Source organism: Delphinapterus leucas, chromosome 21, assembly GCF_059928025.1.
Source record: "Delphinapterus leucas isolate spDelLeu-1000000601 "Yukka" chromosome 21, BTC_Dleu_Yukka2, whole genome shotgun sequence".
Classification (NCBI taxonomy): domain Eukaryota; kingdom Metazoa; phylum Chordata; class Mammalia; order Artiodactyla; family Monodontidae; genus Delphinapterus; species Delphinapterus leucas.
In genome coordinates, this window is record NC_143149.1 from 11,761,043 (window position 1) to 11,833,131 (window position 72,089).

The 72,089-nt window shown below is 42.2% G+C and overlaps 1 protein-coding gene across 24 annotated transcripts; it reads right to left on the reverse strand.

Annotated features, from left to right (window-relative positions):
• Window positions 1-7,582: 7,582 nt before the first annotated feature.
• LOC111173381 (zinc finger protein 596) lies at window positions 7,583-37,423 on the reverse strand. Of its 24 annotated transcripts, none has more exons than XR_016391090.1 (9): window positions 37,335-37,423; window positions 30,724-30,956; window positions 29,114-29,196; window positions 27,426-27,552; window positions 26,615-26,710; window positions 25,652-25,743; window positions 20,802-25,172; window positions 19,577-19,663; window positions 7,583-15,279 (listed from the first exon to the last, which is right to left on the reverse strand). XR_016391090.1 is itself a non-coding variant. In XM_089903625.1 (9 exons), exons 2-9 carry the CDS (start codon window positions 29,123-29,125, stop codon window positions 8,561-8,563), a joined length of 534 nt encoding a protein of 177 aa, XP_089759751.1. In that variant the 5' UTR covers window positions 29,126-29,196; window positions 30,724-37,327; the 3' UTR covers window positions 7,583-8,560. The 24 variants fall into 24 exon arrangements, 3 of the variants coding, with proteins under 3 accessions (XP_089759751.1, XP_089759752.1, XP_089759753.1); XR_016391088.1 differs by having other exon boundaries at window positions 30,724-35,653; window positions 37,335-37,363; XR_016391087.1 differs by having other exon boundaries at window positions 30,724-35,703; window positions 37,335-37,349.
• Between the last annotated feature and the right edge of the window lie 34,666 nt (window positions 37,424-72,089).

Below are 72,089 nucleotides of genomic sequence, written 5' to 3' on the forward strand. Positions count from 1 at the left end.
TATCTCTGCTTCTGTGAGTTTGTCGTTTTCCGTTTAGAACACTATATGAAGGTTAAATTGTGCAACTAGTAGCAGGCCACGAAGAGGAAAAGGCCATAAAATGCAGACTTAGTTGAGCCACAAACACTTTCCAGTAGGAAGTCTGTGTCTGGAGGGGGCTGTGCATGCCTGTCTCACAGGCCTTCATAACAACGGACGGTCTGCAGGTGACTTGGAGGAGTGCTGACAACTGCCCAGGACAACAGGATTTCCACCCTTCCATCCCTCACGATGCCCTGCAGTGCCCAAGGACAACCTACCTTGCACAGGACTCACTCCTCAGGCACCTGGAACAGGTGTTGAGGAGCTGATTCTTCCCTCAGCCTCCTCCCATCTTCCTCTCCTGTTTCTCCCTGGTCTCCTGGTTCTGCCCAGCAGTATTTCAGGCCCAGAAAGGCTGCCCTGGTGTGGGTGTCCACGTGGACATGGGCCCAAGTGGACCCAATGACACCCAGTCCTTTTCAGCTCATGGTAAATTTAGAGCCATGTGTTTACACACTAACTCGTCAGCAACATATATTATTTTATGTTTCCAATTTATTTTAGGGGACACTATGGGTCAAAATACAAAGAGAGTTAAGTCCTACTTATTATGATTGTTTCATTAAGGGAAAAAGTCAAACATTTTTGGAGCCAATTCAAATAAGCAACACGGTAAAAATGTTCTGCGTTTCCTGACCAACTGCTTCCTTGCTTTAATTCAGCCATAAGAAAGAAGGAAGCCTCACCATTTGTGACCACATGGATGGTTCTTTAGTGCATTATTCTAAGTGAAATAAGTCAGACAGAGGAAGATCTCACTTACATGAGGAATCTTTTAAAAATTTAGCTCATAGGGACTTCCCTGGTGGTGCAGTGGTTGGGAATCTGCCTGCCAGTGCAGGGGACGTGGGTTCAAGCCCTGGTCCGGGAGGATCCCACATGCCACGGAGCAACTAAGCCCGTGTGCCACAACTAATGAGCCTGTGCTCTACAGCCCTCGAGCCACAACTACTGAGCCCGAGTGCCACAACTACTGAAGCCCGTGCACCTAGAGCCTGTACTCTGCAACGAGAAGCCACCGCAATAAGCCCGTGCACCGCAAGGAAGAGTAGCCCCCGCTCGCCGCAACTAGAGAAAGCCTGCGTGCAGCAACGAAGACCCAACGCAGCCAAAAATAAATAAATAAATTTAGCTCACAGATAACCAAGAACAGCTGCAGTTGCCAGAGGTGGGGGGTGTGGGGTGCACAAAATGGGTGAAGGGGTTCAAAAGCTACAAACTGTCTGTTATAAAGTAAATAAGTCATGGGGATGTCATGCACAGCATGGTGACTATAGTTATTAAAACTGTGCTGCATCTTTGAAAGTTGCTAAGAGAGTAAGTCTTACAAGTTCTCATCACAAGAAACAAATCTGTGTAACTGTGTGTGGTGATGGATGTTAACTAGATTTATAGTGATCAGTTCACAAAATATACAAACACTGAACCATTATGTTGTACACCTGAAACTAATATCGTGTTCTATGTTAGTTATACCTCAACGAAAAACAAAAAGTAAAGTTGTGGCAGCATCCTCTGAAGTCTGCTCCTTAGTTTTAACTCTAGGCAGATGTGAGGCCTGCATATGCTAAGGGCCCCGCAGGGGGCCTGACACCCCCCGGTCACCTAAGGTAGATAGCTAGCGGGAAGCAGCCGCATAGCACAGGGAGATCTGCTCGGTGCTTTGTGATCGCCTGGAGGGGTGGGATAGGGAGGGTGGGAGGGAGGGAGACGCAAGAGGGAAGAGATATGGGGACATATGTATATGTATAACTGATTCATTTTGTTGTAAAGCAGAAACTAACACACCATTGTAAAGCAATTATACTCCAATAAAGATGTTAAAAAAAAAAGATCTAGTAAGGAAGAAAAAAAAAAGTGCCATTATTGCCCTCAAAACTTAAAATCAAATTAAAGTTCACTGTATCTTAATATTAAAATGATGTGGTCAGTCCTGAAGGTTTTGGTTACCTGGAGAGTAAACAACCCCAGAATCGTGGGTCAGGCAAAGGGTCATATTAAAAATCTTCTCCCACTGGTCTTTGCCACAAAATGCAGAGCTCCCTCAGAGAATGAGGTGGAAGATCACCGCAGATGTGAAGAGGGCCCAACTTTCAGAAAGCCTTGAATCATACGAGAGGGGTATGCGTATTCTAATTCTCGCTGTCACAAAGCACTACCCCTTTCTGATCCATTTTAAAAGATTTCTCCCGAAATTTCCACTCTTTGTATCAAATTACGTCTTCTCATAAACACCTAGGAGAAAGACAGCTGACAGTAGTCTCATTTCAAAGTGTGATAAGTTATGGTTTTGGTATAAATAATGTATGGACTTAAAATAACGTGAGCGTTAGAAGACATACACTCTGCAACCGTCTGATATTGTTCAAGTACGTTACAGTTGTGGGGGAACTAACCACTGAAAATTAACAGAAGCCCGGGGGTGGACGCCCCACTTCCCTTTCTCTCACGGCCAGACCCGCACTGCCCGCACTCTCGTCCTCCCAGAAGGGCCCGACAGTTCGCGTATTCCCGTCACGAGTGTCCACGTGTTTCCCTCTCTCCGAATCTGCGTAGGGGTTCCTCCCTCAAAACAAGCCTGAATCCATAGCAAACACCACAGCATTCTATGATTATCCATCCAAACTCTCAACGACGGTTGTTCTTGGGTTTTGTTTTTGAAGAGTCAGTCCTGCTTAAATACTACCTGGGAAAGTAGAGAATAAACCACGCGGGACCGTCCAGGAAATCAAGGGGCTCTGCTGCAGTTTAAGGAAGTCGTCAGGGAGACGCGCCCACAGCCCCTTTAGCCCTTGGCGTGGACAGGGAGCGTTCTCCTCAGGGCGACGCGGTCCCACGTCGTCCGGAAGTTGGCGGCGCGCTCTGGTGAGTCATCGGAGAAGGAAAAGCTTTCCTCACCGAGGACGCCGTGACGTCAGCAGGCGGAATGCGCACGCGCGCCCGGAGGGTCCCCGCAGGAGGATTCGCGCCGCCTGCAGGCTGAGGGGCCGTGGGGCAGTAGAAGACGCGCGCAGCTCGCCGTTCGGTGCTTCCTGGCGCCCTCTCCTAGTCTCTGTCTGAGTAACTGAAATCCAGTGTTGGATTTTTCAAGGCCACGATTTTGAAAGTTAACACCAAATGGAGCCTACCACACCGTCCTTTGATTGGAATGGACGGAGATAACAAGAAGCAAAGCATGTCAACTGCATTCCCATACACTAACACTTAATGATTGGAATTGGAAAGAAAAACAATGCAATTTTCAATGCATCCCACCAAATAATCCTCAAGTATAACTCCAACAAAATATGTACGAGTCTGTGTGTAGAAAAAAAAACATTGTTGAAAAAAAACATAAAGAAAATGTAAATCAGGGGAGAGGTATCCCTTGATCATGATTGAAGACACAATATTGTTATGATGTTAATTATTCCCAACTTGATCTATAAATTCGGTGCAATCCCAGTACAAATCAAGCTATTTTGAAGCTATCAGCTAACTCTATTAAAACTTGGAGTAGACTAGGTAATATTGAAGAACAAAGTTGATGAACCATACTTCCTAATCCAAACTTTATTATAAATCTTCAGTAAACAAGAGTGCCTGACATTGGAGAAATAATAGACAGATAGATAAAAAGAACAGAACAGAGAATATACAAACAGACCCAGGAAAATACAGTCAAATGATCGTAGTAAAAGAAGAAAAGGCAACTCAATGGGAAATACAGTCTCTCAACAAAAGATGATGGCACAAATGGATGACCATATGCAATGAAATGAACAAAGACACAAAACTTATATGTATGTTCACTCAAAATAGTTCATATACTTAAACGTAAAATTTAAAACAAAAAGTGACATAAGAAAACAGAAAATATACATGAATTTTAATATACATTAATTAGCTTAATGTACAAAATCAAAAGTCTATGAGAAAAAAATTGATAATATGGACCTTATTAAGTTAAAATTTTTCATTCTACAAAAGAAACAATTCAAGCAATTAAAACACAAGTCCCAGACTGGGAGAAAATATTTGCAAAACATAAATGTTTAGGACTTGTACCCAAAATATAGAAGGAACTTGTAAAATTCAACATAGAGAAAACAAACTACCCAATTAAAAAATGGTTGAGTATCTGAACAGAAAGGTCATCATGCAAGATATACAGATAGGAAACAAACATACAAAATCATGCTCAATATTACTTGTCGTTAGGAAACAGCCAATTAAAAGAGCAACAAGATACCCTGCACACTTACTACAATAGCTAACACTGAAAAAACTGATAATGTGAGTCACAAAGGAGGACAGGGAGCACCAGGAAATTTGATTCATTGCTGGTGGGAATGCATAATGTACAGCCACTTTGGAATACATTTTGGTAGGTTCCTAGAAACGTAAGCATGGTCTCAGCATACGATGCATCATTTGTGTCCCTGTATATTTGCCCAACTGGTTTGAAAATTTGTGTCCACAGAATAAACAGCATGCAATATATTCAGCAGCTTCATGCACAATGACCAAAATCTATGAGGAGCCAAGATGCCCTTCAGTAGGCAAACTTATAACCAAACTACGGCACAGTGGGTAGAGATACTTGAGGACAGACATGGAAAGCAAGCAGAGGGGGTTGGAGACATGGGAAGCCTGGATAGATGGGCTATGGCAAGACATATTTCCCTCCACACCACACTGGTCACGCAGTTGGCTTAAGCTCCGCCTAGTGCCCAACTTCCCCTTACCACTTACCCCCTTTACCATGTGAAAGAAAATCTTTTTTTGGTTTGACTTTGAGATGCTTGCTGATCTCTGCAATTAGATAGTTCTCCCTGTTGCAATAGCTTTTCTTTCTTTCTTCCCTTTTTTGGGCCGTGCAGCACAGCTTGCGAGATCTTAGTTCCCCGACCAGGGATTGAACCTGAGGAGCCATGGCAGTGAAAGTGAGGGGTCCTAACCACTGGACCACCAGGGAATTCCTGCAATAACCTTTCTTTCTATTTAAAGTCTCTCCCTATAGAACTCTGGATTTGATTTTACTTGACAATAATCAGAATGGTATAAATATAAATAATTATAATACTGATAATAAATAATAGGTATATGATATCAGTCTATATATATTCGTATTGTTTTAAGTTGCTGATCTCTTAATTCCAAATGCATTTTTAAAATCCTTATATATACTCTCCTCCCCTCACAATTACAGTTTTTGATATCATATCATACCTCCTAAAACAAAGGAAACAAAAGCAAAAGTAAACAAATGGGATCTAAGTAAACTTAAAAGCTTTTGCAAGCAAAGGAAACCATCGACAAAATGAAAGACAACCTACTGAGTGAGAAAAATCATTTGCAAATAATATGTCTGATAAGGGGTTAATATTCAACATATATGAACAGCTCATGGAACTCAACATCAAAAAAAATACCCAACTTGATTAAAAAGTGGGCAGAAGACCTGAATAGACATTTTTCCAAAGAAGACATACAGATAGCCATCAGGCACAAGAAAAGCTGCTCAACATCGCTAATCATCAGGGAAATGCAAATCAAACCCACAATGAGATGTCACCTCACACCTATCAAAATGGTTTTCATCTAAAGGAACACAAATAACAAATGTTGGCGAGGATGTGGAGAAAAGGGAACCCTAGTACACTGTTGGTAGGAATGTGAATTTGTGCAGCCACTGTGGAAAACAGTATGGCAGTTTCTCAAAAAACTAAAAATATCACTACCATATGACCCGGCAATTCCACTCTAGTGTATATGTCCAAAAAGCCCCAAACCACTAATTTGAAAAGATACATGCACACTAATGTTCATAGCAGCGCTATTTACAATAGCCAAGATATGGAAGCAACCTCAGTGTCCATCAACAGATGAATGGATAAATAAGATGTGGTACATATATGCAATGGAATAAAACTCAGCCATAAAAAAGAATGAAATAGTGAAGTTTGCAGCTACATGGATGGACCTAGAGATTATCACACTAAGTGAAGTAAGTCAGGTAGAAAAAGACAAATATTATATGATATCACTTATATGTGGAATCTAAAAAATAATACAGATCAATTTATTTACAAAACAGAAACACCCTCAGACATAGAAAACAAACTTATGGTTACCAAAGGGGAAAGGGGAGGGGGAGTGATAAGTTAGGAGTATGGGATAAAATTAGGAGTAGGGGACCCACACCACTACAGTATATGTAAAATAGATAAACAACAAGGATTTACTGTATAGCACAGGGAACTATATTCAATATCTTGTAATGACCTATAATGGAAAAGAATGTGAAGCTGTACACCTGAAACTAACACAATATTGTAAATCAAGTATAGTTAAATTAAGAAAAAAGAAAGTTTAAAGAAGAGAAAAGAGAAGACACTCCGTACACAGTCATCAGAGATTTATCCCCAAAGATTGGGTAGGGAGTTGTAAAGTTTGTGCGGATCCTGGGAGGATTGCTATGGGAAATCAAACCTAAAGTGCCTTTGTCTGGGTGTATTTGGAACAGGAGATCACAAATGGCTTATAGTCCTAGGAGGTCTGAGAAAGTCGTGCAATTATCCCCTGGAGCCGGATTCCTCTTGTTCACTGTCAGCACTGGTTGGACAGCCTCAGTGGAGAGAATGTCCCACATATACGGCTCAGGGTGGACTAGAGGGTTCTGTGTGCCCAGTGGGTGTCCAGTCACCTAACCTCCCTCTGCTTCCACAGGGTCGGGGTCCAAGAGTGAGGAGCAAGAGAATCGAGGGGACCAGTTTGCACAAGATGGAGCACTGAGAGCTGTGGCAGGCATTTACCCAGGGTCTGGGTGGTTTGGGTGGGACTCACAAGTTCTTCTGAACTAGGAGAGAGGGTGAAAGGGGAGGGGTCGCCAGTACAAGCATCAAGAAGGCAAAGCTGAGGAAGGACAAAGAAGCCATGGGACCCCAGTTTTCCAATTTCCAGACCCACATCTCATAAACATCAGTCCTTCATGAGGGTGTGGCCCTAATCACTGGGAACATGCAGTATGCTCTAAGAGAAAGAAGGCGAGGGCTTTCCTTGCCTATGGTCACAAGGAAGACGACTATGACTATTATTGCTAATTAATAATATATGAACACCTCCATTTGAGAGATAAAAATGTGGAAAACACGGAGGTGTGTATGCTTATTAGCCCACAGTGATCAGAAGCTCAGTTCCCTCCATGATTCCAAATCATGATTGCAAATCCAAGTCAAACCTCTGCATACACTCATCCTGAATCATTCTAACGCCCTCCTCCACGTGGGGTCTTCAGCAATATCACTCCCTCAACTCTGACTTTTAGATGGAAAACTATTTTATTATCCGTTTACACAAACACAGCTAAATTACATGAACGCACCGTAATTACACAGCTAATAAACCTACTCAGGACTGTTCTTCCCTGGGACACTGTTCCCCTTGATTGGACTTACAAGACAAAAAGTTAAATGTCTCAAAATGATGGAGAAAAAAAAGATAAGACCATTTAGGAGGGTTATTTGAAAGTAAGATTCTTCATTTATTCACTCATATATAATTGGATTTCATTTTAGTTCAGTTGTATAAATTGTAGTTTTTCATAAAACCTTGGTCCAAATGCCAGTTTGGATTGGGGAGAAGAAAGTTATATCACTTAGGAAAAGTAACCATTTTCTTTTCCCTAATCTTCAACAGACACAATACAACATGTATAGCTGCTGCAACATGGCACACATCCCATGTACTGGAAAAATGCTAAGATATAATTACACTTCTGAACACTTGGTCAAGGCTCTACGTGCTATTATCTCCCTAAGTTTCTAAAACATTATAAATTGTTTGCCGTCATCTGCAACATGACAGGAATGTTTAGGAAATCTTTGTGCATGATTTTAATTCCTAATCCCTGGCTACTTAGACACGATGACAAAATATCAAAATCACTAAAAATGATGGGACACTTGAAATCAAACAAGGGATCCTGGCTCAATTAATGTCCTGGGATGAAGGCTGTGTGACATCCACGGGCCTGCGACAGTAGGGGCAGCTGAAGGACCTGGTCAACCACTCATTGATGCAGTTCAGGTGATAGAAGTGAGCACAGGGCAGAGATCTGATGGCGTCCCCACGCACAAACTCCAACCAACAAATCACACACTCCTCCTGGATCTTTTCTTCAAATCCATCTGTTCCGTACACTCCTTGAGGCAGGTGCTCTTTATGGCTGATTCTTTGAGCTAACCTCACTTGTTCCTCTTCCATCAGCTGTGCTGCTTGGTGAAGCGAGCTGGGTGTTGGAAGATGGATGGGATTTGGAACTTGTTCCGGATGTGGTTCCTGATCCCAGCGTCTCCTCCCGCCTGGGCCCACCCAGCGGGATGGAGACTCAGGAACAGAGCTGTCATCCAAGATGCTGGATTTGAGGCAGTTCCCCATCTTTCAGGCCTGGGTGTGAGATCTGTGCACCCTTCTCATGGTCCTCTCTGCAGGAGCTTCAACACACCTCCTTGTTCCTAGGTCTAGAGAAAAAGAAAAAGAAAAGTTTTATTAAATGAGATCCCTGCTTGCAGAGTTCCATAGAGAGGCTTCATTGAGCCTCACGATAACCCTGCTGATTTTGAATCCTTTACTGAGGGAACCAGTGTTGTGAACAGGGGTTTACAGAGCTTTAGTAACGTGACAAAATTGCACGGCTTGGAAATGGGTCATCTGGCCTTACAATTTTGGTCTGTTTCCAAACTCAAATTTCTCAGCAGGATTGTCGTGAGGGGTACATGCCATACCTAGGTTTCACCAGGAATCATCACCTCTCAGGGAAGGACTCAGAGGCCCCACCCTGGAATCCCAGCCTCTCCCCTTACAGCTCATCTCACAGAATCACTCCCCACCTAGGTTCTCCTACCACCTGGGAACCTGCCGTCCACCTATCCACTTTGTATTCAGCCCCACCTTCCTCGCTATACCTGCCTGTTTAATCCACATTTACTCACTTCAGTAGAGAGACCAGGGATTCTCATGTCTGTCTAAACTTTTACTACCTCTGCTGATCAAGACACTGATCCAGGGATTATGGAATCCTGACCTACCAACTCTAATTGCATAGTCATGGGCTACTAAAATTAAATATGTCTTAGGACATTGCCTCCCCTACCAAAACGAAGATGTAAATCAGACTCCTCTATTTGGCATTGTTAATTAATGGTTCTACCAGACATTTAGGGGGTTATCTTTTTTCTTTACATGGGCCTCTCACTGTTGGGGCCTCTCCCGTTGCGGAGCACAGGCTCCGGATGCGCAGGCTCAGCGGCCATGGCTCACGGTCCTAGCCGCTCTGCGGCATGTGGGATTTTCCCGGACCAGGGCACGAACCCGTGTCCCCTGCATCGGCAGGTGGACTCTCAACCACTGCACCACCAGGGAAGCCCAAGGGGTTGATCTTTTACATGCCCTCAGAGAACCACACAAATACAATTAGGTATTGCTCTCATCCCTACACGGAGACCCATTAGCATTCTTCATCCACACATACACCCTCACACCATACACAGTTTCTTTCGGTCTTGGTTTAAATGTTAACTCCCCAAAGATCCCTTTTCTAAATCTCAACCGCAGTTAGCCTTCCTCTTTCCCTCCCCTTTGTGTTAAATATAATTCTACTATTCATTTAGGCAACTTGTTTGTTTATTTACTGTGCTCTCCACTGGTATAACTACAAAAAAATATTACCTGAATTCTAAGGTTAGGTACAATTCCCTGTGACCACGACGTAGAAATGATTAATCTAGAAAATTTCCATGTCCATAACAACCGAACCAACCCTCAAGGGGCCTACCCCAAATTCTTGTAGACAGATTATGTGATCATTTTTCAATTAAAATTCATTTTTAAAGTAAATGACATTTGCAACTTCTTGTGAAAATTATCTTCATTATTTACCAGAAATCAAATGGATGGAAAATCCAATGAAGCCAGGTCTTTCCTGAGGTTGCTGTCACCACACTCCAGAGCTCAGAACTTCTTTCTCTACACAAAACACTGCTCTGATGTGAGTTCTCTTTTTATGCAGTTGATAACCTCATCAATCATATAACCTCATAAACTATAATCCCATCAACCATCTAACCTCTCTCACCATGTAACCCAAAGGACACACCCTAAATAACTTGAGTGTCTGTCAAGATAAATCCAATCAAGCATTCCCAGTAACAAAATATATCCCCCTGTTTAGGTAAATCATGTAGATACAACTTTTAAAAACTGACCAAGTCCTTTACTTCTGCACGTCTTCTAAAGGTCTCAGAAGCAAACTTCCTGCTCTTTCCCAGAGGTTTCACTGTTTTTGAGGTTTTTCATTGTTATTATTACTACAGCACAGAATCTGCAGCAAGAGGATCCATACTGTTCTCTATTTCCTTTTTTCCTTTTTTCAAACTATTTGTTCCAGCTTATTGAGGTGTGATTGACAAACACTGTATATACTAAAAGTGTACAATGTGATGTTCTGATATACATACACATTGTGAAATGATTCCCTCAATCAAGCTAATTAACCTATCCATCACCTCACAGATTTACTGTTTTGTGTGTGTTGAGATCTACTCATTTAGCAAATTTCACGTATACAGTATTTTAAACTATAATCACTATGCTCTACATTAGACCTCCAAAAGTTATTCATCTTACAACTAAAAAAGCCCCACATTTCCTCCACCTCAAGCCCATGAAAACCATCATTTTACTCTGTGTCTTTGTAAGTTCCACTTTCTTAAATTCCACATGTAAGTGATATTATGCAGTATTTGTCTTTCTGTGTCTGGCTTATTTCACTCAGCATAACATCAGCTATATTCATCCACATTGTTGAAATGGCAATATTTCCTTCTTTTGAAAGGCTGAATACTATTGTGAATGTATGTATACATGTACACAACATCTTAATGTATACATCTCTAAATGAATGTTAACTCATTAGAAGACGAAACCACACTGAAACTCAACAAATTCATTTTACTGGATCTATTAAATCCAGTGGTAACTGGTCAAATGAAATACCTAGCTGACCTTAAATTGTGTTAAAAAATCATCCCTTCCAAATAGAAATCTCCTTAAAATGTATTTATGTTTGACACAAATTACATTTTGGTAAATCAGTGAGGTTGGTGAGTGGGAAATTTGCTATATTTGGTAAATTGAGTTTTGACAAATTCATTTTCTGTGAACTTGTACACAATATAACATACAGCAATTCTGATGGAAGATGTCTGCACCAATACACTTTTTAAAATAGAACCAAGTTATTAAAGGACTGCTTTATTTATTCTTATCAAAATCATAATCTGTAACAATCAGAAACAAATAAACATAAAGATAGCAATGTATGTGATTTGATTTGTTTATGCTCTTCCCAATTCTGCTTGTAGCTCCCTAACCCGTTTTAAAGCAAGGCACCTTGCTCATGGTCATACTGTATTCCATCTAAATGTTGATTGTATTGATATTCTTCCATGGATAATGTCCTACTGTTACTCTAAAATGACCACAGACTCGGTGACTTAAAGTAACACAAAATTAGTCTCTTACAACTCTGTACCCGGAAGTCCTAAATCACTTATGCTACATCAAAACCAAGGTGTAAGTAGGCCCATGCTACATCTGGAGGTTCTATGACAGAAAGAGATCACTGGGGAGCAGCAGAACCCACTTTCATTGAGCTAATAGTTTCTGTCAAACAGGAGAAATAATGTAAGGAAACTATCACATTTAATGTAGATATTCGTTAATTGAGGTTTAAATTAAATTAAATTAATGGTTTGCCAATGGTGTATTTTTTGTTTATTGTAAATATTGCTTACTTCAAGAATGATGTTTTAGACTAGCTAGTCATGTTGATTTCTTGTGTAATCCAACTAAGTCATAGTAACAATATTAATTTTTCTTATTTAAAAAATGAAATGCACTGTTATTTATATGTAGTCATTATTCTGAAATGCTGGTTTTGAAATAAGTAAAAGCAAGATAGGGCATAAATATTCATCTGGAAAACAATCTGTCATTTGAGACAACTCTTATTTTTGTTCATTTAAATGTCTGTAATGTATATTGTGACAGTTGGTTTTTCTTTTTTGTAATAAAAGTGCCTGAGTTAAGCTTTGATTGTTGAGGCATCCACTTCAAATAGGCAACCACTTCAAAGCTGGACCTATGGTGACTTAGAATATTTTCCAGGGGCTCAGACAGGCAAGATGCCCTCCCTGAGTTTCTCCTGAGGAAAAAAAAAAAAAAAAGGCCAGTCCAGGCATCTGGCAGTGTATTTGGAAAGTTTCTGGAAGTTCCCTGGGGGAAGTGACTGTGGAGCTAACCTGGGAGCCAGAGAGCAGCGGTGTGTGCTTTGGGAACCCTCTGTCATCTTCAGGAAATGAGACAGTTCTTCACGGATCAAGAAACTTTATTCAATGTTTTATAACAACAACAACAATAATGATAAGGAATTATTGTAATAATATTCAGGACATGGGCAATCTTGGGAACTCCCATGCCAACCCCAGGAAGAGATCCCTATAGGGCAGACATAGAGAGACCCTGTTTTAGAACCAACCAGCTACAGGAACCTCATGGAATTTCAGGGGTTGAGCCAATTTTCTGATGGCCTGGGTCCCTGCAAAGAAGGCAGGGCTCAGATCCACCTGCTGCTCAAAGGCCCCCTCTACTAGGCACTTTAAGTCATGATGGCCTGGTTGCCTTTCTTGTTCTTTACCTAGCTTCTTCAGGTCCAGAAATTTCAGTTCACATATCTCAGCCAGTGCTCCTCAACCAGCAGGGGCGACAGTAGCAGCCTGAGCTGTTACTGAGTTCATTGAGTAATTTAGAAAATTTGATGGTAGGTCGCATGACAGGTTGTCCCCTCCTTGCCATCCAGTCCAGCACCAGCCTTTCTTGGACACCGAAGGGGATGTAGAACATTCCCAGAGGTTCAGGGGGGCCTAGGATGCCTCCCTTGAGCCTCAATTGTTTTTAAAGCCAGATTTCCAGCCTCTGTGCTGACTTTTAGAATTCTGAGGAGGCTCATGTGGGCAAGGATGCCCTCTGCAGCTTTTCCAGGAAGGTAACAGCACCTCCTGTGCCTTTGAATTGTCTTAGAAAATTATGTGAAGGCTCTGGCTAGTCTAAGACAGCCTTCTGGGTCCTTAAGGCCAGCAAAGCAGTTTGGGGGCCCTCAATAAGACTTGTAAAATTTTCCAGATGTCCAGGCGGGGTTTGCCTCTGGAAGGAGACTTCTAATATTTCAAAAGGCTCATCTGACAAACAGCCTCAAGGGCTACTGCAGGGGGACTTCTCTGCCTGCACAGTGGTTGGGAGTCCGCCTGCCAATGCAGGGGACATGTGTTCAATCCCTGGTCCAGGAAGATCCCACATGCCGTGGAACAACTAAGCCCTTGCGCTGAGCCTGCGTTTTGGAGCCCGTGATCCACAACTACTGAGCCCGTGTGCCACAACTACTGAAGCTCATGCACCTGGAGCCCCTGCTCTGCAACAAGAGAAGCCACCGCAGTGAGAGGCCCGTGTACCGTGACGAAGAGTAGCCCCCACTCAGTGCAACTAGAGAGAGCCCATGCACAGCAATGAAGACCCAATGCAACCAAAAATAATTAATTTAAAAATACTATTAAAAAAAAACTGATGAAGGTGTTTCACTTAAAAAAAAAAAAGGCTACTGCAGGAACCTGGGAGAACTGTGACTGTGTAGGTATGTAGGTATGTTGAGGGACCTTCCCTTATCTTCAGTCAACCTGACACCTAGGTGAAAAGAGAAACTCTGCTCAGTGCTGTATAACTACCACCACAAAAATAATGCATAATAAAAAACATAATAGTAAAAATCATAATGAGTAACAACATTGATAATGATGATTATCCTAATTATAATAAAAGTAGTAACTATAAAAATGATAATAATTAGAAACCTAGGGAGATTGTAGACTAGAATACAGACTCTCCTACCTAAGTGACCAGATACTGTTATTGGACATCACGGAATATTTTGGAGTTTGAACCCTAGGTCTGCACAATAAAATGTGTTTTGAAAGTCATGGATGAGAACAGGAGGGAAGTAAAAACCAAAGAAGGGGAATATGGGCCAATGAGGGATCTCCTGTACCAACCCTGGGAAGAGGGATCTCCCCAGCAGAGGTGGAGGACACAGGTCTGGAGCCTACCAGTCATAGGATTCCCACCAGAGGGACTTCCCTGGTGGTCCATGGGCTAAAACTCCACACTCCCAATGCAGGGGGCCCGGGTTCGATCCCTGGGCAGGGAACTAGATCCCACATGCCGCAACTAAGTGTCTGCATGCCGCAACTAAAGATCCTGCATGCTGCAACTAAAAGATCCCGCATGTCGCAACAAGGATCCTGTGTGCTGCAACTAAGACCCAGCACAGCCAAATATATAAATAAATAAATACTTTAAAGAAAAGTATTCCCACCAGATATCAGGATTCAGGTCAATGGGCTGACAAAACTTGACCCCAGATTTACATCCAGGATACAGTAACCCCACCAGTAACATACATTAAGCTCCCAGTGCTATCTCAGTTCTCAGTGCCTAGCTTTCTTTCTGCCATCTGATCAACCCAGGCCCCTTGAGGTCCAGACATCTGTGTTCATATATATCATTCTGGGGCTCTTGGAGGATGTTACTATTGGAGCTCCCAGCTGGCAAGGTGTGACACGAGCAGGCACTAGAGGTTCCTTGTAGCCACATAGAACTTATAAAGTTCTTCAATTGATTGTTCTGGTGTGTTTCACTCTCCCTGCCTTCCATTTCAGCCCCTGGCTTTTCTGGGCACCCAAGGGGACTTAGAATATTTACAGAGGCTCTGGCAGGTGTGGCTCATCCTCTGTGCTCTTCAGTTTTCAGCAATGGTACTTTGGACCTCCTGAAGTGACACAGAAAATTCTGACAATGCTCTGTCAGGTTGAGATACCTTCTACAACATTTTCAGGAAGATAAGAATGGTTTCTGCATCCCTGAGTTGGCTTACAAATCTTTGTGGTTTCTCTAGCAGGTCAAGGAATACTTCCCTGGGTCTCTTCAGATGGAAAAAGAGATTCCTGGTCCCTGAAGAGCTGTTGTAAAGTGAGCAGGGCCTCACTAAGATCAATGGAATCCTCATCTGGAACTCACCTACTCACAGGTTTGTCCCTGCTTCTGGAGCTGGAATTGAAAAATAAGGGTTTTGCTTATTGAAAAGATACTAAGTGGTATGGCAAGGAGCATGGGAGACTGTGAATGTGTGTCTGTTTGAGAACCCTTGGCAATCATCTTCTGAAAATCAGACATCTTTCTTAAGTAGAGAATCACTAGTCAATGCTGTGTAGCTATAACCACACACGAAAATCCATAATAAGAAACTTAATAATAATAAATAACTATAGTGATTATTATCCTTATGACATTAATATGAGGAAGTATAATAATAATACACCTAAGGAGATAAAAGAATACAGACATCTCTAACTGAATAACAAGATAATGACGTTGGGCCCATTGGGTAGTTTGAAGTCTTAGTTCTAGGTTTGTGCTAGGAAACTTGCTCTGCAAGGCAAAGATGAACATCAGGAGGGAAAAGAAAACCAACCTGAGGAGAGCATGGGAGAACTTGGGAACTTGTGAGACACTTAGGAGAAGAGAACTACCAGAGAGAGGAAAAGAGGCCTTGGTCCAGGGTTTGCCCATCCCTGGACACTGGAGTTACGCCAACCCCTACAAAGACAGGAACCAGATCCGTGCCCAGCAAGGAGAAGCCTCACCTACAACATACCTTATATGTCCAGCACAGTCTCAGCCCTTGCCATCTAGGTGCCCTTCTACCTTCTGTTCTGATCAGCTCCTTTGAAGTCTGACATCTTGGTTTTCATATCTCAGAGGGGCTGTTGGTAGATCCCATTTTCAATGTGCCCAGGCCAGCAGAGGGTAACACATGCCTACACGAACCTTGCAGGGCTTCCTGGAGGACTTAGAAAATTTTACGTTTGTTCCTGCTGGTGTGTTGAGAAAATTTTACGTTTGTTCCTGCTGGTGTGTTGCTGTCTTCCTGCTTTCCATTCTAGCACCACCTTTTCCGGGACATCCTTGGGGATTTAGCTTAGAGTCAGGGGCTCAGAGCAGCCTAAGACAACCTTTTTGCATCTTCATTTCCAGCAGTGGCGATAGCGGTACTCCTGCCTCATCACTGTGTCATGAATTTTGAAACAACAACAACAGAAACAGAGTGTCGTGGGTCTTAATTTCTGGCAGTTGAAAGTCTAGAGAAGCACAGAAAAACTTCTCCTTTCTGGAATCCTCTGATGACCACAAGAGTCAAAGAATTTTAAGATCTAATATAGATAGCAACCTGATATTTGAATCACCTGAGGGTTAATAAATGTTCTTTGATCTGCAAATAAAGTGGTCGTGAAGGTTTTGTTAAAGTAGTATTGATGCTAGGCTCATCCTCAGAACAACTGAAATAATTTCTGGAGTGATGGTATTTCTTACAATTACCTAAGGTTTCCCAATGGGAAAGCAGTGTTGAGAATTATTTAAGTAAATATTGCTTTTTAAGCTGTAATATACATGCAAATCTCTTGGAGATCAGGGGTTCAACATTAGGAAATTATGATTCAGGAAGTTTGGGAGGGACCGATGAAATTTTATTTTATTTTATAAATTTATTTATTTATTTTTGGCTGCGTTGGGTCTTCGTTGCTGCATGAGGGCTTTCTCTAGTTGTGGCGAGCGGGGGCTACTCTTCGTTGCGGTGCCGGCTTCTCATTGCAGTGGCTTCTCTTGTTGCGGAGCATGGGCTCTAGGTGCGCGGGCTTAAGTAGTTGTGGCACGCAGGCTCAGCAGTTGTGGCTGGTGGGCTCTAGAGCACAGGCTCAGTAGTTCTGGCACATGGGCTTGGTTGCTCTGCGGCATTTGGGATCTTCCCGGACCTGGGCTCGAACCCGTGTCCCCTGCATTGGCAGGCGGATTCTTAACCACTGCGCCACCAGGGAAGCCCCCAAAATTTTATTTTTAACTTAAAAATGGAAATGCTGGGACACAACATCATTTCTAAGCACAAATAGATTTGGTTCCAGCAATATCACCCATTACCTCCCCCTCCCCCAAATTATATTATTTGTTGACCTTATCAAATTGAGAGAAGAATAGAGAAATCAGCAGTGTCTGAGCAAGACAGTGTTTGAGAAACAACATGCATCAATTCACTAAAACAAGCTTTACTGAGCATCTCCTGTGTGCTCTCAGGTTTGTTAGGCTCCAATGTGTACAAGGCGCTGTGCTGGGGACCTCAATACATTATGTAATTTAATCCTCAACATCCTGGCAGTTAGTAATATTCATTGCATGCAAGGAAGGAAGAAGTGGAAATGGGGGGTGGAAGGCAAGCAAGGACATCTAGGGGAAATTTCAGAGTTGGTGGAAGAATGATACTGTGCTACAAATTCTGCTGTGTTCTGAGACCTTGTCACTGGTCCAGGGGTCTAGAGTCTAGAGTCAGTGAAAGAACCAGGTTGCTGCTGCAGGTACTGAACCTGTGAGGGGAGAGTGCTAATTGGAGATCCTCCCCACGTGTGCAGCCTGTTGAGCAGGAACCGCAGTCAGACAGGTGCTGTGGGCAGCCTGTCTCTGGGGTAGTGTCTGGTTCTGTGGAGGCAAGTTGGTACCCTGTGCACAGGAGTGGGCGCTGCAGGGACCTTGAGTAAAGGTGAGGTTACTAAAGACTCGGCTCTCAGGGCCTGTTGATCCCCACACCCCCAGCTGCCCTTAGTCCTCAGTACTCATTCTGACAGGAAGGCATCTTATGAGAAACAGTGGCCTAACATCCACAACAGGAAAGACTCAGAACCCAGTACATGCTTTTTGGAATTATGACACTTAAGATGACTCAAAAGCCATCTACCATTCTTTCCTTCATCTGGAAAACTCATTCTTCCTCTATGAATAGTAGAAGGAAAGGGCTCCTGATTGAGTATGAAGGAGCCAACTTCAAATATTGACTGTGAACTTCCCTCACAAAGAACTAGACATTCTGATCCTTTCTCAGAGACCCCTGGAGAGATGTGGTGGTGGAGAACCACAGCAATATGGGGTATGTGGGTATTTCTGTGTTGCCCTGTTCATGAAGGTCTGTCTTTGGAAATGACTTGGGATTCCCTATGATGGGAGCTCTGAAACCTCTAAAGTGTGTATCTGAGGCTGGATGTGAAGGTTATCAGCCAACACTCATTGTGTTTATGTTCTTCATTCCCCACTTTCCACTCCTGGATGGCTGTGTTTTCTTCACTTCCAACATGGCATTGTTAGAATATTAAAATAAACATACAATTCATCATGAAAAAAATGAGACAAGAGTTGCTGCATAAGCATCCTGATGATCTCAGCAGAATCTCAGTAGGACAAAAGTCTTGCAAACATTTTCAACACTGGGAAACACCCTATTCACTAACTCCCCTAATGTGCTCATGTCCCCATGAAGGGGAACTGGAATCTCCCTTATTGTATCTGTCTAAACCAAACATATGAACTGCTTCATTTCACCAGGGTTCTGTACTTTAACTCACAGCAAACATCTCAAGCTGAGGGTCCCTAACATGTGAGTACCCTCAGGTCACTTGATGGTCACATGTACTAGGACCAGGGGTACCTTGAGGAGGAAAGTTCCCCCGCCACCCCAGGAATGTGGAAATAGGTTCCCTTATGTGCACTGAATTATGTTTTAGAGAGGCCATATCTTTTTCAGGCTACCCGACTGACTCTCACCAAGATGTGTTAGGTATGGCTGAATCTCTCCCTACAAAGGAGTAGTTCTTTAATGAGGGGGCTTTGCAAAGGAATACCTGGAAAAAAAATTTAATTCTAGTAACAGTAAAGAAAACCAATCAAATTATACTTCAAAGCACTGTCACTTCCTTTTACCCTTCAGCTTTCATTGGACTTAATTCCCACATAAGGAAATAGAGTCTCAGAGATGTGGTGGGGAGACACTGTCGTCACTCAGACACCCACTGCATGTAAACATGAACACAGGAGCTTTGACATGGCAGGCGGGTTGGGGGAATGGACAATTTGTAGAGGCAGAAGTATACTGCTTGACTCCTATGACAAGAGGCGTGTCTGAAGTGTCTAACCCCTGGGTCTGTGGGTCCCTGCAGTTGTCACAGGCACTGCACCCCCTTGTCCCGCCCTCAGGGAGAATGCCTCATCCTGAAACGCCCGGAGGCCAGGCAGCAGAGTTTGGGTCATTTCCTTTCCTGCTTAAAAGCACTCAAAGGTCCCTGCCAACCTTTCCGCATTTGGTCTCTTTACCGTCTCCTGCCTCGTGCTGTGCCAGGTCCCCACTCAGGACGTGGACTCTCACCCTTCACCTCCCATCACCCATCCTGGCCCTCAACGCAGCCCCAGGATGCCATGCCCTCCCTGGCCCTGGGATTCTGCAGACCTCAGTCCTTGGGAGAGGACTAACCTCATCCTCCTTGTCTTCATGGAGCTCGGCCCTGTACCTCCACAGGTCTCCCCTTCGCGGTCACTGCCTCTGGGTAGCCCCTGTCGACTGAAAAAAAATGCACAAGGTGAGAGTTGTGAGCTGTGTTATTTGGGGCAAAATTAGGACAATAGCCCGGGAGACAGCACTTCAGATAGCTCTGAGAAACCGCTCCAGAGAAGTAGGGGAAGGTCAGTGTTATAAAGGACTGCAGTGAAGGCGGTATGTGCAGTCAAGCACACCTTCTGGCAGCGGCTTGCTGCTCATCACGAGGAGCGGAACAGCTATCTGAAGACCTGTTCTGCCAGTTTTCCCCAGAACACAGAGTGCCTCCTTCCTCATCTCCATCCTGATCTCCTTTCAGGGGGTGTTGAAGGTCAGCAGCTGTAGAGGTCTGTGACTTAGTCCTTATAGAAGCAGGTGACATGTGCCGATTTTTAGTTGGCACTCCTGAGCCCTGGCTAGGAAAGGTGACTGACCCTGTCCTGTGACACCCGTGTCCTCTGTCCCAGATCCCATCTCACTGGCGGTGCCTGCCAGGGTATGTTTACATTCCTGATGTGAACTCTTCCTGCACAGGTGGCATCTTTATTCCATCCTTGTGAATGTGGAGGTGAAGGGCAGGGGAGGGGGAAGGGGGAAGAGAGACAAAGGGAGAACCAGGGAGACAGTGAGTCAGGGAGGGAGAAAATGAGAGGGTAACATAGAAGATGGAGGAACAGGTTGGTCCGATGGACTTTCTAGATACGAGAAGAGTCAGACGGTGACCTGGGCAAGGAGCAGTGTGTTAAATGAAAACAGACAAAAAGGGTATCAGCAGAGAGATGGAGTAAGACAGAATAGGAAGAGAGTAAAAGAATGACAGATCTCAAATTCATTACAGTGTTTTAAAAATTATTTCTCTTAAATTTGTGTCACTTTCAGATTATGGCAATCATTTTCCACTCTTTATTGTATGCTGAAAATATTCTTTTGAGCTTACTAAATATTATTCTATTTCAATATGCACTTGGTAAGCATATCGACAAAACTTTTTTTGTATTAACAGTCAAAATCTTGTTTAACCAATTTGTCTAATAATAATTTTCATCAATTCCCTTATGTGATCTTTTAACTTAGTGGTCTGTAAACTAAAGTTTCCCACTAAAAGTCTGTAAGCGCCCTTTATCCTTTCTTTGTAAATGTTCAAAGACTGACTGAATTGTACCTGAATTTTGTTCCAACAACGCCCATCTGTTCAGGATGAATACACTGCATAGAGGTGTTTACATAGCTGGCTTTCCTTCTTGATTTCCAGTGATGGTAGTTTGTTCTTAATTGTATATTTTCTGATAGTTTAATGTAATGTTCTAGAAAAGAGATGTTAAATACTTGAGATAATTATGATTAAAACCATAGAAGAGAAGTTACTCTTGTTTGAGAGTATGAAATATCGTCTATAATCTTTAGATGTAGGAGTGATAAAGTAAACCTTGCCCTATTCCGTTCAGGCTACATTATTCCTCTGAGGCTAGTGGTTTCTACATTCTACTGGCTTCTCCCACTGACTTGCTTGCCTGTCCAACACATGCACAGAGTTCCTGGTCAGTTGGGTAGGGGAGGACCAAGACTTTTAAAACTAAGCATAGAACATAAATACCTCTCCCATTTGGAAGGGACACGTGGCTATGTGAACTGAGCTTGGAGAATGAAAAGAATGCTATAGGGGATGAAGGAGCTAGGAATGGGTGGGACACTGGGAAGCTTAGAATTAGGATAAATGAAAATCTTTGCCCATCCTTTCCTGGAAATCTTATGGTCATCAGGTACTAGAAGTGTCTTCGATGTCTCCAGCTTCAAGGGTAGGTCAGTCCCTCCCACACACCCACTGCTGCCAAGAAATACGTGGGTCTCATCAGGATAGGACTTTCTGAAGGACGGGAAAACCAAACTGCAGGCTCCACATAGTTTACTGACCCTGAATTCCCAGTGTTTTAGTGGACAGCAGACGACTGTCATATCCACAAGTGAATTCCTCCTTATCTGTATGGTTGTGTCACAGGAAGGGGGTATGCTGAAAGGGATATTTTCAAACACCCAGGAGTGACTTAGATCTTGCCTTAGAAAGCTCGTTTGAAATGAGGAGTCAGGAATGCTTCTTAGGAATCATCCTCTCTGTTGGTTGTTACTTTCTCTTCCTAAAACACTTTTTTTTTCTCCAGGACCTGCTAATCTCTCTCATGTATCTTACCAACACATTTGCTCAGTCACTCATGGCCTTCCCTGAGCCCTCTTCCATCTCAGGATAGATTCCATCTTACCGTGACTTGTGAACTGGCTCCATTTGGGGAATAATCATAAGAAGGACTTCACACTCAGATGTGACCTGAATGGGGAATGAGCACTATAGTTTAAATGACATAGCACAGCAGGGGTCACATCTGGATGCACTGTCAATTCTCTATGGATAAGGTATTAAAGGAACTGCAAACTTTTTATTAATCTGCAGGAATAGCTGGAAAACAAGATTGATAATGGAAAACTTGACCTACCTAAATTTATAACACATCCCACCCTTAACAACGTGAATCAGTGTGAATTTGGCCACAAAATATTGTTTAGAATAAAATGGAGAATTCAGAAACTGGTAACAGTGAAAATTAAGACTGCATTTTAGCCACATGATGGGGTGGGTTTTATTCCCTGCTTTTTAAAAATTCAATCAACCTAAATGTCTAAAATAGCTCACACTACATCTATCCTAAGGAGACCTTCATGTTCCTTGATTTGTAAAGAATTTTTTTGTGGCTGTTTCTGAGCATAATGACTTATCTGCACATGTCAGAGTGTTCCCTGATTTGGGCAAGTTGGAGTTTGGTTGCTGGTTCAAGTTATGGTGCATTCATATTTTGACAGATTTTGGCAAGCTACCCTCTACCTAAAGCTGCAATATCCTCACCCACAACCTTTTCACTCAGCTTTAAATAGGACTTGATACTACATTATTTTTTTATGTATGTGGAAAAATGAGTATTGTTTGTCTCTTTCCACATCACTGATTACTGAATAAAATTTATCAATGCATTTTATTTCATAGACACGTACATGTAAGTTAAATTTCTTACTTGGCCAATTTTTCATGTAATTTTACATACTGTTTTATATTCTGTAGTTTTATTGTGCACACACAGACTTATACATGTACACATGCCTGCACTTTGATCCATTTTAGTTATAATTTTTATATGATAAAATATAAATCTTTCCTTCATGTTGTCTTTTATTTTGGAAGACCTCCTCTATTCCATCGTTATAAAATATTTTGTGCACTTAGTCTTGGTATTATATTGTATAACATATTTACAAATGTTACATTCTCTTCGTGAACTCAGTTTTTGAATTAGTCCATTCTGTCTGATAAAAGTGTAGCTAGCTCTGCTTTTATGATTTCCATTTATGTGGAATATGCTTTCCCATCCCTTCACTTTGAGTCCATATGTATCCCCCAGCAAAACATGGGATAAATGAATTATAAGCATCTGTGTTCTCAGTTTTGCCACCTGTGAAACACGGATATTAGTCATGTTCAAATGAGTACCAAGAACCAGCCCTTCTGTTACCCTGGCAGCAAAAAAGCTCCAACTTTTTCTCTCTTAGCCTTCTGTATTTGTATATGGGAGGGGCTGGGACTCATGGGTATCATTCCCAGTTGGTGATTTGTGGATTCATGGCTGTTGTGATGGGAATATGGGCAAGATCAGATTATCTTGGCTTCTTTCTGCTCTCCCAGCTTTCTGTTTTATGAATCACTAGGAGGGGCAGTACTTTGTCATTACATCAATAAGTGTAAACATATTAGGCATTCCAGAAATGGGATATTCCAAATGTCTTCAATCTCCTTCATGTACTAATTTATTTCCACTTATTTCTTTTCTTAGCAGTTACCCGACACTGAATCTTCTCATGAATGCTAAGGGTGGTGCTAAGTTAAACGAGAGTGCACAGTGATTACAGGTCTAGAATTTCTCTCTTGTGCAGTTTACTTATTTATTTAAAGGATAATTTATAACTCAAGGCATTTCCACACTGATTACAGACATAGAATTTCTCTGACATGTGATTTATCCATTTAGTTTAACAGTTACAGCTGAGGATGAAGATTCTCCCACATTCATTCCATTTGCAGTTTCAGTTCTCCCACCTGAGTCCACTGCTAAATGTTTTGTTACATAGGTAACATACATATGGGTTCTCTCCACTTTGTATTAACTTTGAGTGGAGTAATAAGGACGAATAAAGGCTCTTATACACTGAATATAAACATAGTATTTCTTCACTGTGGGAGTCCACAATAGTGTTTATACTTTGAAGCTATGGGTGGTGAATCTTCCACATTTACTACCTTTACAGCATGAGTTCTCTCGTGTTGTCTAAGGTTAAAATATTTACTGAAGGCTTTCCCACATAGATAACATTTATGCGGTTTCTCTCCAGTGTGAATTCTCTTATGCAATCTAAAGTTATAACTTCTATTGAAGGCTTTACCACATATATTGCATTCATATGGCTTCTCACCAGTGTGAGTTCTTTCATGTCGTCTAAGGACAGAAGAGTGATTGAAGGCTTTCCCACATAAGTGACATTCATATGGTTTTTCTCCAGTGTGAGTTCTCTCATGTCGCTTAAGGACAGAGGAATCAGTGAAGGCTTTCCAACACAGATGACATTCATATGGTTTCTCTCCAGTGTGAGTTCTCTCATGTCGTCTAAGGACAGAAGACTCAGTGAAGGCTTTTCCACATAGATGACATTCATATGGTTTCTCTCCAGTGTGAGTTCTCTCATGTTTTCTAAGGTGAGAACAATGAGTGAAGGCCTTCCCACACAGATGACATTCATATGGTTTCTCTCCATTGTGAGTTCTCTCATGTTGTCTAAGGTAAGAAGTTTTACTGAATGTCTTCCCACATAGATGGCATCCATATGGTTTCTCTCCAAAGTGAGTTCTCTCATGTTTTCTAAGGTCAGAACAATGAGTGAAGGCTTTCCCACACAGATGACATTCATTTGGTTTCTCTCTAGTGTGAATCATCTCATGTCGCCTAAGGTTATAACTTTTACTGAAGGCTTTCCCACACAGATGACATCCATATAATTTCTCTCCAGTGTGAATTCTTTCATGTTTTCTAAGGTCAGAACAATGAGTAAAGGATTTCCCACACAGATGACATCCATGTGGTTTCACTCCAGTATGAATCATCTCATGTCGTCTAAGGTTAGAACTTTTACTGAAGGCTTTCCTACATACATGACATTCAAATGTTTTCTCTCCAGTTTGAGTATTATCGTGCTGCCTAAGGGCAGAACTTTGAATAAAGGCATTCGTACGTTGATGACATTCATATGATTTACTTCTAGCATGAATTTGCTTATGTATATTAAAGAATGACAAGTAACTAATGGCTTTTCCAAAATCTTGGCTGATAAAGGGTTTCTTTCCCACTTGAGGTATCACATATTGAGTCAATGTTAAGATTTCAGTAAATTTTTCTCTGAAATCATTGCATTCCAAAAGATCCTCTTGACTGTGAGATCTCTGCTTTTTGAAAGGAAATGAGAGACTGTTACAGGTTTGCCCACATTTATTCATTCCTTCATTCATTCCTCTACATATAAATTCTAGAGTAATCATTCAGTGACAGACTCCAGTTAAAATTGTCCCTATGTTATTTACATAAACATGGGATATTACTCTCTTGCAAGCATAGATTTTATCTTTTGTAGTAACCCAACTGCAGAGACATCTGTTTATACAGATGTTAAAGACATTATTATGTTTCAGTGATTAGGAATATAAGCCATGATTATATAATTGTCTGTTTATATAAGACCTCAAGTTATGGTTTTGACTACAGGTTAATGTTTCTTCCCTAAAACCAAACTAACTAAAATTTTCTCCTGTGGGAGCCCATGATCCCAACTTTAATTAAATCAGGTTCCCTAAGTGTGCCAAATTCCCAACTTATTCAATTCCTAGGTCTTCATTTGGAAGAACACGTTTACACCCGTGAAGCTTACCATTGCACTGATTACAGATGTGCCTTTCTTGTAGATATGTTGCATGGATATCATTTCCTGTTTTCTCAGATCATCTTCTCTACCTGAAATGACTGGAAAATTAAAATCTCTATAGTGGTATTAGGAATTAAAATGGTGAAGAGACCCAATGCCCATTTGTGTATGTTTCAAATACTGACACGCAGATGGCAAAGAATGTCAAATTAAGGAATAGTCTGAAAAGAAAAAAACGAAAGCACATCAAATTATGGAATATTCTAAAGACAAGAAACACATTATAGGACTATAACAATTGTCATTCTCAGGACTGAAATATGAGAAAAATAAAATGAAGATGGTGGGGACTTCCCTCGTGGTCCAGTGGTTAAGAATCTGCCTTCCAATGCAGGGGATGCAGGTTTGATCCCTGGTTGGGGAACTAAGATCTCACATGCCACAGGGCAACTAAGCCTGTGTGCTGCAACTACTCAGCCCATGCACTCTAGAGCCCACACCACAACTAGAGAGCCTGGGAGCCACAACTACTGAGCCCACGTGCCACAACTAGAGAAGCCCACACACCACAATGAAGAGCTCATGTGCCACAACAAAGACTCAGGGCAGCCAATAAATAAACAAACACTTAAGAGGAAGGAAAAAAAAGAAGATGGCAAGTTGAGGAGGAAAAGAGAAGATCCTATTCATAAAACAGGACCATGAAAAGGGACTTTCTGTGAATGTTTATTAGCTCCAGTGAGTATATAAATTTCACCTTGCCTAAAGCCAAAGACAAAGGCAGAAAAACACGTGAATAGAAAATTGATACCTGCAAGGTATGACATCATCTGAAAAGTTTTTCTATGATATTGTCTAAATTTTTAAAATATCACTAAACTTAGATATCTTCACGTGATATTTCTTAGGGCCTATTCACTCACTGACCAGGCTCCTCCTCCTATTGAAGCACAGCTTCTTGGATCTCACCTGGACTCTGGCCTTGCAGAAAACCTAACTCTTCTCTTGAAAGTTGCTCTCCTTGCTCCAAATGGGAAATCACATCTGATTTGTAGAGCTGATTGCCTGTTTGTAGGAGAAAGATATGTGGATTTTGAGTTCTGTGCTTATTAACAGTGCATCAGTACAGGGCAGACTAATGAGGAAGAATACAATAACCTCTGAGGGTCAGCACAGAGAAGAGTACGTTGAAAACAACATGTATACTCTTTGACCAGCAAAATGATAGCTCTTGAACTTGTTCCCAAGTACATTAAGAACCTATCACAGCTAATGCCCATGCCCAAGTTCAAAGACAGATTGTGGAATCTGCAATATTTTCATTCTACGGTGTTTTTATATCCAAAAAGAATTCAAAAAATACAGCCTCCAAAAACAATCCAATAAATACAACTTCCAATAAATGCACCACAAAAATCTAAGTTCTGTGTGGAAAACAATATATCTGTTATTTTTAACACTGTGATCTGATCAAACCAGTCCTTGCTGTGAAATACATTTTAAAAAATCAATACATTTACTCACCCATACAAAAATAATTCCCACCACTGTTTGAGCATCAGAGATTGAGTAGCAAGAAAGACACAAAATTATGTTAGGAAGATTATACTGTAGTGGGACTGACAAACTAAGTGTAAGTAAGAAGTAAAGAAAACTGTGATAAGGTAGTTGTGAGAGTTATGAAAGGATCAAGACAGAGTTTAGAGTAAGAAATGGGAAAGCTTTTCTGCATACTTGTTGAATGAATGAATACATACATAATAAAGAGTAAGAGACTCACCAACTGAGACCAGATGACTGATGTTCTCTAGCATCACATCTCTGAATAGTTTCCTCTGGGATGTGTCCAGTAGGGCCCACTCTTCCTGGGTGAAGTCTACAGCTACATCCTTGAAGGTCACTGATTCCTAAAATATTATGGACATTGTTTCAGATAGGGCCATCTCTGCCAGGGGAGGATGGTACAGGTGTCAAGCACTAAGGAGGTGGGGGTCGAGTGTACAGAAATCTCAAACAGTATTTTGGGTCCAATCACATCATTCTCAGTGTTGACATGAACATCTGACTTTCGGATATACCTACAGATACATACACACTCTAGATACATAAAACTTCATTATAAAGAGATAACACATGATGTGTGGTGTAATATACCCTGGAGATTTCCCAATAAATTTGTGATTACGGCTTCCAGATCATGATTATAACATTTCCACTTGAAAACTTATATCGAAAACAGTCTTCTCAACCAATTTCAAGTAAATCTTTTAAAGGCTTCTCACAAGGGACGAAGTATCCACGATATGCCACTTTTAAAGCACAACTATGGTGGGATTTCCCTGGTGGTGCAGTGGTTAAGAATCTGCTTGCCAATGCAGGGGACACAGGTTTGATTCCTGGTCTGGGAAGATCCCACATGCTGCGGAGCAACCTAGCCCGTGCACCACAACTACTGAGCCTGTGCTCTAGATCCCGTGTGCCACAACTACTGAGCCTGCATGCCACAACTACTGAAGCCTGTGCACCTAGAACCCATGCTCTACAACAAGAGTAGCCACTGCAATGAGAAGCCCGCGCACCGCAATGAAGAGTGGCCCCTGCTCGCTGCAACTAGAGAAAGCCCATGTGCAGCAACGAAGATCCAACACAGCCAAAAATATATTAAAAAAAAAAAAAAAAAAGCATGGCTATGGTTAGATTATTCCCCTTTATGGTCTCAGTTTCTTCATCAGTGAAATGGTTTAATAATCTTCATGAGTTCTGAAAGATCTAATGAGCTAATGTGTAAAGTACTAACTATCTAGCAAATATTTCTTAAATATAACTTTTAAGTTTATTATTTATGAAACGGCAGAGAATACTGAAGCAACATCCAGGATTCTGCACAACTGACTAGAATTCATACAGGTCTTGGGATCAGCAGGTGTAGGCTTTTATCTCTACAAAACTTAGGTGTTCATTATAAAGGATAACTGATTCAGCAGCTCAAGCCAGAGGCTCTGAGACTCCCCCCAGCACCTGTAACACTGGATTGACTGACCTCACCTGTGGAAACATCTGACTCTCTATTGGTTTGTAATGTTTTCCTCCTCACTCATCTTTATCACCAGTATTCACTTCAATCCTAAGTTCATTACAGTTAATAAAGTGGTTAATGACTAATTTTTGTTTTTTTTGCCAACTAGGCCATGGTCTTGATGAGAAAAAGAAAACCTCTCTCATCTCTTCTATGAATACACAGCATTAGTAGAGACTGGAATATCTTAGTGTGATGTTGGGAAGGAGTTACCACTTGATGAGTCCTTGATCCAACATGACCATTCCAGAATTCTGGGGAAACTTAACTGAAGCTCAGATCCTTGAAAAATCTCTTGAGTGTGCTTAGAACATGTGTGCCTGTAGGAGAAATATGTCCATATACTGAAAATAGAGATGCAATTTCAGTAGAAAGAGTAATTTCCTACTTACCTGTGATTCCATCGTAACTAGCTCAGCTGCCAGCTGACTTCTGGGTTTTCACTTACACACAGTCCAAGCAACAGGAGGCAAGGCTGAGGAAGAAGAAAAAAGTCATTAGACTCTAGCTGTTCACAACCTCCATATTCACTTATCATGAAGCCCCAATGCTTCACCTGGAAGTAGCCCCCTGGACAACCACAAGAAACATGCAATGTGCTCTAAGAGAAATAGGGCTAGAGCTCTCCTCTACCAGGATCAAACGCAAGAAGGCTATGACTATTGTTGCTAGTAAAGAAGATATAAATACCTTCAATTTAGAGAGCAGAATGTGAAAAACCATTGAGTTTTGTATGCTAATTAAACCCTGGTGTTCAGAACTGTCCAATCCCCTCCGAATTCCGAACCATAGGGATCCCTGATTCATGTCACATGTGTCCCCACCTCTAGTAACCACTGTGGAACTTCTTAGGTTGAATCATTCTTACTCTGTGCACTAGCAGTTTCTCCAGCTCCGTTCCAGCCCCCTGGTGCCTCAATCCATCCCTACTTTTCCCTTCTTGCCTTTACAATCAAACTGAAAGATGAAGGTGCAGTTGCCAAATCCTCACATCCCAGTCACCACTTGACTTATCGTACCGATAATATCTGCATAAATAAATCCAACGTATGTGCCTCAGGCTTTTACCTAGAGCTTAATAAAAAGTATAACATGACCTCTTTTTAGGAATATACTTTTTCCTAGGTTTCTCTAACATCTCAGTCTACAGTCTTCAAAGGAATCTTGTCATTCTAACTCCTTATCACTTGCCAAGAACTTCTCAAACAATATTGTTGAAAGACCTCAAGACTCCATCCTACTCCTTCATCCTTCTCTACTTACGTACACTGCCCAGGTATGCCCACATATTTATTCAATTGCTTCAATTTCTTCCATTATTTTTCTAAATTGAAAGTGACAAAACTCGTATCTGAATTCTATTTCTGAGTTTGCTTTTTTTTTTTTTTTGAAACTAACATACACTAGAAAGGAAATAGATCTCAGGACATTATCTCCCACTTTCCCCAAATATTACTCTTTATCTAGTCTCTAAACTTCAATGTCTCCACCAGACATCCAAGGGTTGACTTTTTTTTTTTTGCGGTACGTGGGCCTCTTACTGTTGTGGCCTCTCCTGTTGTGGAGCACAGGCTCCGGACGCATAGGCTCAGCGGCCATGGCTCACAGGCCCAGCTGCTCCTCGGCATGTGGAATCTTCCCAGACTGGGGCGCGAACCTGTGTCCCCTGCATCGGCAGGCAGACTCTCAACCACTGCGCCACCAGGGAAGCCCTGCGCCACTGGGGAAGCCTGGGTTGACATTTTATATGCTCTCTCAGAACATCACAAATACAATTTAGCATTGCTACTACTTCTACACTGTTCACTATTATCCTTCATTTCTACTCAGATCCACAAACACAATTTCCTACCCCATACTTACTTCCTTCAATCTGTTTGAATGTCAATTCCTCAGAGATCCTGTCACTGAATTCTTACCAAAATGAACACCTCTCTTCACAAAAAATCATTTACAAAATAAAGGACTATCCCTCCTGGTGAAAATGATCGCCAGTACTCACCAGAACCCAAACAGATGGAAAATCCAGTGAAACCAAATATTTATCGAGGATGCTGACACAACATTCCAGAGTTCAGGGCTTCTTTCTCTTTCTAGAAAATGCATCATTTTGATGGTGAACTCTCTTTTAATGCAGTTGGCAACCTCATCAGTGTTGTAATCCAAAGGACAAATCTGATTAACTTGGGTCCCAATCAAGATAAATGTATCAAGAAATGCCTCTTTTGATAAACCCTGTAGATGAAATTAAGGACAATAAATTATATCCTTTAATTCTGCTTCTTCTAAAAGTCTCAAAAGCAAACTTCCTGCCTTTTCTCAGAGACTTCAGGGTTTTATGGATTTTGGTTGTTCTGGGCAGTACTGAGAATCTGCAGCCAAGAGACCCCTTCCTGCTCTTTATTTTTATTTGTAGGAGGATTTGTAATCTACCATCATTTTCTCAGGCTGTGGACATAAGTGTGACTCTACAGAAGTGTAAGTGTTTGTGCTGAATAAATATCTACCGAAGGAAAATATCTTTCGTTTTTACTACCAAGTGAGAAAAAGCTCATCCAGTGATAGGTCTCTTCAAGTCAGATCTAGCTCATGTCCTAAAAACTGTAAAACCCTACAATCCTCATAATATTAAGGATTTCCAGAATAAATGATCAATTTCAGGACTGATTTTATTATAGACAGAATTTAATTATTTTTATTGTGGTAAAATACACATAACATTTACCATCTTAGTCATTTTTAAGTGTATAGTTCAGTGGTGTTAAATACATTCATAATATTGTGCAACCATCACTGCCATCCATCTCCAACACCCTCTTCATCTTGTAAAACAGAAACTCTGTACCCATTAAACAACTACTCCCTATTCCCCCCTCCTCCTAATGCCTGGAAACCACCATTCTACTTTCTGTCTCTAAAGAGGATTTGTTTTGGGGGGTGGGGCTGTGCTGTGGGACTTGCAGGATCTCAGTTCCCCGACCAGGGATTGAACCCGGACCATGGCAGTGACAGCCTGAATTCTAACCACTAGACCACCAAGGAATTCTCATCTAAGTAGCATATTTTAAAAAACTGATATTAAAAAGGAAATTAAACACTTAAAAATCTTAAGACATTACTTTATAGAAGGATATTATTTCTGAAGGAAAATCAAGCAATATATTTTCATTTTAGATATAGGCATAAGAAATACTCGATCCCATAAGAAATTCTTTGTAATTTTCTTTTTTAAAATTATACTCTTCTGACAGTAAAAAAAAGGATTTAGTATGTATTACTTTTTATCAACTATTTGATTTTCATGTATTTCTGAGATGGTCTATGTCTTTTCAGCCCATTTACTGCAACATATTTGAGGTAAGTGATGATCTCCCTTTGCCACAAATCAATGTTTCATGTCAACTCAGAGCCAAGACCATAGCAGGGAGTGAAATCATACTGATGAATAAAGCAGAGAGATCACTTGTCCTTATGGAGTTAAAATACTAGCTTAGAACAGATTAAAGAAATAAGGAAAAAAAAGAAATAATGACAAGGATACTCTGTGAACATATACTAAAGTGTTTCATTTGTGGAGGTGGGGAAGCTCTCTAGAAATACACACATTATTTATGACACCTTAAAAATTCAGTTGGGCAAAAAGTTTGAGGCAGTTTTGCAGAAATGGAAATAGGTTCAGAAGTTTGTTTTTTCTTTCTGATTTAGGAACAAGTATAAAATCATGGACACATCATAGAATGTGTTGTACCCCAGGAAATGAGAACACATTGGAAGGCAGGTGAGTGACAGGAAGACCTGGAGAGGGTGTCAGGCAAGTAGATTTCAGGGCCCAAAGGCCACTGTAATTGGATTGGTCCTTCTTCTAAAGCTAATGGGAATTCACTGGAGAACTGAAAGCAAGAAAGTGACAGGAAAACTTGTGTTTGTAAATGAGCCTTTTGTTGAAGAATGGAGTTAAGTAATTCAGAAAGGTTTAATGAGTTTTAAGAACTGGATGATGTTTGTCTGGCACAGGGTGTGGGTAATGAAATTATGGTGGGGGAGGTGGAAGGATATGAAAGAAAAAGAAAAGGAAACATAAACAAAACAATTTTTTGTTGTTTCTCAGATATTGTTGGGCACCAATTACAAGTCAGACTTAGTGCTACGGGCTGGGCATACAGTAAAGCAAAACAATGACATGATTATTGCCTCCACTTAATGCATTTACAATTTAATAAACATAAATATTAAGTTACAATATGGTGTTTCTATATAAACCTAAAGACAGGTTACCAGAGAACTAAACTTATTATCAGAAGGAAATAGAAGTAGGAAGTATCCTAGAAATCAGTGCACTGGGTGCTTGAATCAGAGCCAAGAAAAGAGAGAAAAGGAGAGGAAATTCAAAAATAGCATCAAAGAGCTGAAACTGTGTTGATTCTCAGAAGATACGATTTTAAACAAAAAAAGGAATTGGGGAATCCATTTTAACTATCATACCTAATATTTTTTAAAGAGAACAAATCCAATCTTAATATACTGAAATCAATATTTCCTGTTTAGTAACAATAATTTAAAAACTAAGTAAACACACAAAAGCTAGTCTCTATGTACAACAGCAAAATATTATGACTCTCACTTGAGATAAATTTGCAAACCCATGTAAAGAAATTTTAAAACTTTTTGAGGACATAAATACGACATGAATAAAGCCTGCCAAACCAAATTCTTAGACTAGAGGACATGGTGACAAAAAAACTCTCAATAACTGCAGAAATTTGGTACAACTCAGATTTAGAAGTCATAATCAGAATCTAAAAAAGAATGTATATATGTACATGTATAACTGAACCACTTTGCTGTACATCTGAAACACAACATTGTAAAACAAGTATACACCACCCCCAAATTCATATGTGATATTTCACATAAAAAATGAGAATTATCCTAAAAGTCAATTTTGTCTCAATTTTGATTTGGGATGAGGATACAGCCAAAATAATTGTGAAAAGGGAAAAAAAAAATAGAGACAGGTCAAATTACACCTGAACCTATATTATGTGAAACTTTAAAATAATTCAAATTAAATAGTTGAAACAAACAATATATTATGACTAAATGAACATAATATTTTATACTATGAAATAGGTGACACCTTGCAAAGGAAAGAAAAAAAAGCAAAGGACATGAAGGAAGGATTCTGGTTTCACTTCATCAATGTTATCAGACCAGAGTGTGCACATATGTGTGTGTGTATAATTAAACTATAAACTATAAAATATAAGCAGAAAATAAGTAGAAAAATTCATTTTACATATACATGTCTATAAAAAGCAACAATCATTCAGTCTCTTAATTAGTAAAATGGAAATTAAAAAGAGTTGTCATTTTATCCAAATCTATAACCATATATATATGTATATATAAAAAATATATATATATATATATATAAAATGAAGAGCTTAACTGGTGGTGCAGTGGTTAAGAATCCGCCTGCCAATGCAGGGGACACGGGTTTGAGCCCTGGTCCGGGAAGATCCCACATGCCGCGGAGCAACTAAGCCCGTGCACTACAACTACTGAGCCTGCGTCTAGAGCCCATAAGCCACAACTACTGAGCCTCCGTGCCGCAACTACTGAAGCCCGTGCTCCTAGAGCCTGTGCTCCGCAATAAGAGAAGCCACCGCAATGAGAAGCCCGCTCAGTGCAACAAAGAGTAACCCCCGCTCGCCGCAACTAGAGAAAGCCCGCACACAGCAATGAAGACCCAACGCAGCCAAAAATAAATTAAAAAATAAATACATTTAAAATGAATCCTGGTTAACTCCTGGTTAACCTCAGGAGTTGATGATGGATGTGGATTTCTTGTTGTGTATTATGTGTGTACGGGGAATCGTGCCAGGATCTATTACAAAATGAAACGTACCATCTCTTGGCCCAGCAATGAAACCCCAAATACCCAAAGAGAAGGAACCCTCAAATATCTGTAGAAAAGTCAATTCTTTACAAATCCATGAACACCAAAGTCTCCCTGGAACGGATGTGATGTGAACAGTGTTAAAATCCTCTATTAAACATTTGGGTTGATTCTATTTTTAAACAATTACGGAATAAAATATACTACATTATGTGGATGAAATGCCACCTTAATTTGTCATGGCTAAGTTTCTAATCTCTCCCTTCTATTGCAAATCATTAATATTTTGAGGCCAAATACACAGATTCACTTTGTTAAGCTTCAGATATATTACAAAATCAGGTAGAACAAATTTCCTCTTCTCCATGATTTTTTAGGTATTCCTAACATTAATTCAGTACTAATGTGTGCAGTTTCTTTAATCTTGGTCTATAGTACATCCAGATCTGGTCACTATGCAATCCCTACTGGCAAATCTTACTGACACTATGGTGCCCAGTCCTTGTCTCTAATCAATGTCTGGGCATGCAGCATTTCTCATAACGATCCCCCAAATGGAGCCACTTCACAAGTTCCATGTCACTGGTTGACAGTGAGATAGAATTGGTCTGGAGATAGGAGAGGCCATCAGTGAGTGAGGAAATGTGTTAGGCAGGATATCTGAGAGTCAAATTTTAGCACATCCTAAAAGCAGCACTTCAGGAAGGAGAGGACAGAACAATCAACAGATAATATGACCTTTTCCAGATAAAGATTTATTCCTGACTCATCTTTTTTTTTTTTTTTTTTGCGGTACGCGGGCCTCTCACTGTTGTGGCCTCTCCCGTTGCGGAGCACAGGCTCCGGACGCGCAGGCTCAGCGGCCATGGCTCACGGGCCCAGCCGCTCCGCGGCATGTGGGATCTTCCCGGACCAGGGCACGAGCCCGTGTCCCCTGCATCGGCAGGCGGACTCTCAACCACTGCGCCACCAGGGAAGCCCTTGACTCATCTTCTTCCTCCTCCGAGTGTCTCTCTCAGGCAAGATGTCACTCCTGAGTGTTGAGAATGTGCCATTCAGGTCTTCAAATAACTTATCCCCTTCCTGGCCACAACCACATATGTAGGGAGAAATTCAACATTTGGAAAAAATAGTCCTCTGCTGTCTGCTGAACTATCAGGGAGCAGGGACGATAAACTCCTACATGGAGACCAACAGCTAAGTTTCTCTGCCCTTTACTCTATACACCCTTCTACGCTGTAAAGCCCACACATCACATGGCAGATATGGGAATGTGAGTTGGTGTGACCCTACCTTTCAAGTCACCATCCTCACAGTGTCTTCTAGTACCTGCTGAGCACAGGATCCCCAAGTAAGGATGGGCAGAGGTCTCCTTTTCTCCTGTTCCTGAGCTTCCCAGGCTCTCTTCCATTCCTTAACATCCAAACTGCATTGCCCTTTCTCCTCCAGCCCCTTTCCCAGAGCCAAGTGTCATCTCCTCATTGGAGAAATAACTTTGCTCTGTGCTTAGTTTAAAAACTCTTGGTCTTTCCCTACCAGCTGCCTTTGTACTATGTGTGTGTGTTTGGGGGCAGGAAGAGATGTGAACAGGAGAGAGTAACCATTACTGGCCTCACAGGCATGGGGTGGTCTGGACTGGATAGTGGCAAGGCTTACCATTCTCACCCCTGCCCCTAAAGATTCCAGATCATATTTAATTCTCCCGAGCAAGAGCAAGTTCTCTGTCATGTTTTTAATCATACTGATTAAAATCATTTAATTTCTCTTTTCCATAATAAATATCAAAATATACATTTCCATGAATATATCAAAAAATATAACATTAAGAACACTTAATTATCGGCATTGGAAAACACAAAAGTTCAGCTGTGGAAATAGCTCTGAATAATGTATTCAACATGAACAAATGAGGTCTGTGAGAACAAAGTTCTAGAACCATCCAGCCTATCATTCAATATTTGCAAAACAAACAAAAAAACAAAGGGCATTTGAAAAGAGCATATACTTAGCTGGAAACTAGCTCACAGACCAATAAATTAAAAAGTGGTCTCCTTGTTCTGTCTCATCTTCCCCCGCCCTCTCGACATAAACAGGGGTGGAACAAAGATGCTCTAACCAGAAGGGCACACTTTCCCGTGAGACATCGGGAATGTGGACACACGTTGGTCGGTATCGCCAGCGGATAGGATTTGGGACAGAAGGACACGGGGTGTCACTTCACAGGACTGATCCCCTGCCCCCAGCCCGGCGCTCTAGGGCCTTTCTGAAGCGGTGACCGCGAAGGGCAGAGAGCGGCACGGCCAGGCCGCAGGAGGCCCAGGATGGGCAGGTGGTCTCAGGAGAACACTGGGGTCTGTGGAGTCCCAGGGCCGCGGGAGGGCGCGGCGTCCTGGGCTGCCCCGAGGGGCCGATGCGGGGCGCGAAGGGCGAGAGTCCACGTCGCGAGTGGGGACCTGACACGGCGCGGGTCGGGCCGGGAAAAGGTGAAGAGACCGAAGGCAGAAAGGCCTGACGGGGACGGCCTCGGAGCGATTTTGACCGGAAACGGACGCGGACTCGGACCCGGCAGCCGAGCGCCCGGCATCCCGAGTCTCAGGGCGACGCGGGCCGGAGGGGCGAGAACGGGGACCCCCAGAACCTGCGTGTGAAGGATGCGGTCGGGAAGGGGGCTGTGGAGCGCGGCTCCGATTCTCAGAGCCGAGGGGCCCACTCACCCGAGGGGACCTTCGCTCCCGAAATCCGCTTCCGCGTCGGCAGGAAATTACGCAAGTGGGGCGGGGCCTTAGTCAGGGAGAGGCGGGGCGGAGCAGCGTGGGCGTGGGCGAGGCCTGAGCCTTCCCGCCCAGCTCCCGGCCGTTTCCGGGTCAGCCCCTACCCCGGCCGGACACACCTCCATCCTCAGCGTTTGTGTGCGTTTGGTTCGGCTGGTGTCCGGCGAGGCGGGCTGCTTCCTCGGGGCTTCAAGTTAAGTGTTTCGGACAACTCTAGGTACGAGCTTAGAGCTGTGAGCCCTTTCGTGGTAAATGCTGGGATGTTTCCCTGTTAACATGTTGAAAACGGTTTAGGTCGACATCCCTTTTCGCGCCTGGAGACTCGTGTCCTGCGAGTGCCCGGGGCGCGACTCGGCCTCGGGCGGGGACCTCGCTGGGTCCAAGTGGGCCGTGGTGGGATCCCGAACAACGTCTGTGGTTCCTGCTCTTGGAATGGGTTATTCAGTTTAGCAAGGGCTGGAATTGTCTGTGCTGGCGATGGAAACCAGAGCGACCATGATTTCCATTTCTGCTCCCGGTTCACCAGAGACGCCGCCCTGGGCTCAGTATCGGGGACTTCATGGGGCCAAGCGTGGATGGCATCACATAATTTGTTGTTAATTTCTAAATATTTTCCCATTTTCCTTATCTATATTCCCACAGCTATGCGAAAGAATGTTAGTGTTAAAGAAAAAACTTCAGTAATACTTGTTAAAGCTGATGAAATAAATTTATATTTTAAGGCGGGACAAGAAAAAAATTAAACATAAAATTTTCTGTGTTTGGACCTCCTCCCTCCATAACGTGCTGTGTGCATATGCATTACGTGTTAACCAGAGCTCCTCAAAGATGGGGGTGCCTGCTCAATCATAAAGATCAATTTTTTTTTTCTTTCTTCTTAAGCTAGCAATGTAACTTCTTAAAACAATAATGTTCTTTCCCAGCCCTTTAGGGGGTAATGACTTGCAGCTCGCTTTGTATGGGCTTACCTGGATTATGTATCCTTGGTGAACTTTCTGTAAAATATCAGTATGTCATTTTGATGTATGATCGTTTGTCTCAAAAATGTACTTGACTATGTCCTAGAGTTCTAACAGTCAGAGCTTTCTGAGAATCTGCTTCCCGACTTATAATCCTCAGTTTGGTTCAAATAAAAATTCCCTTTTTTCTTCCTAATTCAATTAACTATCAAGTTTTCTTCTTAACTTGACAGTTAATTGAATGTTCCTCGACAAAGCATCATAAGGAAGATTTTATTCTGGGGGTGGGCTATCTCCCCAATTGGTATAGGAACCACTGCAGTGGGATTTTGTATTGGGTGAGAGAGATTGGGCTGAACTCCAAATACAGGATGAAGTGGGAATTTATAGCCAATGAGCAGGGTGGGGGGGGGTCAGTGGATAGAAAATTACTAAGAGGAAGCATCATGGGTAAGGGAAATTCTGGCTAAACTGATGAGCAGGTTTCTTTCAGAAGACACTCCATGGTGATCAGACATCACCTGTGGAATAGTAGAGAATGAGGAACCTGAGCAGGTATCGAGGGTGGTGGATTCTCGTTGAACTGAGTTAGCAGCATTCTTGCTAAAACTGGATTTTACAAGGAAGTGCATAGATGGGCATAAGAGAAGCTTTAGGAGCCTAAAGTTTGGTCAAGCAAAGAATGTTTGTCTTCAACCCAATCAAAAAATGACAGAAGACCTAAATAGATATTTCTCCAAAGAAGACATACAGATGGCCAAGAGGCACATGAAAAGCTGCTCAACATCACTAATCATTAGAGAAATGCAAATCAAAGCTACAATGAGGTATCACCTCACACCAGTTAGAATGGGCATCATCAGAAAATCTACAGACAACAAATGCTGGAGAGGGTGTGGAGAAAAGGGAACCTTCTTGTACTGTTGGTGGGAATGTAAATTGATACAGCCACTATGGAGAACAGCATGGAGGTTCCTTAACAATCTAAAAATAGAATTACCATACGACTCTGCAATCCCACCACTGGGCATATATCCAGAGAAAACAATAATTCAAAAAGACACATGCACCCCAATGTTCATTGCAGCACTATTTACAATAGCCAGGTCATGGAAGCAACCTAAATGCCCATCAACAGACAAATGGATAAAGAAGATGTGGTACATATATACAATGGAATATTAGCCATAAAAAGGAACGAAATTGGGTCATTTGTAGAGACGTGGATGGACCTAGTGACTGTCATACAGAGTGAAGTAAGTCAGAAAGAGAAAAACAAATATCGTATATTAACACATATATGTGGAATCGAGAAGAATGGTACAGAACTGGTTTGCAAAGCAGAAATTGAGACACAGATGTAGAGAACAAATGTATGGATACCAAGGGGCGAAAGCGACTGGGGTGGTGGGTGGGATGAATTGGGAGATTGGGATTGACATATATACACTAATACATATAAAATAAATAATAGAAAAAGAATGTTTTAAGTTAATATCTATTTATTTTGGAAAATTTGAAGTTCACGCTGGCTAGAATTTGGCAAGATCAGATCCCAACTATTCACGCTACAGAGATTTTTCCAAAAGAAGACACGCTTCTGATTTTCCCAGAACTGTGAAAGGAAAATCAAAATGGAGTCAGTATTGCTGAGAGAGTTCTCTAAAATGCAGCCAGGAGACCATTAAGGAAGTGTGACCTAATGCATCTCTCAGCCTGGATGGAATCTGACTTTTTGACCTGATGAAGTCATCCAGAACATCTGCCAGAAACTCATGACAGCCTATCTACGTATTGCACCCTTACCCTAAAACAACTTGTGATTCCCAAGGACAAATAATTTCTGACTCTCATCAGCATTAATTACAATTCTCACCAGGCAAGTTTTAACAACTTTGTGGCTTTTTGTCTTTATAAGCCCCTGACTCTTGCTGTTCTCCTGAACACTCCTCTGGGGTTACCAAGTCTGTGTCTCCTGAATTGCAATTCTTAAGACCCCCCAAAATAAACTCTTTTGTTGTTTGCAGCCTCCTGCATTATTTTTTGGTTGATAGAACAAATACCGTCTTCTCCAAGTTTAACATTTATTTCATATTAACATGTGAACCAAAATCAATTTAAATTTTGGAAGATATCTTTTTCTTAGGCAGTAGAACTGGAACTACCCTGGGTTTCATATAGAGGAGGGGGAGCAGCTCTGCTCACTGCTCCTCCAGGTCTCTAGGGCTGAGTTCATGTCCCCCGAGCTCAGCTTACCCCTCTAATTGCATTGAAGAGCTCTTTCTGTAAATGCCTCTGTACCTAAAACTAGAGCTCAAGAATTCCCAGGTTTAAGCAGTCATGAGCAGTTTCTCTTTTTCTCAGCATTCCCTCTTCTGCTGCCCGGGTAGTCTTTTCCCATAATATGCACAGATGCATGTCCCCAAACCTAGGAGGTGGGAATCTCAGGCTATATAATATGGGAAAGGGGAGATACAGGGAGCTTGGAGGACTGGTAGTTAATCCCTGGACCCTAAGTGAGACACCTCTACGCATCCCCTGATCACTTTCTGAGTGTCACTTAGTTGGACAGAGGTCTTGGGACAGTTCTGTGGATCCCAGGTAGCCTCATGCCCTTAAGTCTCTTAGGGTATTTCCCATAGAGGTTGGTGCTTACTTCACTTTACAAGCCATACATTGAATTTAGAAAAAAAAAAGTCTTTTCTTCAGAAGGAGACTGCCTAAGTAAGCAGATTCCTATAGAATGAGATAAAGTCCAGGAGGGCAAAGTTAGGAATGAAAAGGTTCCAGTAAAAAGGCTATGTGTGGACAAGACAGTAAAGCAGACCAGCATGTGTCCCATAAAGGAAATGCTGGTGCGTCTCTTCAAGGAAAGTATGAGTAACACTGAAATGACCCCGCTGGCCATACCTGATGAGATTTGAGCCATGTTAAGAACTGGTCCTTATCTTGTCAGCCATGCTTTCACAGTTTCACTCATAAGGATCCCTGGTGCACTTGTCAAACATGCAGAGTCCTGGTGTCCATCACTGACTAGAGAGGAAGGGCCACTGATTAATTCTCATTTCCACATTCTGCAGGGGATTAATAACCTTTGAGAACTGTGGCTGGTGTTTCTCAAGCCTCACAAATGCACGTGTGGTGTGCATGCAGTTTTTCCCACACCAATGACCGATACTCTGACACCAACTGGATGTCCTACCTTATTCTTTGGGCTGGAAAAAAATCTCTGGGTTTTGGCAAACGCATAGTGGTGTGTGTCAGTAAAGAACTGCATGGAATACTTCTACCCCAACCCCACCCCATGAACTGATTACCATCTGTGTAGTTTTGCCTTTTCCAGAATGTTGTGTAAATTGGTCGCACTGTGTAGGCTCTTCAGAGTGGATTCTTTCACTTGGCAATGCATACATAAAATTCATCCATGTCTTTGCGTGGGTTGATGGTCCATTCCTTGCTATTGCTGCATAGTACTCAACTGCATGGATAAGGATGAAAAATAATTTTCCCTATACCTTTCTAGGTTCTTGGCTTAGGCCCTCCTGTAATAAGTGAGAAAAAACAGAAGTTTAATAGCATGTATACTTCTTGTATACTTGGAGATGCCCAGGAAAACTGAGTCACTCTCTGAAATGGCCCAAGCCATCACCTTAAGTGCCATCTTCAGCTAAAAACAGAAGAAAGATGTTGGGGGAAGGGGGTACCCAGTTAAGGAAGGTTATTAGGCAAAGCACAAGGTGAGGCCCCAAAGTGGGGTCTGAACCCACCACCCACCCAGGGTGACTGCCCACACTCAACAGGTTCCACATGTCCCCTCTGAGGGGACCAGCTCACAGAGCCTCCTCTTAGGGGGATTCACTTTGCAAAACCTTCCCTTCAGCAGATTCACATTACAAAACCTTTTAACAGGATTCGTCTCACAATCCTTTTTTTTTGGCAGGGCAGTCACGTGGGAGGCTTGTCACCCTGAAGTGGGTTCAGTCTCACGTCACCAGGCCAGCTTTCCTGGGTCACACTCACCACCTGCTTGTCCACTCCCAGCTTAGGCCCAGAAATGCCCCCTCTGTCCCCACCCCACGGCTCCACCTGGGCACCCACTCCTATCCTGCCTGGTCCTTCCCTTCCGTGTCCCCTGCAGGGTCACCAGGAGCTTCCACCTGCCCCAGGCAGGCTGTCTGTTCTGTCCTGGGGAGGCCTCTGTGGTGTCAGGTGGAAGAAACAAGAGGTACCCGTGGGGCTTCCCTCATGCAGCACAGTGGCCAGCACCCGTCTACTGACCTCATCGCTCTGATGGGCCCAGGCAGGGGCTCAGGGGGTCCGCAGTAGCTCTTTGTTCTCATCTCACCCCAGCACCACCCACGCGGGAGTTGCTAAGCAGCTGTGCTGCCTGCAAAGAGAGGACGCTCATTCACATGCCCCTCCCAGCCCATGGGGCTTTCGTGGGCAGGCCCTTCCCAGAATATGGAGCTCACCTGGGCAGGCACGCTGGCAGGGCTCAGCGCACAGAAACCGTGCCCATAGCCCTTGTTGCAGAGCACCCCCAGCCTGAGCACCTCAGAGCAGGATCTGAACTAACAAACAGCAGCTCCTGGACAGGTCTGTGATCCTGGGCTTCACTCTGCGGCCTCCCTCTACCGGGTCTTCCAGAGGCTTCCACTGCAGCCGGGGCACCAGGCCTCTGTCTCCACCCACCACCCCTCCTCTCCCTGACTTCCAGATTCCTCTTGTGTGGAGAGGGTCTTCTTGAAGTTGTTTCCTACTCATGGGCCAGTTAAAATGATTAGAAAACAAGCCAGAGCTGCAGCCCCTTGTGTATCCTGACTCTCAGGACCCTACACCTGTTACTCGGACCTGGCTGGTACAGCAAGGCCAATTTTCTGTAACTATGAGCCCCTGATGGGCGAGGATTGGTTGGCCTGGGAAGCCTGACCCCGCCAGCCAGCCAGCCCTTCCCAGGTGTGCCTGGGTTGAGGTCAATATAACCACCCCGCCCACCCCTCCAGGCAGCAAGATTTCCTGTACCTGTGCCTGACACCATACTTCCTGCTCCATCAGCAGCCGCGGGACTGGGCTGGTGGGAGGGAGTGAGCGGCCACGGCCTTGTGGGTGTCCCGGCCTAAGTGGGGCTCTGCTGGACTGTCTATAGGAGTTGCCAGGCTGCCACCTGCTAAGGTAGAAGGTGTGTCACCCATACATGCTGTTGAAAGTTCTCCCCAGGCAGAGGTGAGGAAGCAAGAAAAAAAGAAGTAGGAGCCAGGACAGGAGGGATAACTCAGGTAGGTAAATGGAAAGCTTTCCGAAGAGCATCTGGGCCAGGACCATCCCACATGGCCTGCAGGAGCCAATTCAGCAAGCGTGCTGTCCCTGGTGTGGCTCCAAGCCCTTTCCTCCAGCCTGTAAGGTCCTTGCACGTATTTAGGTTTGCTTCCCTGGGAAGGGTGGATATAGCTCAGGAGCAGCTGGCCTGGGGTTCAGCTAATGTTTACTCAGAGACGCCTCCGCAGGGCCCACGAGCTTTCCAATGAGGACCCTCCTTGTGGGGACTGCTGGCTGCATGTGAGAAAATTCCCCACCTCCGACCATCTTCAGAATTATTCATCGGTGTAGTAAGTGTCCTGATTGGGTTTTATCTGTGTAACTGGCGGGTTCTTAATTAGCAACGTGAATGGTGACATTAAATAGCCTCAATCAGGGTTGAGATACCTTCCCCATTTACAGGTGTAAGGACATGGGCAGGCCGTGGGCAGCCGGCACCCTTAGGGATGGACTTCCGACTGACCCCTCAACATTCTGGTGTCCAGCCACTGCTTTAGAATTTCTGGGGGCCCAATGCTGACTCTAAGGGTTCTGCAATCCAGCCTCTGTCTGCCTTTAGTGAGACCCACACTTCCAGAATCCTACCGAGCAGGGTCTGTGTGACTGTTCTGTGGCTTCTGTAACAAATGACCACAAGCTGGGTGGTTTAAATCAATGGGAATTCATCCTCCCCCAGTCCTGGAGACGAGACATCTGAGATCAAGGTGTTGTAGGGATGAAGTCCCTCCAGAGGCTCCAGGATAGGGTTCTTCCTGCCTTTTCCAGTCTGTGGGTTCCAGGCGTCCCCAGGCTTGCAGCTGCATCCCTCCCATCACTGCCTCCATCTTCACGTGGCTTCTCCTCTGTGTCTGTCTCTCCTCTTTTGTCTCTTATAAGGACTTTGTCAATTGGATTGAGGGCTACCCTAACCCAAGATGACCTCACCTCGAGATCCTTAACTACATCTACAAAGACCGTTTTTCCCAGAAATGGTCCTGTTCATGTGTTCTTGGGGGCCACCATCTTTTGGGGCCACCATTCAACCCGTTATCTGTGTATAAAATAACCCACATTTTAGGAGATTACTAAGGTCCCGTATAGACTGGCACAGACAGCAGCCATGTGGGTGGGGGTCTGGGGAGAATGAGAACCCTGGCATCACCTGGAAAGGATCAAGGCCTGGTTTCATCAGAAGGTGAGCTCTTCCACCACAGGGCCCGTGAAAGCAGCCACTCCATCCTGTCCGTGGAAAGGGACCTAGTGCCAAGTGCAGAAGTGGTTACCTTGCAAAGCTGGCTCTTCTGGGATTTCATGATCAATAGGTTACAATCATGTAACCAATAACTATGGGCTTGGAGGAATTGCTTTCTGGCACGTGATGATGGCACTGTCACTTTAGGCTCATCAAGCCTAGAATGGGAATGTTTGAAGGAGAAGCGTTCCGGAGATTGCGAAACTTTGTTGTCAAGGAAACCAAGCAGTTTTGTCAAGGTTGTCAAGGAACCTTCCCCTTTAAGCCAAAGGCAGAGCTCGGGGAGCTGAGCTCCAGGGATGTTTTAAAGGGGCTGCTCTGAAGCACCATTACAAGAGTGGTGGCCTCAGCCTGGGCTATGGTTTGAGAAAAGTGTGATCAAATTAAGCCTTACTTTCTGTGACAGTGGGGGAGGGTTTCGTAAAGCACTTCGGCTTTTAGGACAAATGTTTGTTACTGGAACAAAGTGTCCCCTCCAAAATGGGCTGAAGCTCAAGGTGTCTCTGTCCCCTTCATGTGAAAGTCCAGGGCAGGCGGGTGCCAGGGCCCAGGATGTGTCCACCTTGTTTCTCCTCCTTGCTTCCAGGTGAGGGGTCCAACCAGCAGGGTGGGGTGACCATATGGGCACCATGCCCTCCGTCCTAGGATGCAGGCTGGCCAAGGCCCTCACCACCTCCACCCCTTCCCCTTGGTAACATGAGACACAGTGCCACAGATATTTTGGTGGTCCCAGCTGCAAAGGGTGGGATCGCTGGGAGGTGCAGGGTAGCCGGGAGCAAGAAAAATGAAAACAGGCTCACCTGTGGCAGAGTTGCCAGGACGCTAACCCACAGTCCCTGTGGGCTAATGAAATGTGATTACACATCAGCATAAGCTCTTCGATGCTTTGTGGTTCTGGAAATCCTATAGGAGGTGGTTCACAGCAGGTGAAGCTAATGCCCTCAGTGGAGGTGGTGAAGCCAAAGGTCTGCAGTTCAGACTGAAGGTGCCAATGTGGGTGTATATACAGGACAAAACCGTCTCGTGTGAGTGTAGTTCAGGCACGTTTAATGTGAATGTAGTCGTGTTATGCCTAAGGTCTTGTATCTTGTGTCTATCTTCAGGGACCCCCCTCCTCAGTTCCTGAGGCTCCTGTAACTCACATACAGGGGGAATGGAGAGTGGGCTCTGTCCAGTCTGAGCCCTGAGTTATCCTGCGTGTGAGTCTGCTCGGGGCTGCCATAACAAACACCACAGACAGGGCAGCTAAAACAACAGACATCTCCCAGTCTTGGATGCTGTCTGAGATCAAGGTGTTTCTCCTGAGGACTCTCTCCTTGGCGTGTAGACAGCCATCTTCTCCCCAGGTCCGCACATGGTCTCCCCCTGTGCCAATCTGTGTCCTAATCTCTTCTTGTAGGACATCAGTCCTATTGGACTAGGATCCACCATAGTGACTGCATTTTACTTTGATCACTTCTTTAAAAACTCCATCTCGAAATACAGCCACATCCTGGGGTTCTGGGGGTTAGGGATTCAGCATGTGAATTTGGGGGGACGCGACTGAGCCCACACCATCCTGCTTAGGAACTAACGTGCGCCTCGGTCCCTCCTTTCCTCAAGTCCCACGGGGGTGATGTGATGGCCGAGGGAGAGACCACTCCTACAGTGATTGTGTCCCAGCTGGGGAAGCCTTCTCTGCTGCCTTTGATCAGGCAGCGGCAGTGCCAGCTCCCTCTTGAGGTGAGCAGTTCTGGGTCTGTCCCGGAAAGGCCCCATAGGGTCCTGCTCGGTTACACCAGGTGTCTGGGGCTCAGCAACCAGGGGAGGTGGGGAGCAGCAGGATCACAGTCCGCTGAGGGACCTGTTAGCCTCCAAGGTCTCCTGACCTGCTGAGGTGCTCAGTGTCAGGGAACCTAGGAACCGACAGTCTAGCGGGGATGCCGGGGACTCTCAGGGCCATGGGGGATGCCTCCCCCACCAGACACTCCAGCATATGAGGGAGAACCTTCGGGGGATCACAGAAGGGAGAGAGTCAAGGTCTTGTTTGTGCTTCAGAAAGACCACATTGGGGTGGGATGTGAGATGCACCGTGGGGTGGGGAGCTTTGTCAGGGCCTGATGGAGAAATCAGGCACAAGATCGGGCTTGGGCCAGGGCTGTGGGTATAGAGGGGAATTAGTGTGGGGACTGGCCACAGACTCTGGAGGAGTTGCTGACAGTCACTGGGGCACAAGGAAGGGGGAGACTGGGAAACCCCAGTGTTATTGAACCAAACTTGGGTCTGCTTGCCCCAGTGAAGTAAAGCCAACCTACTGATACCGGTTGTGGTGAAGGAAGGTGCAGCTTTAATTGTAAAAACACCAATACAAGGAGGACAGGTGGCTTGTGCTCTAAAACCCCGAATTCCCTGAGGGATTTCAGTAAAGCATTTTAAAGGCCAGTTTAAGGAGGTGGGTCACAAGGTATGTGATCAGCTGGTGCACAATTCTCTGGCTGATGGTGAGGTAACAGGGCATTTAACGCTCTAAATTCTTAGGCACCAGAAGCTCTGGGGATACCTGTTCATGATCATCAGGTAGTTAATTTCTTCCGCTTGGTGGTGGTTTTAGCATCTGTAAAACAACTCAGGAAGCGTGTATCAGGTACTGTTATCCAGGTACTTCAGAGAGGAGCTACAGCAGAGCATGTGGGGGAGGGGTCTGTCCTGGGAAGGCCCCATAGGGTCCTGCTCGGTTACACCCGGTGCCTGGGCTCGGCAACCTGGGAAGCTGGGGCTGCTCCTGGGTGTGGGGAGCTGCAGGATCACAGTCCTCTGAGGGACCTGTTAGCCCCCAAGGTGAGATGGGGATGTGGTGGCTGGACAGAGGCGTCTGGCCTGGAAGAGGGGTCCGGGCTGGAAATGTCACTGGAATCATCGCAGGGAGGGAGAGGAAAGGCCAATGGGGGCATGTAGGTCACAGCAGACCACGTGCAGGTGACTGCGGTCCTGTTGGAAGCAACTCAGAGCCAAAAAGGAGTGGCCATCAGGGGCTCAGCTTCATTCTCTTGTTCCTTTGCTTATCTGTAACTTCCCACTCCCACGGTGAGGAGCCTGGCTCCCACCATCTGCCATTTATCAATTCATTTCTCCTCTTCAGGTTACATGTGCAGAGGTTTCATAATTGTTAGCTACTACACTCTGGAAAGAACTTCATAAAATAAAGCCCACTGTTTATGTATGGTCCATTTTGCCTTTAGTCTACAGATTCTGTTCATTTCCAAAGGTAACTTAGGTCAGCACCTTATACCCCATCCCCTACAGTGAGTTTTTTTCCATGCATTTCTAATGCAGTTAGATGCTGTCGCATTGTGTGTTTCACCCTGTGGCACTCTTACACCCTAAATAACTAAATTTGAATAGATTATGATTAACCCTTTGGGCTATACAAGTCTGTGGGCTTAGACAAATGCATAGTGCCATGTATCCATCCTAAAGTATCACTTCAAACCAGTGAAGTGATCTGCTTATCATCTATGTAGCTTTGCTTTCCCCAGAATGTCATCAAGGGGGTCATACTGTGTGCAGCCTCCTCAGACTGGACACTTTCACTTAGCAGCGTATACTGAAGATTTATCCATGTCTTTCCATAGGTTGATGGTGCATTCCCTTCTGCGGTTGAGTAGTATTCCATTGCACATGTATGGGAGAAAAAACAATTTTCACTCTGCCCTTCTGGGTTCTTGGTTGAGACTCCCCCCACCCTTAATAAAAGACAGATTACTAGAAGAAAAACAGAAGTTTGATAACATGTATACCTTCTGAATACAGGGGAGATACCAAGGAAAACTGAGTCACTCCCTGAAATGACCAAAGCCATCACCTTAAATACCATCTTCAGCTAAAAGCAGAAGAAAGATTTTGGGGAAGGGGGGAAGCCAGTTATGGCAGGTTATCATGCAAAGCACAGTAAACAAGGATATGATTGTTTGCAGATTTAAGTCAGGACTTCTCCACTGATGATGAGAATTACTTGAGATTTAATTATCCTTCTATTTCTGGTGCAAAGAGGGACATACCCTTACAAATGGAGATTTCTCTGTTGTAAATGTCCTTCACAAAAGGGCAATCTCAGTTTTCTGAGATTCTTTGTGTTTTTTTGTTTTTGTTTGTTTGTTTTTAAAGCAGAACAAAATCATTCTTATGCCAGAGAGGTGTATTTTAGGGTGGCATATTCTACTCGCCTTGACATGGGTGTACCCCAATTTGCTTATGCATTCATCTATTGAAGGACATTCTGATTTCTTCAAGTTTTTAGCCATTATGAGTAGAGCTGCTGTGCATAATTGCATCCTTGTTTGCATTTTGACATAGATTTTCAAAGCAGTTGCCTAAATACTGGAAGTACAATTGTTGGATCCCAAGGTAAGACTTGTTTAGCTCTGGAAAAAGCTGCCAAACTGTCTTACAGAGTGGCTGTACATGCATTCCCCCAGTAAGCAGAGAGAGTTCCTGTTGTTCCTCACCTTCTAGCAATTGGTATTGTCATATTTTTGGAGTTTAGCAGTCCTAATAGGCGTGGTTTGATATATCATCATTTTAATTTGTAATTCCCTTACGGTATATTATGTTGAGCATGTTTTTGTATGACTTTTACTATCTGTATATCTTTTTTTTGGCTGGGTGTCTATTCAGATCCTTACCCATATTTTATGGGGTTGTTTTAGAGGTCTTTCTATATTTTGAGTCCAAATCCTTTATCAGATACAAGTTTTGCGAATATTTTTCTCCCAGTTTGTGGTTTGTCTTTTGATTTTCGGAATAAGGTCTTTCAGCCTAGAAATATTTAATTTTATAAAGTCCACAATATTACTTTTTTCTTTTGTGAATTGGCTTTTTGGGTTGTGTGTTAAAACTCAAAGCTCATAATCTACAGACCAAACCCAAGGCCATGTAGGCTTTCTATGTTTATCTCTATAATTTTGATAGTTTTGCATTTTAAGTGCCTGTTAATAAATCGGAGTGAATTTGGTCTCTACATTCTTCATTTCATTCCCTACCGTTTCAAGTTAATTGTTCATTAACTATTTTGGATATTCGGTTCGAATTTCCAGTTTAATGGATTCAGCAGAACTGCTCTCAGGGGGCGGGGTCTCCACTGAATGGTGAGGGAGGCTTGGTCTGCACGTTCCCATTGGCTGATAGGGAACGTGAGCCCGCCTCCCTGACCCTCTGCGGGAACGCGTCCTGCCGGCTGACTTGGCTCCGTGCATGCAACACTTGGGGCTGAGTCCATGCTGACGGCCTGGGCTTCAGGACCACTTGGGGTTGAGTCCACACCTACGGGAGCCCGGTCTCCTCAGGACCTGCTGGGGCTTCAGCTTCAGGACAACATGGGCCGAGTCCACGCTGACAGGAGCCTGGTCTCCTCAGGACCTGCCGGGAGGTGATGCCGCTGAGGGGAAAGGTGAGGAAAAGTGGGGAGAAGGTTCCTGGGCGTTGCTGACCGCTGAGGGGGTCTGTCTTCAGAGGACCCAGGAGGCGAAGGGCTTGATGTGGCTGTGGGTTTTTAGTTTTTGTGTGTGGTATAAGATGGTGTCCAGGGTTGTTCTTTGGTGTGTGGCCTCCAGTTTTCCCAGCACCATTTATTGAGAGGACTGTCTTTTCCCCGGTGTATGTTCTTGGCTCCTTTCCTGTGAATTAACTGATCACATACCTGTAGGTTTATTTCTGGGCTCTCTGTTCTGTTCCTCTGGTCTGTGTGTCTGTTTCTGGGCCAATTCCACACTTTTTTGGGACTGGAGCTTTGTAATGAAGTGTGAAGTCAGGGAGCGAGATGCCTCTAGCTTGTTCTCCTTTCTCAGCGTCAGTTTGGCTCTTCTGGGTCCTTTGTGGCTCCACACAAATGTTAAGATGGTTTGTTTTGTTTCTGTGAAATGTCATTGAAATTTTGGTAGTGATTGTGTGAATGTGTACGTTGCTTTAGGTAGAATGGACATTTTAATAATATTTTCACCCATGAGCATGGGATACGTTTCCATTTTTTTGTGTCTGTTCAGTTTCTTTCATCAATGTGTTAGAGTTTTCAGGGTGCAAGTCTTAGGTTAAACTTATTCCTAGTTTTTTGGGGGGATGCAATTGTAAATGGAATTGTTTTCTTAATTTCTCTTTCTGATTGTTTATTATTAGTGTATAGAATCACAAATGATCCTGCAGTTTTACTGAATTCATTTTTTTAGTTCTGACAGTCTTTTGGTGGTTTTATGTGGAAAACTAGAATTCAGAAATCCCACTGTTTCAACCACCTCCAGGTCATCCACAGTACCCAAGACATAGTGGCTACTAATATACTCTTCCCACAGTGTCTCTTAATACCATGTGGACTCCTACAAGCGCGATTCACATCACCACTGTGGTTGAATTTGGTCTGGGTAGCAATGTTTGATGTCATCTCTGATTTTCTGGCATGGTATTTACATGGTTGTATTGAAAAGTAATTTATTTTTTAGTAAATTTCAAATGTTTAAACTTTAAATAGCAGTACAAAGTTTTCTACCTTCACACCAAATACTGCAATATGTTTTACCCTAAACAGGGCCACTCTCCCAGGGAACCAGCACATAACCCCAAAATGAGGGATACTTATGGTTTACCCATTATAATTCTATCCACAGGACCACTTCAGCTTTCACCAGCTGCCCCAACTTTGTGGAAATGTCTTTTTCCATTCTCATCCAGTTTTGTTTTTCTGGAACCATCACTGGGGCTTTCCCTCATTTAAAAATCCTTCATGGATTTAAAGTGTACAAGATGAGTATGATCTGGGTGCCTTTTTCTGTATGACTTCTTTCACTTGGGATGTTTTCAGTGTTTATCCATGTTGTAACATTTATCCTTTTTTTTCATTGTGATTAAAAACACGTAATGGGGCTTCCCTGGTGGTGCAGTGGTTGGGTGTCCGCCTGCCGATGCAGGGGGCGCGGGTTCGTGCCCCGGTCCGGGAGGATCCTACGTGCCGTGGAGCGGCTGGGCCCGTGAGCCATGGCCGCTGAGCCTGCGCGTCCGGAGCCTGTGCTCCGCAACGAGAGAGGCCGCAGCAGTGAGAGGCCTGCGTACCGCAAAAAAAAAAAAAAAAAACACACACACACACACACACAAAAAAAACCACATAATGTTTGTAATCTAAATCATTTAAAGTATATAGTTAACTACATTTGCATTGTTGTAAAAACATCCTCACCATCCATCTCCAGTACATTTTCATTTTCCCGAAGTGAAACTGTCACCGTTAAACACTAACTCCCCTCAACCTCTGGCAACCTTATTCTACTTTGTCTTTGAATTTGACTTATCTGGATACCTCATACAAGTGAAATCATAGAACGTTTGTCCTTTTGTGTCTGGCTTGTTTCACTTAGCATAATGACTTCAAGGTTCATCCACCTTGTAGCCTGTGTGAGAGTTACCTTAGTTTTAAAGGTGGAATTGTATTCCATTGTGTATATACTACATTATGTTTAGCCATTCATCTGCTGAAGGACACTTACTTGTGTTGCTTCCACTTTTTGGCTATTGTGAATAATGTTGCTATGAATATGGGGTACAGATATCTGTTCCAGTCCTTGCTTTCTAATATTTTGGGTGTATACCCTGGAGCGGAATTGAGGGATCCTAACATTAAATCTACATTTAAGTTTTTGAGGAGCTCCCCTACTGTCTTCCACAGCTGCTTCACCATTTTACTTTATCCCTTTATATGGCAGAATAATGCATCTTATGGATCTACCCTATTTTGCTTATCCATTCACCCGTTGGTGGACATTTTAATTGTTCTTACCTTGGGCTATTGTGAACAGTGCTGCTTCGAATATTGGTGTAAAGTTTTTATTTGAACGCCTGTTTTCAAGTGTTTGGGTATATATCTAGGAGTGGAGTTGTTGAGACATTTGATAATTACATTTTTATATTTTTGAGAAAATGCCAAAGTTTTGTACACGTAGATTGTACCATTTTACATTTCCACAAGTAAAGTTTAAGAGTTCCAGTTTCTCTATATTGTTTCCATCATTTGTTATTTTTATTTATTTTTAACATACCCTTTCACATACCCTAGAATGGTTATCACTTTGTGGTTTTAATTTGCATTTCCATCATGACTGCTGATGTGTGACATCTTTTCATGAGCTTGAGACCATTTGTATGCCTTCCCTGGAGAACAGTCCATGCAAGTCCTTTATCATTGGGTTGGTCTTTTGTTGACTGGTAAAAGTTCTTGATATATTCTGGATAAAGACTCTTATCAGATATATAATGTGCCAATATTTTCTTCCATTCTGTGGGTTGTCTTTTTACTTTATGAATAGCCTCTTTTGGCGTACAAAGGTTTATAATTTTGAGGAACTCCAGTTTACTGATTTTTTTCCCTTTCATTGCTTGAGCTTTAGTGTCAGATCCAAGAAACTATTGCTAAATACAAGGTCATGAATCCCTTGGTTCATTCAAGAGGACATATGTCATCCCTCGGTATCCACTGGGCTAGGGTTTAGGTCTGGGGTTTGAGTCAGTGTCAGGGTTTAGGGGTCAGGGGTAAGGGTTGGAGAGTCAGGGTAGAGGGTCTGGAGTTGGGGTGTTAGGGTTAGAAGTTAGGATTCTTTAGGGTTAGGGTTAGGTTTAAGCATAACTGGCCCCCATTGCCCCTCCCTTCTCCTCTCTGAGGTCTCCAGGATGGATAGGATTTGCCCAGGGTCACACATGAGTCAGGGAGTTGAGCTGGACCACTGTTTTTCTACCCCCCATTCCTGGGCTCTGAGAGAAGAATGAAATGTCTGTACTGTCTCCGAGGGTTTCACATTGAACTCGATGTCAGTCACGGGTTGTGGAGGGTGTCAGGAGTCATGCCTGGTTCCTTCCTGCCCTCCCATCTGGGAAAGGTGCTGCTGGCCCTGCTCTGCCTGGGCAGCCCCAGTGCCAGCAGAGTGCTCAGACAGGAGGGCAGTCAGTGGACATGTGTGGATTAATGCAGGACTGGGTGTAGCAACCTGCCAGCCCCCTGCCTACTTGAGGGCTGGTGGGGCCCTCCTGGGACTGCAGGCATCCTTTGTCCCATCTGAGTGGGTATCAATAGACAATCAAGTCTCAGGCAGGACAGTCCTTGACCTCTGACCATTCAGGCAGGCATCTGTGGTCCTCTAGCTCAGTTCAGCCTGGGCCCTGTCAAGACCACATGGACAATTAGTGAGCTGACCATGCTGCTGATCAATGGAACAGCTACCTGGGCACTGTAGACATTCTTTTGAGATGTTTCAACTACCAACATCCATGTGGCTGAGAAAAGGACCTCCTCTTCACAGCCTTCACAGCCTCATAGACTGCCAAGAGAGGTAATAACCCTCTAAATATTTGAGTGTGTCCCTGACACAACAACCATACAGCACACCATGGCCCTGCAATCCTTTGTCCTTTCAGTTGTTAGAAATTTTGACATTCATATTCATTAGGAATCAAAGTTATGGGAGTAACTGGGCCTCCCAATGGGAGGTTCACACTGAGACTGCATTGTCTTGGAGAGCCATATGCATCCACGTGGCCTCTGGAAAACCTGCCAATTATGGGTTCCATGGCATGGAATAATTCTTGAGCCTCCCATTACCTCATTGCACAAGAGTTTCCTTACCACCCTAGCATTTGGTTTCTTCCCTTAGTATAGGAGACAGAAGAAACTGGAAAAGGACCAGTATTGTTTTTCAGGGATGGGTAATTAATATGGCCAGGGAGATGGCATAACTCAAGGGCTCCCACCTCTCAGGGGCAGGAATGAGGTCTATGTGTCTTCTGAGGGCACGTGGGTTGTTCTGGGCCAGCCTCTGAGATGTGAGGACCTGATGTCCAAGGCAGGAGACTTGAGTTTACCAACAATGATCCTGCCTTTTCAGCAAGTGAAAAAACTTCTTGCAGTCTTGAGAGGACAGTAAGAGCACTGGATGAGTAGCTGCAGCCCCTGACCCTAAGTGAACCCCTTTCTTCCTTTTGTGTCAGATTCTGTGCTGTGCAGTGAGCTGTCATTGACATAGAATCTGCTGCTTTCCCCCAACCAGCATCTGTTCTCATGCCCAAGTCTAGTGCCTCCATTTTCCTTTGGGAATTACATCTCACCTGCTTCCAGTTCAAATAGTTCCAGAAGGATGACCCCATGTTCCACCCAGCTCGAAGATGGGTTTACAGCCCACATCTAGCCAGTCCCATTTTCCATCTTCTGGTTCCTGTGCTGGGTCAAGGATGAGAATGAAACCCAAGCCAGGCCAAAGGTATTCAAAACCATGACTTTTCTTAGAACCCAAGAAAAAGAGAAACTTTTTCTCGGAAAAAGGATGGTGAGTGGTTGTCAGCCTAGAATTGCTGTTGGCCCAAGGGCAGTGAGGGAGACCGTGCCTGTGAATGGGGTCCCCCAAAGGCACTGAACAGGACAAAGCTTTGGAGAGAAGTAAGGTCACACTGAGAGAGTGTGAGACACTGAACCTGCCAGGTCCAAATCCATTCTTAAACTTGCCACTTGCAAGTATTAATTTATTTCTACCCTTACAATAAATACTAATTTATTTTACTTCAGTAAGTGTGTCCAGTTGCTGGGAATAGAAGAAGTCCTAGTTGACACATCTGGATCAATAATCTCCGATCCTTCCTCAGATGTCCTCCCTGGGTAGGCGTGGCTGGGGGAGATGAAAACACTGGGTGGGGTCATACACGAGGGGAGCTGCCAAACAGCTCTGTCCCTGTTCCTTCCCTGTCCTCGGAGAAGGAAACCCTGGAACAGTGATAACCAGTATGGGGAAGAGGTTCCTCAGTGGTTAATTGGTCTTTTTCTATTTTCCTTAATTTAGGGTCCATTTTGGTAATGTGTTTTCACAAAGAAATCACCCGTTTCCTCTAGATTTCCAGTTTGTTTACAATAGGTTTCTCTTATTTGACTTTTAATGTTTCCAGTCTAATTTCCTACAGAATCATCACAAATAATGAAAAAACATTGATACTTTATTATTAACTGAAGTCCCTATACATGTTCCCTTTGTTATACCTTTCCTTGTTACAGGGTCTCAAAGGACATGGGGTCATCATGCCTGTTTAGTCTCTTCTGGGCCTTGACAGTTTCTCAGACTCTCCTTGTTTCCATGACCTTGACAGTGTGGAGGAGGACTGGTCAGGTTTTGTGTAAACTGCCCTGCACTGGGATTTGCTTGGTGTTTTTGTTGTAATTAGACTTGGCTTTGAAAAAGCAGATCACAGAGGTAAAGTGCTTCCTCTTCACTATATATTGAGAGAACAGGCTCTTAAAGGAACTTCTCACTTATATTCTTAACTTTGGTCACCAGGCTGAGGTGGTGTTTGTGAAGTTTTCCCGCAGTGAGGTTAATTTTTTCCCATGTCCATCCTGTGTGTCTTATTTAGGAGGAAGTCATAATGCAGAAGCCACACTTGAGGGGAGAGGGGTTGGCTTCACATCCTTGATGGACAGCTGAGTGTCTATATAAATTGTTTAGAAGCTTTCTGCATAGGAGATTTCTATTTAACATCATTCATCAAAAACTATGTAACTTATTTTTACCAGTTTGGACACATGAGTAATTATTGTAAACTTTTGGTCATAAGCCGGCACTACATTATTAGACTGTTTAGTTCATTCTTGCTTTGGCTATTGAGAGCTTTTTCCGTTTGCTCCTGTTTTCATTTTACATAATTTTTCTTTTGCGGGTTTTTAAAATTTTTGGTACTTCTTTACTTTCTGATATTTTAAGATTATCCTGCTTCATATATTTACTCTCTCAGTCCTAGCATCAGCCCTTTCTTCAGAGAGCCCTTGTTCCCTTTATTAGAGACTGGTATTAAAAGCTTACATGTGGGAGCTAAATATGCTCAGCTGACAGTGCATGGAAATATATCCATGTATCCCAGCCTATGCATATACACATAATTATGAAGATTTCCATGTGGAGCTATGTGTATCTCTATTAGGCTAAAGATACTTTATACTGATGTCTCCAACCTGATCTGTTATGACATGGATATTGTAACCTTCTCCCTTTGTTTGTCTGTGACTTCCCACTCCAGTGGGAAGAAATCTGGCTTCCACCATTTGTCATTAACTTCAGTGTTTGTTGCATTCGATTACTGATATAGTAGTTTCAGTACTGTTAGCTACTGCTCCCCATGGGAAAGAACTTACAGGGTCCACTGTGTATGTACAGTGTATTTTGTCTTTGGCCTACAGAGTATGCTCATTTCCAAAGTTAACTTAGGTCAGTCCATTGTGTCCCACCACCAACAGTGAGTTTTTTTCATACCTTTCTAAATCAGTTAGATTGTTTGTTACATTCTGTATGCCAGTCTTTGACACTCCCATATCCTAAGTAACTAAATTTGAATAGATTATAATTTACTTGTTGGGTTGTAAAAAATCAGTGGGTGTAGACAAATGCATAGTGACAGTTATTCACCACTAAAGTATCACACGGACCTTTTCAACCACATATTCCATAAACTGTTTACCATGTCTGTTTTGCCTTTTCTGGAATGTCATATAAATGAGGTCATACAGTGTATAGCACTTCAGACTGGATTCTTTCACTTAGCGATATAAGTGTTAAATTCATCTATTTTTTTTGCACGGTTGATTATTCATTCCTTTATATCTCTGAATACTATTGCATTGCATGTATATGAGAGGAAAAATAATTTTCCCTCTGCCCTTCTATGTTCTTCATTGAGATACCCCTTGTAATGAAAGGGAGATGAACTGGAGAAAAACAATCAGAAGTTTAATATATACCATGCATACCTCCTGTATACTTGAAAGATACCCAGGAAAACTTAGTCTGGCCCAAGCCATTACCTTAAAGGCTACCTTCAGCTAAGAACCGAAGAAAGATGTTAGGGAATGGAGGAAGCCATTTAAGGGAGGTTATTAGGCAAAGCACAGTAAACAAGGGTATGGTTGTTACGTGTATTTACATCCAGACCTATTTCATTGACAAGCTTTTTTTTTTTTTAATATATTTTATTTGGCTCTGCCAGGTATTAGTTGTGGCATGTGGGATCTAGTTCCCTGACCAGGGATCGAACCCAGGCCCCCTGCATTGGGAGTGTGGAGTCTTAACCACTGGACCACCAGGGAAGTCCCGACAAGTTTTTCTTGATATTTAGTCATCATTCAATTCCTGGTCCAGAGAGGGACATACCCTTACAAATGGAGATATCCTTAATAAATGTAAATTTACCTCATAAAAGGGCATTTTCTACTTGGTTTTCAAAGATTCTCCTGGGTCTGCTGTTCTTTTAAATTAATCTGTCTAAAATAATCCTTCTGTCAAATGGGCACATTTTGGGGTGCTGTATTCTGCTCCCCTTGACATGTATGGGCCCTGATTTGCTTATGAATTCATCTGCAGAAGGACATCCTGATACCTTTAACTTTTTAGCCATATTATGAATGAGCTGCTGTGCATTACTTGATGATAGTTTTTGTTTGAACACAGGTTTCCAAAGCGGTTGTCTACATACAAGAGGTACGCTTCTTGGATCCTAAGGTGAGACTATTTAGATTTGGAAAAAACTGCCAAACCGTCTTCCAAAGTTGGTTGTACATGCATTCCACCAGCATCTTGAGTATATTCTTGTATGCTTATTTAGTATCTGTTTATCCTCCTTGGCCAGGTGTGTGTTTCAATCTTTACCAAATTTTAATGGCATTGTTTGGTGTAATTTGAGTACAAACCCTTTAAGAGATGTGTGTTTTGGAAATAGTTTCTTCCAGTTTGTGGCTTGTCTTTTGGTTTTTCTGAATAAGTTCTTTCATAGAGTCGAAATTTTTAATTTTATAAAGTCCACATTATCAATTATTTTTCTTTTGTTGATAGACTTTTGGTGTTGTGTGTTTAAAACGCATCACCAGACCCAAGGTCATGTAGATTTTCTTTTTTTTTTTTTTAATAAATTTATTTATTTTATTTATTTTTGGCTGTGTTGCATCTTGGTTGCTATGCACGGGCTTTCTCTAGTTGCTGCTAGTGGGAGCTTCTCTTTGTTGCAGTACACGGGCTTCTTATTGCAGTGGCTTCTCTTGTTGTGGAGCACGGGCTCTAGGCGTGTGGGCTCAGTAGTTGTGGTGCATGTGCTCTAGAGCGCAGGCTCAGTAGCTGTGGCCCACAGGCTTAGTTGCTCCGTGGCATGTGGGATCTTCCCGGACCAGAGGTTGAACCCGTGTTCCCTGCATTGGCCGATGGATTCTTAACCACTGAGCCACCAGGGAAGTCCCTCCCACTGTGCCCCTTAATACCATGTGTACTCCTACAAAGGAAATAACAGTCACAACTTTGGTTGAACTTTGTTTGGGTAAGTCTTGGCCTCTATAACAAAGTTTGATGGCTGTCTTATCTGATTTTCTGGCATGGTACTGACATGGTTGCTTTGAAAAGTAATTTACTTTTCAGTAATTTAAAATGTACAGAAAAGTTTCAGTAATGGCAAAAGTACTCACATTTGCCACTTCACACAAAATGTTCAATGTGTTTTACCCAAAACAGGGACACTCTCCTGAGGAATCAGCACATAACCCCTAAATGAGGAAATCCTGATGTCCACATTATAATTTAATACTCAGCCCCACTTCAACTTTCACCTGTTGTCCCAACTGTATGAAAATGTCTTTTTCCATCAGATCCAGTTTTCTTTTTCTGGAACCATTACTGAATTTTTCCCTCATTTGGACAACCTTGATGGATTTGAAGCAGACAAGATGAGTATGGGATCTGGGTGGCCTTTTCTGTATTACTTTTTTCACTAAGGATGTTTTTAATGTTCATTTATGCTGTAAGAAATATCGGCACTACACTTTTTTTCATTGTCATTAAAAATACAAAACATGACATTTACCATTTAATTCATTTTATGTATACAGTTTTGTGATATTAACTACTTTCATATAGTTGCACGAAGAAGTTAACTAACATGTGTACCTCCTGTGTGCATGGGAGATACCCAAGAAATTGAGTAACACCCTGAAATGGCCCAAGACATCACCTTAAATACCATCTTCATCTAAAAGGAAAAAAAAGGAAGGGTATGGTTGTTTCTGTCTACATTCACTTGATTGCATGTGGTTTCCAGTTGATTGTCGTATAACTAGTTTTGGAGAAGTCATGAGATAGTTGGCTTCATTTCAGTTTGAATTTCCAAATTTAGTGGATTCTGCAGGCTTGATACAAGGTTCACAAACTTGATACTGGATCAGGACATCCCATGGTGTAATTGGTATTAATGGTGTGTTCAATAATTAAAGTTCTGTGTGATATGAGTTCAGACTGGAGTAATCCTGGTGAGTTTCTATCTGTTATACATTTGTCCCAGGATGAAAGGACAAGAAAAATAAGGCCTACTTTATAAAAGTGACTTTAAACTAATTGATGGTATAATCTCAACCTAATTTTTTTTTTGGGGGGGGGTACACGGGCCTCTCACTGTTGTGGCCTCTCCCGTTGCGGAGCACAGGCTCCAGATGCGCAGGCTCAGCGGCCATGGCTCACAGGCCCAGCCGCTCCGTGGCATGTGGGATCTTCCCGGACCGGGGCACGAACCCGTGTCCCCTGCATCGGCGGGCGGACTCTCAACCACTGCGCCACCAGGGAAGCCCTCAACCTAATTTTTAAAAAATGTATTTCATTGAAGTATAGTTGACTTACAATGTTGTGTTAATTTCTGCTGTACAATAGTGATTCAGATATATATATATATATACACACACACACACATACTGTTTATTATATATATATATGGTTTATTACAGGGTATTGAATATAGTTTTCTGTGCTGTACAGTAAGACCTTGTTGTTTATCCATCCTATATATAATAGTTTGCATCTGCTAATCCCAAACTCTCAATCCATCCCTCCCCCATCTTCTCCTTGGCAGCCACAAGTCTGTTTTCTATATCTGTGAGTCTGTTTCTGTTTTATAGATTCATTTGTGTCTCATTTTAGATTTCACATATAAGTGATATCATATGGTATTTGTCGTTCTCTGTCTGACTTCACTTAGTATGATAATCTCTAAGTCCATCCATGTAGATGCAAATGGCATTATTTCAGTCTGTTTTATGGCTGAGTAATATCTCATTGTATATGTTTATCACATCGTCTTTATCCATTCATCTGTTGATGGACATTCAGGTTGCTTTCATGTCTTGGCTATTGTGTGAATAGTGGTGCTATGAACATAGTGGTGCATGTATCTTTTCGAATTATAGTTTTGTGTGGATTTGTGCCCAGGAGTGGGATTGCTGGTTCATATGGCAATTCTATTTTTATTTTATTTATTTTTAAATAAATTTATTTTATTTTTTATTTTTGGCTGCGTTGGGCCTTTGTTGCTGTGCGTGAGCTTTCTCTGGTTACGGCGAGTGGGGGCTACTCTTCGTTGCGGTGCGCGGGCTTCTCATTGCGGTGGCTTCTCTTGTTGCAGAGCACAGGTTCTAGGCACGTAGGCTTCAGTAGTTGTGGTGCGTGGGCTCGATAGCTGTGGCGCACGGGCTTAGTTGCCCCGTGGCATGTGGGATCTTCCCGGGCCAGGGCTCGAACCCGTGTCCCTTGCATTGGCAGGCAGATTCTTAACTGCGCCACCAGGGAAGCCCCTGGTCTTTTTATTTTTTTTCTTTGGCCCATTGATTATTTAGGATCATGTTGTTTAATTTTCACATATTTGTAAATTTTCCAGATTCTGTCCTGTTAATTTCTGGTTTCTTAGCATTATGGTTGCAAAAATACTTAGTATGATGTCAGTCTTCTTAAATTTGCGAAGACTTGTTTAGTGACCCATCACATGATCTGTCCTGGAGAATGTTCAGTGTTCACTTGAGAAGAATATGTATTCTGCTGCTGTTGGGTGGACTGTTCTGTTTTTGTCTGTTCAGTCAATTTGGTCTAACATACAGCTCAGGTTCAGTACTTCCTTATTTTCTTTTTGGATGACCTATTCATTGTTGAAAGTTGGGTATTAAAGATCCCTACACTTTTTTTTTTAATATTGTCTATTTGTCTCTTCAAATCTGTTAGTGTTTGCTTAATATATTAAGATCCTACACTGTTGGGTGCGTATTTATTTTTGCTTTTTGTCTTCATAAATTGAAAACATTATCTTTATATAATGACCTTATTTGTTTTCCTTGTTGTGGCTTAACGCTTAAAGTCTATTTTGTCTGGTATAACTCTAGCTACCACTGCTTTCTTTTGATTTCTACTTGTATGGAATATCTTGTACCAGAGCTTCAATTTGAGCTTATTTGTGTTTTTAACTCTGAAGTGAGTCTCTCATAGCCAGCATATAGTTCGATCTTGTATTTTTATCTGTCTAGCCACTCTATGACTTTTGACTAAAGAATTTAATACATGTATGTTTACAGTAATTACTGACAGTTAAGGACTTACCGATGCCATCTTATTTTCTGGATTTTTTGTTGTTTCTTGTTCTTTCCTCTGTTGCTGCCTTTCTTTGTGAATTAGTGATATTCTGTAGTGATATGTTATGATTCCCTTCTCTTTATGTTTTCTAAATCTATAAGATTTCTGCTCTGTGATTCCATGAGGTGTACAGAAAACGTCTTACAGGTATAACAGTCTATTTTATATTGATAATAATATAACTCCATGACACAAACACAAAACTATGCTTTTACTCCCCTCCATGAATTTTTGTATATGGTGCTACAACTTACCTCTTTGTATATTGTTTATACATTAAAATTATTATAGCTGCAGTTATTTTAATAATCACATACTTTCACCTTTATACTAAAGTTAACTGGTTTACACACCACCGTATCATATTATTAAAAGTATTCTTACCTTAACTATATATTTATGTTTATAAGTCTTGTGTATTTTCATATGTTTTCATGGTACTATTTAGTTTACTTTTATTGTACCTTGAGGAACTCTTTTAGAATTTTTTTAAGACAGATATAGTGATTATGAACTCTCAGCTTTTTTGGGAGAGTTGTTAATCTCTTCATTTAAGAAGGACAATTATGATGGAGAGGATATTCTTTGTTGGCAGTTTTTTTTTCATTGAGTAATTTGAATGTATTATCCCACTCTCTCCTAGCCTGTGAGGTTTCTGCTGAGAAATCAACTGATAACCTTATGAGGTTTCTCCTGTAAGTTATAAGCTTCTCTCCTCTTGCTGCTTTTCAGATTCTATTTTTTTTTTTTGTGGTATGCGGGCCTCTCACTGTTGTGGCCTCTCCCGTTGCGGAGCACAGGCTCTGGACACGCAGGCTCAGCGGCCATGGCTCACGGGCCCAGCCGCTCTGCGGCATGTGGGATCTTCCCGGACCGGGGCACGAACCCGTGTCCCCTGCATCGGCAGGTGGACTCTCAACCACTGCGCCACCAGGGAAGCCCAGATTCTTTGTTTTTGATCGTTGACAGTTTTACTATAATGTGTTTTGAGGAATGTTTTTGTTTTCTTTCTTTCTTTCTTTTTCAGTTTGGTGCCCTATGAGCTTCATGAACTTGGATATCCAAATCTCTCCCCTGATTACGAAAGTTCTCAGCAACTATTTCTTTACATAAGCATTCTCTCTCTATCTTTTCCTTTTAAGACTCCATAATTCACAGAAGGTTTCTTTTGATTGTATCCTATACATCACAAAATCCTTCTTCACTCTTTTTTTCTGTGTTCTCCTCTCAGTGGATATTTTCAACTTACTGTCTTCTAACTTGCAGAAAATTTATTCTGCTTGATCTGTTTGTATATTGATTATGCTTATTGCATTTCTTTTTTCTTATATTTAACATAAAATATTACTTGAATATAATGGTGCTTTGATACAGTTAAGTGTTATCCTTTGCCATTGTAGAAGTAGCTATCACCTCTATCATGTCACATAATTATTTCTTTATTGCAGTTAGAAAAATTAAGGTCTAGTCTCTTAGCAAGTTTGATGATTATAACACAATACCATGGTCTACATTGACTATTGTGTGCATCAGATCTTTAGGAATTATTTACTATTAGTTAGAAGTTTGTATCCTTTACAACATCTCTCCTATTCCCCACACCCCAGCCCCTGGTGACCAACATTCTACTTTTTATAAGTGTGGCTTCTTTTTATTTCCATATATAAAGGATATCACATAGTATTTGTCTTTCTCCTTTTGACTTATATCAGCATAATTTACCCAAGGTGCACCAATGTTAAAAATGGTAGAATTTCCTTCTTTCTAATGGCTAAATAATATCCATTGTGTGTATGTAAATTTAGATAAGTATATAGATATAGATATCTTTCTTATCCATTCATCTTTTGATAGGAACTTAGGTTGATTCCATATATTGGCTGTAGTGGATAATGCTGCAAGAAATATGGGAGTGCATATTTCTTTTCAAGTTAGTGCTTTTATTTTTTTGGATAAATACACAGAAATGGAATTGTTGGATCATGTAACAGATCTATTTTAAACTTTTCTGAGCAACCTTCATATTGTTTTCTGTAGTTGCTGCGAAATTATATACCCACTAACAGTTCATAAGTGTTCCCTTTTGTCAATATCATCACCAACGCTTACTTTCTCGTCTTTTTGATGATAGCCATTCTAACAGGTGTGAGATAATATCTCACTGTGGTTTTTATGTGCATTGTACTGATGACTAGTCATGTTGCGTACATTTTTGTATACTTATAGGCCATCTGTATGTCTTTTTTGGAAGAAAAATCTGTTTCCTTTGCCCATTCATACTTTGGATTTTTTGATTTCTTGTGGCGTTTTATGAGTTTTTTTAAAAAATGTATTTTGATTACAGGCCCCTTATCCAATCTATGGTTTGCATTTTTTTCCTATTTGGTAGGTTTACTTTTCATTTTGTTGATCGTCTATATTGTTGTACAGTAGCTTTTTTAGCTTTTTTTTAAGCTTTATTTATTATTCATGTATTTTATTTATTTTTTTTGGCCTCGTTGGGTCTTAGTTGCAGCATGGGGGCTCTTTGTTGCGGTGTGCGGGCTTCTCTCTAGCTGTGGCATGCGGTTTTTTTTCTCTCTCTCTAATTGTGGTGCGTAGGCTCCAGGGTGCGTGGGCTCTATAGTTTGTGGCACGCAACCTCTCTGAGGCGGGTGAGTTGAGTAGTTGTGACGCACAGGATTAGTTTCCCTGTGGCATGTGGGTTCTTAGTTCACTGACCAGGGGTCAAACCCGCCTCACCTGCATTGTAAGGCAGATTCTTTACCACTGGACCACCAGGGAAGTCCCTAGAAGCTTTTAAGTTTGATTTCTTCTTGGTTGTGGATTTCTGCTTTTGTTGTTTGTGTCATATTAAAAAAATAATCATCAAAACCAATGTGGAAGAGTTTTTTATGCTTTCTTTTAAGACTTTTATGGTATCATTTCTTCAGTTCAAGTCTTTGATCCATCTTGAGTTAATTCTTGTGACTGACGTAAGATAGGGGTTCAAATTTCTGTTTTGCTTGTGCTTATGCCAGTTTTCTAACACCATTTATTGAAGACACTATTTCCCTATGGTTGTTCTTGGCTACCTTGTCAAAAATTAGTTAACCTTATATGTAGGGGTTTAATTCTGGGCTCTCTGTTCTGTCGCATTGGTCTGGGTGTCTATTTTGATGCCAGTACTGTAGTGTTTTAATTAATATAGATTGTAGGATAGTTTGAAATTAGGAACTGTGATGCCTCAGGTTTTGTTCTTCTTTCTCAGGACTGTATTGGCTATTCACATTTTCCCTGGTTCCATAGAAAGTTTAGAATTGATCTTTTATTTCCGTGGAGAATGTCATTGGATTTTTGAGAGAGATTGTTAGAATCTACAGATGGTGTTAAGGACTTTTAATCTTAGAAATTCCTCCAATCTATGAACATAGGATATCTTTCCATTTTTTTAGTGACTTCAGTTTATTTTATTTTTTATTTATTTATTTTTTGCGTTATGCGGGCCTCTCACTGTTGTGGCCTCTCCCATTGCAGAGCACAGGCTCCAGACGCGCAGGCTCAGCGGCCATGGCTCACGGGCCCAGCCGCTCCGCGGCATGTGGGATCTTCCCGGACCGGGGCACGAACCCGTGTCCCCTGCATCGGCGGGCGGACTCTCAACCACTGCGGCACCAGGGAAGCCCTCAGTTCATTTTATCAATGTCTTACAGTGTTCAATGTAGAGACTTTTCAACAACTTTGTCAAATTTATTTCTAAATATTTTATTATTTTTTATGCTATTGTAAATTAGATTATTTTCTTTATTTTTTCAGATGCTTTACTATCTGTGTGTAGAAATACAACTGATGATGTATATTGATTTTATATACTGCAATTTTACATACTTCGTTGATTAGTTACAACTTTTTGGTGAATTCCGTGGGATATTTTATATGCAAAATCATACCATCTTCAAATAATGATAATTTTAGTTCTCCCTTTCTGATTTGGACACCTTTCTTTGCCTTGCCTAATTGCTCTAGCTAACACTGCCAGTACTATATTGAATAAGAGTGATTAAGTGGGCATCACTGTCTTGTTCTTGATCTTAGAAAAATAGCTTTTACCTTTTTACCAATGAGTATGATGTTAGCTATGGGCTTGTTACATATGGCCTTAATTATGTTGAGGTACATTCCCCCCATACTCAATCTGTTCAGAGTTTTTAATCATAAAAGAGTACCATTTTGTCCATTGCTTTTTCTGCATGTATTGAAATGATCATGTGTTTTTAATTTTTACTCTATTAATGTGATGTATCTTGCATATTCATTTGTGAATGTTGAAGCATTCTTATATCCCAGTGATAAATCCCGCTTGGTCATAGTGTATGATCCTTTTAATGTATTGTTGAAGTTGATTTGCTAATATTTTGTTCAGAATTTTTGCATCTATGTTAATCACTTTTATTGACCTGTAGTTTTCTTTACTTACAGAGGCTTTTTTTGACTTTGGTGTTTTGGAAATGCTGGCCTCATAGAACAAGTTTAGAAGTATTCGTTTCTCTTCAATTTTTTTGGAAGAGTTATTACTTGTGTTAATTTTTCTTCATAGGCTTGGTAGAATTTACCAGTAACGTCATCTGGTCCTTGAGTTTTCTGTGTTGGGAGTTCTTTGATTACTGATTCAATCCCTTGTTATTAGTCTGTTTAGATTTTCTATTTCTTCCTGATTCAGTCTTGGTAGGTAGTGTGTTTCTAGGAGTTACCAGTTTCTTCTAGAATATCTAATTTGTTGACATATATTCATAGTAGTCTCTTATGATACTGTATTTCTGTCATATCGGTGATAATGTCTCCCCTTTCATTGCTGATTTTGATTTTTTTTTTTTTTTTTTTGCTGTACGCGGGCCTCTCACTGCTGTGGCCTCTCCTGTTGTGGAGCACAGGCTCCGGACGCGCAGGCCCAACGGCCATGGCTCACGGGCCCAGCCGCTCCGTGGCACGTGGGATCCTCCTGGACCGGGGCACGAACCTGTGTCCCCTGCATCAGCAGGCAGGCTCTCAACCACTGCGCCACCAGGGAAGCCCAAATCTAAGTGGATTTTAATCAGCGCCAAGTGTGCTTAGAACATGTGTGCCTTCTACAAATGAAGGACTCTCCACTACATGTGTGTCATTCAGGAACTCTGGCTGACAGTGGCTCTACCTTATTTTCTTAAAGAACTGGAAAGACAACAAATGGGATATGTTTGGGAATAAACTACCTCCTGGGCAGGAAAAGGGATTTAGAGCCAGGAAGTGAGGTATCTCTTCCTTTAAGTTCAAAGAGAGGTATAAGAAGGTAAATGAGGAGACAGATGAGAAAAGAGGAGGCAAGCATAACCGTTTGTATTCATTTGCTAGGCTTGCCATGACAATTACCAGAGATATGGTGGCTTAAACAACAGGAATTTATGTTCTCATGGTTCTGAACGCTGCAAGTTTAAGATCAACGTGGCGGCAGTGTTAGTTTCTGGTGAGACCTCTCTCCTTGGCTTGCAGGTGGCCACCTTCTTGCTGCACCTTCACACGGCCTTTCCTCTGTGTACTCGCATCCTTGGTGTCTCTTCCTCTTCTTAGAAGGATACCAGTCATATCCTTAGGGCCCCACCCTTATGACCTCACTTTGACTACTTCCTTAAAAGCCCTACCTCTGAATACAGTCACCTTGGGGGTTAAGCTTCATTACGTGTATTTTTCGGGAGAACAATTCAGTCCATGACAGGACCAGGCCTCGGCCGCTACTCAGAGAGTTGTCCTCAGTGTGGGCTACATGGCAGCAGCAGGATGTACGGCAAGCTTGTGTAGAGAGGAAGAAGGACACATTCCTGGCCTGCAGTCGTACCATATGCATTTCCTCACCATTCATTCTTGGTCATCTGGTACTTCACTTCACACCCTTGCTCCCCTGCCATGTCTCTGATAACTCAGAATCTGTAGAGTGTGAGAAGTGGATTCTTTCTTAACTCTGGTACCTAAGGTCATCAAAATGAAACCAAAATTGAAATTGACAAGGCAGGACATTGTATAGGGAAAACTCTTAAAAGTATGGCTAAAGACCAAGTAGCCGAGGTCTATCACTTGCTCATAAAGTAAGTTTAAAAGGTCATTGTAGTGGAATATTACTCAGCCACAAAAAAGAATGAAATAATGCCATTTGCAGCAACATGGATGGACATAGAGATGATCATACTAAGTGAAGTAAGTCAGACAGAGAAAGACAAATATCATATGATATCACTTATATGTGGAATCTAAAAAAATGATACAAATGAACTTATTTATGAAACAGAAATAGACCCACAGACATAGAAAACAAATTTATGGTTACCAAAGGGGAGAGGATGGGGGAGGAATAAATTAGGAGTTTGGGATTAGCAGATACACACTACTATATATAAAATAGATTAACAACAAGGACCTACTGTATAGCACGGGGAACTATATTCAATATCTTTTAATAACTTATAATAGAAAAAAATCTGAAAAAGAATATATATACATATATACATGTGTATATATACATATATATTTCATATATATATTCCATGTACATATACATTCCATATATATATTCCTAATCACTTTGATGTATACTAGGAACTAACATAACACTGTAAATCAACTATAAATAGATAAATGAGTAAAGGCAGGCGATTGTAGCAGATGGTGTCTGTGCCCCGGCCATCCCCCTCAGCCTTAACCTTGTGAAACACAAGCACCCAAAGGCCTCGGGGCTTTCTCCAGTCCCAGAGCCAGCTCTGCCTGCAGCAGGGAGGGTGGAAAGTCCAGAGAATTAAGCAACTCAGCCCCACCCCAGTGGCCCCCAGCTGGAGACTGAGAAAGTATTCTGTTCTGCACTGGCTCCCAGTGGGATTGGGCTCTGCAACCACAGTGATAATTAGCTTGATGCTCCACCCCACCTAGGCTGCTTTCCTGCCCTGTCTCACTCTTCCCCTCTCCCACCTGTGTAGGAGCTTCCAAATAATGACTTGCTTTGCATCTTGTCTTCATTTTCTCCCCACCCTCACAGATTACTTATTAATTACTTATTAATAACAAAAGAAATCTGGCAGACCCCACCCTAAGTGAACAAATTTAGCATCGCCAATAATGGGAGAAACTGATTCAGTTGGAAGTACCCCACATCACTTACGAAATATTCTCAACAAAAATCTTCAAGCTCAATTCAATCATAAGAAACAATCACACTATTACAGGTTGAATTGTGTTTTCCTCAAAATTCATATGTTGAGGCCCTAACCCCCAGTACCTCACAATGTGACCTTATTTGGAAATAGGGTCTTTGCAGATATAATTAGTTAGGTCAAAATAAGGTCACACTGGAGTAGGGTGGACCCTAAATCCAACAAGTGGTGTCCCTATGAGAATACCATGTGAAGACACAAAGGCAGAGATTGGAGTTATGTTATCCAAGGCCAAGGAACACCAAGAGCCACCAGAAGCTGGAAGAAGCAAGAAAGGATTCTCCCCTAGAGCCTTTGGAGGGAGTGTGGCCCTGTCAACTCCTTGATATTGGACTTCTAGCCTCTAGAACTGTGAATCAACAAATTTCTGTTGTTTCAAGCCACCTGGTTTGTGGTACTTTATTACAGTAGCCCTAGTAAACTGTTAACACACAAATTCAGATTGTAGGATATTCTACAAGACAACTAGTTTGATTCTTTAAACATATCCATGTCATAAACAGCACCAACACAAAAAATAGGTGGGGATTGTTCTAGGTTGAAGGAGACTAAGGAGACATGATAATTAAATGTAGTGTGTGACTCTTGATTAGATCTTGGCTATTAAAGGGACAACTGGGGAGATCTAAATATGGATAGATGAGATTACTATGCCAATATGTACACTTCTTGGGTTTGCTAATGCTGCTGTGGTTATACAGGAGACTTCCTCATTCTTAGGAATATGTGTCATGATGTCTACAACTTATTTTCAAATGGTTCCAAGAAAACTATTTAAAAAAAAAATGTCCCCACATACAGACTGATCAAGCAAATGTGGCTAAACAACTGGTGATTCTAGATGAAAGGTAAATAAATGCACACTCTTTCAACTTTTCTTTAGTTTTGTAAATTTTCAAGATAATAAGTTGAAGGAACCAGTATATTTTTTGTGGATGGTGGTCTATGGCAACCACCATAAACTTTCACAGCTGTGATGCTTACACTTATTTTGTAACAAATTAACTAGTTGTGAAAAACTGGCTGACTTTTGTTCAATCCACATCTTGTTTAAGTGGGTGGCTATATGGGATATAAGAATGCATCCCCGGGACTTCCCTGGCGGTCCAGTGGTTGGGACTCCATGCTTCCACTGCAGGGGGCATGGGTTCGATCCCTGGTCAGGGAACTAAGATCCTGCATGATGCATGGCTAAAAAAAAAAAAGAAGAATGCATCCCCTTTGAGAAACCAGAAGGATACTGAGCAGATCATCTAAAGCTTATACCCCTTTGGGAATTGTGCACCATTTCCTGCTCATATATGCCATACTGCCTCTTAGGCAATCTAGACTCTAGATGTGTCACTAGGCAGACATCCCATAAAACCGACACACACCCATACACACACATGCAAGCACCACATCTAACAAGTAACTTTCTGAGTTTCACCTAACTTGTATTTCAGCCCTGAAAGACTAGTATCCCAGTTTTAGATTTCAACATTCTTTTTGAGGTTATTATAAAATGCTGTAATCTTAACTCATGGAATAAACCTTTTAAAATGTGTTTTTCTCATTCAATTATTTAGATTCAACATTTACGTGACAGTGTTGAGAACTCTGAATATGTTTCCATCATATTCAAAATATTTCTACTCTCTGGACATCTCAGGGTAATTTCTGACATTATGACAAATATAAAAACCTGAATGGCTGAATTTGTGAGTGCAAAGTAGTTATATTATGGCATTATAAAGAATCTCTGAAAAGGATCCTTTCAGTCATATATTAGAGTTCATTTCTAGAACATGGAATTTCATTTTTACACTGGGGAATCTCAGGAATAGTTGCTCTATATGGTTCCAGGCTTTGCTTCAAGCACAATAAGAAACAACGCCTCTGGCATAACCATAAGAATACAAGAGTGAAGATGTACTGGTCTGGTCATAATTGTTAGCTGTAATGTCTGTAATTTGACCATGTATATTTTAAGTAATTTATTTAAACATAATATTTTTATATTTAGTATCTAATATGAATAGAATATAAATTTCAATTGGTCAAAAAATTATCAATGAGGGTGAGTCAGGCACAGACTCTGTCTTCCTAGTCACTGTTGACTGTTTCCACTTTTGGAAACTCCTCCTCCGCTGGCTTCCATGATACACATTCTCTTTGTTTTCTTCTGACCTCTCTGTTTACTAAAGTTTATTCTTCCTTTGATGGTTCCTCTTCCTCCAATCACTGCTTAAATATTATCTTTCCCTGGAGACTTTACCTGGTTCTCTCTTCATTCTACACACTCTCTCTGAGGATCCTACACATGGTTCCACCTACCACTGACAACTCCCAAATATTTCCTTTGAGCCAACATTGCTCTTCAGAACTTCAAACTCAAGTATGTTTCTTCCTGCTGGACATCTCTGCTTATATGACCCGTAGGTACTCAAGCACAGCATGTCCAAAACTCGTATTACCTGTCCCCCAACTACGTTCCTCCTTCTGCATCCCCGTGCTCAGCAAGTGATATCTTTTTCCCACAC

What these genes read in the sequence shown, in the direction of transcription:
- LOC111173381 (XM_089903625.1), bottom strand. An exon ending in CATCTGTAATCAGTGCAATG is followed by an intron (nt 21,960 to 25,651) that starts GTAAGCTTCACG and finishes TTCCCCATTCAG; the next exon opens with GTCACATCTGAGTGTGAAGT. An exon ending in AGGGACAAACCTGTGAGTAG is followed by an intron (nt 8,586 to 15,249) that starts GTGAGTTCCAGA and finishes CTTTTTCTCTAG; the next exon opens with ACCTAGGAACAAGGAGGTGT.